The sequence below is a fragment of the Oryx dammah genome, unplaced genomic scaffold (assembly GCF_014754425.2).
Source record: "Oryx dammah isolate SB20612 unplaced genomic scaffold, SCBI_Odam_1.1 HiC_scaffold_13, whole genome shotgun sequence".
In the NCBI taxonomy this organism is placed as follows: Eukaryota; Metazoa; Chordata; class Mammalia; order Artiodactyla; family Bovidae; genus Oryx; species Oryx dammah.
Window position 1 is genome coordinate 3,646,001 of NW_024070197.1, and position 63,313 is coordinate 3,709,313.

General features: G+C 44.7%; 1 protein-coding gene across 1 annotated transcript; it reads left to right on the top strand.

Annotated features, from left to right (window-relative positions):
• The first annotated feature begins 29,141 nt into the window (after window positions 1-29,141).
• On the top strand, window positions 29,142-55,786 carry NLRP9 (NLR family pyrin domain containing 9). The gene is made up of 11 exons (XM_040251957.1): window positions 29,142-29,421; window positions 32,583-34,146; window positions 40,724-40,885; window positions 41,555-41,561; window positions 45,306-45,328; window positions 46,027-46,164; window positions 47,414-47,584; window positions 50,757-50,927; window positions 53,150-53,320; window positions 54,113-54,283; window positions 55,654-55,786. Exons 1-11 carry the CDS (start codon window positions 29,142-29,144, stop codon window positions 55,784-55,786), a joined length of 2,991 nt encoding a protein of 996 aa, XP_040107891.1.
• Window positions 55,787-63,313: the final 7,527 nt, after the last annotated feature.

Genomic DNA, 63,313 nt, shown 5'->3' on the forward strand with positions numbered 1-63,313 from the left:
AATAAAAAAGTAGTTATACCATAACACTATATACTTTTCAAATGGAATGCAAAAAACAAAACACTAGACTATCCAAATAAAAGGCAAAATAAAAAGGAAAAACAGGAAAAACTGAAAACTAAGACCCAAGTTTCTGATTTTCAATGATGAATAATAAACACTCAAGTGACAAATATGAAGACAGTTTTCACTCCCTCCTTCATGTTACTTAATCCATTCAATCAACCAAATTTATTGATGGTCAATCACATAAAGAAAATTCAGGCTGAAATAAGAAGCAACCCATATGAAACAACATTTATTTTCTGTATTAACACTACAACATACTGGAAAATACATATGGTAATATAGAAGAACACCTCCATTTTCTGTATTTATTATCTTCATCCATGAAATAAAAATTTCCATCCACCCTACAGTAATATTTATCTAGACAAACATTAGATTATGTGTCAATGTATATCAGGTATTAGCTGCAACACAGGGAAAAAATAATCTGCAAAAACTCCTGAAGAAAGAACGTTTTAGAGAGCTGAACTGGCCATCAAGGAAATGATTTCCTCAAAAAGAGTTTGTATTTTTTTAATGATAAATTTCTTTCTTTTAAAAATTATTTACTTATTTATTTTTGGCGGCACTGGGTCTTTGTTGCTATGCATGGGTTTTGTGTAGTTGCTGTGATGGAGGCTACTCTCTAGTTGCAGTGCGCAGGTGTCTCATTGTGGTGCTTCTCTTGTTGCAGGGCACAGGTTTAGGGTGTGCAGGCTTCGTATCAATTAGACACTGTGGTGATCATCTTGCAATACATATAAATACCCATTTATCATGCTGCACAACTGGAACTGACATTATGTTATATACTAATTATACTGGAGAAACATTATTACTGAGGAAATAGTTACAGAACAGAGTCACTACTCTCATTATCAAAGCTGTCTACTATACACTTCGCACTTTAACAATACATTTTAATAATTCAGGAGCAGAATCTAGGTGCTCTAGGATCCCTAAGGAGGAAGAGGAAGGGAGAAGCAGTGGGAAAACATGAAACTAAGACACTAGAGGTCTGCAGCAACCATAGACGAAAATCGTGAAAAGCACTAATACAAAAAGCGAAAATAGAATTCAGCATATAGAAGATGACAAAGGTGACCACCAGCATCAGGATGGTGTGGGTAGCTCTGGTCTCTGGGGGGCATCTGTGGTGTCCAGTGCCGGTATGAATATACTTCATTTTCTGGTGGTGTCTGTGCAGAAGAAGCACCATGGAGCCACTGGACCAGATCATGAGGCTAATAAATATGGCATCTGAGACAGACTACAAGAAGGTAAAGCCTGATTTATGACCCAAGGACGTGCAGAACCACCTGCCTTGAGTATCAGAATAGTTGTGCATGTCCTGCGGACCAGTGATGTTCACAGGAATGTAGATATTCACTAAGGCACTGAATATCCAGCAAATCCAGCAGGAAGAATCTGTGACCCTGGGGCCTCTTCTTCTGAGCAATGACCTCCCTTCACTTCTAGGGATGAGAGTGAAGGACTGATAGGTGCTCAGGACACAGGTGGAGCACAGGGTGGTGCTGCGAGCCACTCTGTGTATGTAATATACAAGTTTACACCCAAGACTGGACAGGGGCTTACCTGAAACAAAAGCTGTCATTGTGTGGGGAATCCCAGAGGAAAGAAGAACCAAGAGATTGGCCAGGGCCATGTGGGTGAGAATCGTGTCTGTGGGTCTCTGCTTGCGTCCAAACAAGACTGGAGAGATGTTTTGGAAGAAAAGGATGACATTGACCAGAGACCCAACTCCCATCTGTAAGAGATAGGTGGTTTTCAGAGCTGCCTCACTTGCAGTTCTTAGGACATCTTTCTGAAAAGACATGGAGAGGATTTCAGAGTGTCCAGGAGCAGAAAGGAAGCTGTGCAGGTGATGACATCAGCAGTCTTCTTACAAAACCAACACTAGGAAGGGATTTTCACTCTTTACTTCTCTTGAGAAAAATGACACTCTCATATGCCAGATAATCAGTTTTACCTGGAGAACATACACTTGACATTAGTTATAAGTTTCACCATTATAATTTTTTATTTACTCCTATTTACTTGTATATCCTGTTCTCCACCTGCATGTAAGGTCCATGAACTCAAGAACCATGTCTGTCTTGTTCAACAACATTTGCTGACCCATCATAAGTGTTAAATGATATGTATCAGGTATACGAGTGACAGAAGACAGAGATAAGGATGTACTCTACCACTTTAGGATTCATGATCATCCCACTTATTACAAGAACGTATTGAGTGATTTCACCAAGATGGCAACACAGAAGGCTTGCTCCTCCCATGGACACAGTGAATATATTTACACATGGATCAATTCCTTTAAGAGAACTCCAGGAAATCATTGAATGACTTGTGCACATCAGATGACTTTGAAAACACCCACATCAAAACAGGTGGGAAAGTCTGGGACACCTGCTCACCATGAACCCCACCTGTAGCACAGTGCATTCCAATCACAATGAAACACTCAACTACTTGGTTCTCTGCAAAGTAAGGACCTGAACCACATATTAGCTCCCTCAAATCACTTAGCTCTGGTAGCCAATGTGGATGGGCACTGTGGAGCCTCAAAGGGCTAAGAAAATAAAAAAGTAGCTGTGAAATGACCTGCTAGCATCCACCACAGCCACATCCCCAGAGTCAGTGCAGCGTGAATAGGCTTTAACACCCATTACCCTGCTGAAGTTTGACTGTACTCTCTATGAGCTACTGCCTGAGGATCTGGCATTTAAGCACTGCATTGAGTGGCTGACTGGGAGGCTCTCAGGAGACTGAAAGAACAAGTGGCCACTGCTTCCACATTCTCCCTCTGGTTTGATTCAAAAAATAAAACCAAGCCTTCAGCTTGTGCCTGGAAGGAACTTGTCCACACACATCTCATGCCCCAACCTCTGTGGCTGCCCCCAAAGGGGTGGACCCTCTAATCACCCACTCTAACAGTGAAGGGTACTCAGCCTACTGGAGTCCCACAGGACCATGTTATGCAGAGTTGAAGTTTTCACAGTCACACATAGACCTACAGAGAAGGGATGGAAAAAGATAGTCCATGCAGGTAGACACCAAAAGGAAATAGGGGTAACTGTAGTCATCTCAGACAAAAATAGACTAAAGGGCAAAAACTGTAACAACAGACAAAGGAAGTCATTATATAATGATGAAAGTATCCATTCATTAATAAAATAGAACTGTAAATATTTGTAAGCCCAACATAGGAGCACCTCAATATACTAAGGACTTGTTTACATAAATCAAGGGGGAAAATATACAACCACACAGTAATAATATGGACATTAATTTCATAGTCTCAGCAATAGATTAATCATATAGACAATCAATAAGGAATCATTGAACTCAAACTATACATGAGACCACATGAACTTAACAGACACACCATCCATCAGCAACAGAAAATATATTAAGTGCACATGGTCCATTCTCCATGTGTCTTAACATATTTAAGACTGAAATCATTTCAAGCATCTTTTTCAACGACAATGATATGAAACTACAAATTATTAAAGCCAATGGGATAATTCATTAATGTGTGAAGATTAAACTACATGGATGAAATGAAAAATCAAAAATAAAACATCTTCAGAAAATGACAATGGAAATACAAGATAACAAAACTTATGGGAAGCAGATTAAGAGCTAAGTTGATAGCGATAAATGTCTATATGAAAAAGGAAGAAAAGTCTCAAACAAAATAGCTTTACACCTCAAGGAACTATAAAAGAAGAACGAATTAAGCCCAAAGGAAAGAAATTGTGAGGTTCACAGCAGAAATACAGACGTAATTCAGAGAAGTTGTGTTTGGTTCCAAACCACAGCAATAAAGTCAATGTCACAATATAGTGGGTCACACAATTTTTTGTTTTCTCAGTGCATATTATTATATTTATACTATGTTGTAGTCTATTAAGATTGCAATAGTCATCATCATGCTGGTGCACAAGATAAGCCTCCTATGTAAGTTCTCACTCACCTCAGAGCATCTAAACAATAAAGCAAACATCATACCTAAAGCGAGAAACTTAATCATAGTGGGGACTGCAATACTCCCACTTTCATCAGACAAAAAATCAACATGGAAATGTTGGAGTTAGCTACACATTAGAACAGTTGAACTTTATGGACATCAACCTATCCAAGAGCAGAAAAATATACATTCTTCTCAAGACCACAGAGAACATTCACCAGAACACATCACATGTTAGGACTCAAGCAGGTCTTTTTTTTTTTTAAGTCTTTATTGAATTTGTTATAATACTGCTTTTATTTTTTTTTTAATGTCTTGATTTTGGCCCTGAGACATGTAGAATGTTAGACCCCTGACCAGGGATCGAACTCCTACACCCTGCTTTGGAAGGTGAGGTCCTAGTCACTGGAGTGCCAGGGAAGTCCCCCAAACAAGTCTTAACAGATTTAACACTGAAATCACATGAAGTTTCTTTTCCCACAGTAATTATATGAAATAAGATGCCAATAACAGCATGAAAGCTGGAAAATTCACAGATACATGGAGATGAACAACCACTCCAGAACAAACTGTGGTCAAAGAAGAAATCCAAATGGAAATAAAATACCTTGAGATGCAAGTGTGAGTGGAAACAGCAAACCGAAGGTTACGGGAGTCAGCACAGGCTTTGTTCTAAGTGGGATGGTTTAACAACAAATGAGATTAAGAAAAAAAGGTTCTAATAACATAACTTTATACCACAAAGAACTAAAAAACAACAACAACAAAATCACCTAAAATACCAAAAAAAAACCCACACCCCCAAACCAAACAAAACCAAACCACCCACCCAATACTAAGGCAAAGGTTAGCAGATACATGGAAATAAGGGAAAAAACAGTGGAAGTAAAAGAAATAAGGACCAGAAAAGAAGTAGAAACTACCAAGGAAACTGTAAGTTGGTTTTTGAAAGATGAACATTCCCCTAGTCACGGAGCACCTGCGGCACCGTGAGGAGCAAACAGTGACCTCGGGCACCTCAGGCGTTTCTAACCCCACGGCCGCCCTCGCTCCTCTTCCCACCAGAGCGGCGGCATTCCTTCCCCTCAAAGCGGGAAACCGTCCTGGCCTCACCGCCCAGCTCCCAGTCGCCCCTCTTCCCGCCACGTCAAGGGTCTCGTCCTTCAGGCTCAGCCTCCCGGCCCCACCTGCTCAGTCACCTCAGGAGCGCCCCCAGTCCCGCCTGACCCACTCTCTTCACCTCAGGACGAGATTCATACCTCCTCTCCGCTCTCTCTTCCTGATAAATCGAGAGCTCTCGGAAACAAGAAACACTCCCGCGGCAGATGCAGAGGCCGCCGCCGAGCACCGCGGCTCCCGGCCCTCTTGGCCTTTCCGGGCGGCTCCTCGTGCTGGAGCTGCTGTGTGCCACGGCCGGGACCAGGCACCACCTCTGCTCTCGCGACAGCTCCCAAGACAGGACGTGGACGTTTACCTCAGTTCTCGCGACAGCTCCCGGCCCCGGGCCTGGATGCTTGTCCTTCCTCTCGCCTTAGCTCCCTGAACGCGCGCCTGGACACGTGTAGCGCTGGTTTCACGATTGCTTCCGGGCTGCGGGCCTGGACACGTGCCCCAACCATTGCGTGGAGAGCTACCTCTTGGCGCGTGGAACTGGACAGTGCTTGGACTGCGCGTCCTCCCCCGCGTGAGCACACACGACTTCTACCTGCTCTGTATCCCCGTCCAGCCTCCTTCAGGCTGCGGTGGCCCATCCTGGGGGTGCCCTGAGCCTGGCCCTCGTGATGGGGCTGCTCCATGAATCCCATTGAACTTTCCTTATTGGCAGAAGCTCGAACGTGAGTCTCATGCGCAGTGAATCCTCATAGGATCCTCCCTGGAACCCCCCTCATTTCTGCCCACATCACGGCTCCTAAGTCACATCACAGTGACTCCTAAGTACACGCAGTTCCCCTCATCCTCTTGCATCTCTCCTCCCACACACATGGCCCATGATCTCCCTTCTATGGGGCTGAGTATTTACTGGGGTGAGTGATGTGGTCATACCTACTGTTTGCCATTTTGTGGGACACACAAAGATCAACCCCACAGAGGAGGTGCCTCCCTGACACCATCGTGACCCAGAATTGCAGAAGGACACACCTGCCCCCACACAATCCATGACTCCCAATCCCACACAGTCACACATGGGGCACCACCACAGCCAGAGTCAAAAAAGGAACCCGCAGAAGATGCCCCTGTGCTGTGAGAGGAACACACATCCCAGTGCTTGCCGACCCCAGGGAGCCTCTCTGCTCCCACAGGTGTGGGGGGACCAGTGTGAGCAGGTCACTCTCTATGTAACAGGACAAGCTGGAAGTAACCTTTCTTAGAAGAAAACAGAACCCATAAAAGCCTTATTTTCCAGCAGCTTTTCTGATGACACAGCTCTGCTTGCACAAAAAACAATTTAAAGGCAGTTCTCTCTCTCCTTTGGTTCTGAGCACTTTCTGCTACAATAGCTTCCTCATATTGTCTTGGTTTTCTTTTCTTTTTTTTTTTTTTTTTTTTTTTTTACTTCTGTGAATAAAAATGCTTACACTACAATGGAACCAGCAGGAATAAATTCTGTTGTGTTGACAGAGGAGTGTGTAACTCATCACAGGTGAGCCCTGAAATCAGAGCTGGTGTGCAGCCCAGTGCTGAGGGAGAGCCGAAAATGAGCTGCTTAGAGGCATCGTCATGAGCTGTGGGCAACGGGACTAAAGGAGCCTGGAATAAGGTCCTGGGTGGAGATGATCTGAGAAAAGGGGCAGGGGGACTCCTTCCCCTGCAAGCATAGATCTGTGAGGTCTGCTACAATGAGCAGGGCCCTTGTTAACAACAGGGAGGAGCTCAGTGACTGGATCATCCAAGGCTTGGCACACATTCCAGAGACCACATCCCTCCTCTCTCATCTTTAGAGACTCCAGGGCACAGGGCTTTGCGGTGGACCACCCAGCTCTGCTCCTGGCCTGAGACACTCCCCGGCTCACAGCCACCCTCCACCCAGCAGAGCATGGATGAGGATGCTCAAGTGAGGCCGTGTTGCCCCTGTCCTGCCCAGTGTGAGTTAAGTCTCAAGTCCCTCTCCTGCTGGAGGCAACGTCTCTCCCAGTCTTTGCCCTGAGATTGAACAGAAGGAAGCACTCACCTGGCTGGTCTTTGCTTCAGAGCTCTGTGCAGGGACGTGTCACTCAGGATGAGCCCCAAGCACCTGAGATCATGGTTATAGGGACGGTGTCTAACCTTGGTCTTTCCACAGAGATTCCATTATCATGTCACCTGCTGTGTGGGTGACACTGACCTCATGGGGAGTCTGGGGCATTTCCAGTGAGGAGCAAATGTTATCCCCAGTGTAAATCATCTTCCTTCTTGGGTGATTAAGGACAGCTTTTGAGAATCAATGAAAAGATCCAAATGGGCAGTCAAATAGCTGGCCAAAAACTATACACCAGCACCCTACTACACAGTAGGTCATTATTAGTTATCTATTTTATCTATAGTAGTGTGAAAATGAAGCAGATTTGAAATTACCTCAATTATTTAAAAAATAAAACAATTCATAGGCATTTAATTCCTTAGTGTTTAACAGGAGGTTGTTGCTAAGTATACCTTTATTATTGATCATGTTTTATTAGCTTTTTATATTCTCTAATAGGAAAAACAGTAAGTAAAATTATGATATTTTTAGATAAACACTGAAACAATCACTCATAGTAAAACTAGCTCCTTAATATTAAAGGAAAATTTTCAAACAGAAAGCAAGTTATACCAAAGAAAAAAACACAGAAAAGAACTACAAACTTTGGAAAAGGCAATCATATTGATATGTGTATAAACTATACTTTCTCTTCATTTCTTATTTTATATAAGATACAACTAGTTCATGACAGCTACAATCATAACACTAATTGTCAGTAATTACATATATATATAGTATTGAGGGATCCATACGTGATGGCCAAAATAACACTGAAAAATAGTTATACCTTAACACATTAAATTTTTAAATTGGAACTTAAAAAAATAACACAAGAGAAATGACCAAAAAAAATTTTTTTTAAACCCAGAAAATATGACAAATAGAAACAATCTCAAGTTTGCAAAACGCAATCCTGAACACTACGTATTCAAGTGACAAATGAAAAAGAAGACAGTTTCTAGTCTGTCCTTCAGATTATGTCATCCATCTGATCTATTAAATTTATTGAGAGTCCACCATGTAAACAGTCCAGTTTTAAAGAAGAAACAAGACACTGAATAACATCGATTTTCTGTGTAACACAATAGCATACTGGAGAAATAGGAGTGAACTAAGTTTACAAGGCAATATAGAAGAACACATTCTCTACTTTCCTGTGTGTTATCTTTATCTAAGAAATCAAATCTCCACCCACAAAAGAGTAATATTTATGGAGACCAATATTGGATTCTGTGCCAATGTGTGTCAGGCATTAGCCACAACACACGGAGATAAAGTTTGTGGAAACTCTTGAAATGTTCTGGAAGAAAGGACTTTTCTTTCAGAGTGCTGCATTGGTTAAGGCAGAAATGGTTTCCTCAATAATGGCCTGTACATTTTTCGAGCTCATAATTTCATGGATTGACTTTCAAATCTCCTAAGTGAACCTTCTCAGTTCATTGGAAATTCTGTAAAAATTTGGTATTGAGTACAAACATTAAAAGCTACCAACATCTAGTTATAAAATAAGCAAGTCAAGGGGATATGGTGTACCACATGGTGAATATAGTCAATTATATTCATTGTATACTTGAAAAAAATAGTAAAAAAAAAAAAATAACATCATGGCATCCAGTCCCATCAGTTCAGTTCAGTTCAGTCACTCAGTTATGTTCAGTTCCAGCGACCCCATGGGCTACACATGCCAGGCTTCCTTGTTCATCACCAACTCCCAGAGCTTGCTCAAACTCATGTTCATCTAGTTGGTGATGCCATCCAACCATCTCATCTTCTGTCATCCCCTTCTCATCCTGCCTTCAATATTTCCCAGCATCAGAGTCTTCACCAACGAATCAGTTCTTCCCATCAGGTGGCCAAAGTATTGGAGCTTCAGCTTCAGCATTGGTCCTTCCAATGAATATTCAGGACTGGTTTGATCTCTTTGCAGTCCAAGGGACTCTCAAGAGTCTTCTCCAACACCACAGTTCAAAAGCATCAATTCTTCTGTGCCCAGTCACATCACTTCATGGCAAATAGAAGGGGAAAAAGTGGAAGCAGTGACAGTTCTTATTTTCTTACACTCAAAAATCACTGCGGACAGTGACTGCAGCCATGAAATTAAAAGACAATTGCCCCTTGGAAGGAAAGCTATGACAAACCTAGATAGCATGTTAAAAAGCAGAGACATCACTTGGCCAACAAAGGTCTGTGTAGTCAAAGCTATGTTTTTTCTAGTAGTCATAAATGGATATGACAGTTGGATCATAAAGAAGGCTGAGCATCAAAGAACTTATGCTTTCAAATTGTGGTGCTGGAGAAGACTCTTGAGAGTCTCTTGGACTGCAAGGAGATCAAACCAGGCAATCCTAAAGCAAGTCAACCTGGAATAGTCATTGGAAGGACTGATGCTGAAGCTCCAGTATTTTGGCCACCTGGTGTGAAGAGCTGACTCATCGGGAAAGAGCCTGATGCTGGGAAAGATTGAGGGCAGGAGGAAGCAGGCAACAGAGAATGAGATGGTTGGATGGCATCATCCACACAATGGACATGAACTTGAGCAAACTCTGGGAGAGAGTGAAGGACAGGGAAGCCTAGCATCCTGCAGGCTATGGTGTCTCAAAGATTCAGATACAACTGAGCAATTGAACACCAAGAGAGTCAATCTTCAAAGTTCTCATCACAGGGACTTACTGGTGGTTAAGACTTTGAGCTTCCACCGAGAGGGAGCTGGTTCAATCGACGGTCCAGGAAATATTGCCCCATATGCCATGTGTGTGTGAAGTCGCTCAGTCGTGTCCGACTCTTTGCGACCCCGTGGACTGTAGCCTACCAGGCTCCTCTGTCCATGGGATTTTCCAGGCAAGAGTACATACAGCGAAATAATAACAAACACTAAATAAATAAACGTGGCAGTTTGTGTCACAAGAAAAAAAATTTGTGTCTTCTCTGAAGGTGAGAGGATGCAACTAGCTAGACTTATTGTGATCATTTTGCAGCATATACAAATGCACAGTCATCATGTTGTGTATCTGGAACTAACACAATGCTATGTGTTAGTTATATCTCAGTAAAAAATGGATACCGAGGACTTACAGAATAATTACAGTTACTACTGAAAGTGTCTACTAGATATTTAGCACTTTATTCATACATTCTAATGACTCAAGAGCAGAACCTAGGCGTTCTCGGATCCCTCAGGAGCAGCAGGAAGGGGAAAATAGTGGGGAAACAAGAAACCAAGATATTAGAGACCTGGAGCAACCACAGACGAACATCTGAAGAGGCACTGATATGGAAAACTAAACTGTAATTCAGCAGGTAGAAGGTGACGAAGGCGACCATGAGCATCAGGATGGTGTGGGCGGCTCTGGTCTCCGGGGGGCATCTGTGGTGCCCAGCGGGGGTGTGGATATACTGCACCCTCTGGTGGTGTCTGTGCAGGAGAAGCACCATGGAGCCACTGGACCAGACCATGAGGGTAATAAACGTGGCATCAGAGATGAACCAAAAATAGCCAACGCCTGTGACAGTACCTGAGATTGAGCAGAACCACTTGCCTTGGGAATCAGTATTGTTGTATCTATCCCAAGGACCAGTGACTTTCAGAGGAACAGGGATGTGCATTAAGAGACTGAGCACCCAGCAGGTGCAGCAGGAAGGACCAGTGACCTTGGGGGCCCTTCCTCTGAGCATCACCCACTCCGCTCTCCTGGGGGTGAGAGTGAAGGACTGATAGGTGCTCAGGACGCAGGTGGAGCACAGGGCGGTGCTGCGAGCCACCCTCTGTATGTAATACACAAACTTACACCCGAGGCTGGAGAGGGGGTTTCCCAAAACAAAAGCTGTCATTATATGGGGAATCCCAGAGGACAGAAGAAACAAAAGATTGGCTAAGGATATGTGGGCAAGAATTGTGGGTGTGGGTCTCTGGTTGTGGCCAAGCAAGATCGGAGAGATGTTGTGAAGGAAAAGGATGATATTGGCCATAGACCCGACTCCTGTCTGTATAAGATATGTGATTTTCAGGGCTGTCTGGCTTGTGGTTCTCAGGGCGTCTTTGTGAAGAGACATGGAGAGGATGTCAGAGTGTCCTGGAGCAGAAAGTAGGCTGTGCTGGTGATACCATCAGCAGTCTTCTTACATAATCACCAGTGGACAAAGATTCCCCCATTCTATTTCTCCTGAAAAGGAAGACACTGTCATAGTCCAGAGAATTGACTTTACCTGGATAACGTACTCCTGACACCAGTTAAATCATTCACCATTACTATTCTGAATTTTTTCTATTTACGTTTATTCTTTAAAAAATTTAAATTGGAGGTTAATTGCTTTAAAATATTGTGTTAGTTTCTGCTGTACAACAATGTGAATCAGATATGAATACACCTGTATCTCCTTCCTCGAGAGCCTCCCTCCCATCCCCTCATCGCACCCCTCTAGGTCATCACAGGGCACCAAGCTGAGCTCCCTATGTTATACAACAGCTTTCTATTTACTTGTATAACCTGATCTTCTATCTTCATGTAAGATCTATAAACTTAGAAAACATGTCTGCCACGTTCAGCAACATGTTGGCTCAGTTTAATCATTTTCAATGTTAGTATTCACAGAAACAGAAAAAAAATCCCCAAATTTGTATGCAACCAAAAAATACCCCAAATAGTCAAAGCATCACGTGAAAGATGAACAAAACATCAAACTTCCTCATTTCAAACTACATGTCAAATTTATGGCAACATAAATTTGCATAAAATATGCATTAAAAACAGACAGACTGATGGGACAGAACAGAAAGCACAGAAATTAACCCATGCACTTCTGGTGAATTAATTTTTGATGAAGGCACTAAGGGTATACAATGGAATAATGATAATCCCCTCAATAAGTGGTGTTTGAAAGCTGGAAGTCCACATCTAATGATTAAAAGAGAGAGAGTAAACCTTATAGATTCTGGTCGAATGAAAAAAATATAACTACATGTATAACAGATGTAAACTAGACTGTCTGTGATCCACTGGCAATGTATAGAAATACAATTATTTTGTACCCTTGAAACAGACATAATGTTATATCAATTATATCCAAATTTAAAATTCAAAAAAAAAATCTGAACACTATCTTATACCACACACAAAAATGTTCTAAACTGGATTAAGATCTAGAACCATCAGACTCCTAGAGGAAAGTAAGCTCCTTGAATTGATCTTGGTCATAATGGTTTGGATTTGACAACGAAAGCAAAACAACAAAAGCAAAAAAGTGAGAGTTTATCATATAAGAGCCTCTTCAGGGCAAAGGAACTATGCAATAGGAGACAATTTTTGCCATCCACATATCCAGGAATGAATGAATATCCAAAAATATAAAATAATTTTGTGCAAAACCCCAAATAATCGTTTAAAATGGGCAAAGGACCTGAACAGATTTTTTTTTTTTCAAAGAAGACATACAAAGAGCCTAAAAAGATACATGGACAGGTGCTCAACATCTCTAGTCATCAGGTCAAAATTACAATGAGATAGCATCTCTCACCTGTTAGGGTGTCTGGTCTCCAAAAGAGAAGAGATAACACATTGGCGAGGATCTTGACAAAAAGGAAAACTTCACACAGTGTTGGTGGGAATATTAATGGGTACAGCCTCCGTAGAGAACGTTATGGAAGTTCCTGAGAAGTTAAAACCAGAACTCCCATATGACCCAGCAATTCTGTTTCTAGTATATATACAAGGAGATGAAATCAGATCTCGAAGTAATATCTGTAAAGATGAATATCTGTAAATGAACCCCTGTGTTCATTGCTGCATTGTTACAACAGCCAAGACATGGAAACAGCCCAAGGGTCTACTAATAGATAAACCGATTAGGAAACTGTGGAATATTACACAGTGAAATATTACTCAGGTTAAAAAGGTGGAAATCTTTCCTTTTGCAACAACATGGGTAAAACTCGAGGACACTTTGGTATGTGAAATATTCATACACAGACAAACACTGCCTTCTATCACTTATAGGCGGAGTTTGAAAAAAATCCATTTCATAGAAAGAGAGTCGAACGGTGGTCGCTTGGGAACTGGGGTTGGGGGAAAGGGGAGAAGAGGGCAAAGGGGTACAATCTCTCAGTTATAAGATGAACAAGGTCTGAGGATTAATGTAGAACCTGGTGACTACAGGTGATGACACCTACTATGTGAGGTGTTGGATGCATCAGTTCAGTCAACTGTGGACCCCTTCACAATGTGTACGTAAATTAAACCATGATGTACATTTCAGATACACTGCAATTTCAGCAATCAGTTATGGTCCATGACCTCTTTCCCATAGGGCTGAGTATTTACTGGGGTCAGTGATGTGGTCAGACCTCCTGCCTGGACATTTCCAGGATTCAGAGCCCAACCCCACAGGGGAGGTGCCTCCTTGACACCAGCAGTCATGTCTCAGGCTGCGGGACATATCTGCCCCCACAGTCACATACGGGGCACCCCCACAGCCAGAGTCAGAAGTGAACCCGGAGCAGGTCCCTTGTACTGAGACAGGAACACGTGTCCCAGAGCTTGCAGCGCCCCAGGAGCCTCTCTGCACCCACAGGCGTCGGGGCGGGGGGGGGGGGCGGGGGGGGGCGGAGTCCAGTGTGGGCAGGTCAGTTCCCATGAGTTTTGACAAGGTAGGATTTCTGTTCACAAACGCCCACCCACTTAATATGAGCACTTCCAAAGCCTCCATCTTCTAACACCATTATCTTTAAGGTTTAGGTTTTCAGCATACGAATATCCGCAGATACACACATCAGACGATAGCTGTATTTCCAAATATAATGTTGAATTACCATAGGGGAAACTGCTTTACTTCCTAATTCTAATCTTTTCAAAAAACTTTACTTTGCAAACTTTATACTCATTTGACAGACTGGAGGTTAACTGGATTCTGTTACGCTGTTGCTCTTAAGTCGCTTCAGTCGTGTCCGACTCTGTGCGACCCCATAGATGGCAGCCCCACCAGGCTCCCCCATCCCTGGGATTCTTCAGGCAAGAACACTGGAGTGGGCTGCCATTTCCTTCTCCAACGCATGAAAGTGAAAAGGGAAACTGACACTGTCCATGGGATTTCCAGGCAAGAGTACTAGAGTGGGGTGCCATTGCCTTCTCTGAAACTGGATTCTATCTCAGTGGAATTTTTTTTTCTTTTTCCCCTGCTCCTCATCTTAAGGAGGCTGAGCGCACTTTGTCATTCGATTAGAGAGAGAAAAACATGAGCAACATTGATATACATGATACAGAACACAGAGAGACTCGAGACAGGATACTACGGCAGAAATTACTGAGCCAACTGCATCCCCTGAAGGAAAATGTGAAGGTTGTTACAAGGCACCCTTTCTCTCTGTGTTTCTGTGTGCGTGTGTGTGTGTGTCTGTCTGTCACTGGATCTTATTTCAGGACTTTCAGGTTCTAACCCAAACTCTGCACATCATTATTCCATCTTATTCACACTCAACCCTAATCTATTAGGTCTGAGGAGGTTTCTAGATCATTTTTTATGTGGTTGAGACGTCCAGGGCTCCGCTCATACAGGACTTGGCGCAGAGTCCACAGTGACCCCCTCCCTCTTCCCCTCATTGTCAGGGACCCCGGGACCCGGGATTTGCAGTGAACTCCCGGCTCTGGTCCCACTCAGATACACACCCCAGCACACTCCCGCCTTCCACCTGCCAGCCAGGGCATGGACGGGCAGCTCAGGACAAGGCAGGGGAGCACCTGTCCTGCCCAAGGTGCTGACAGCGCAGCTCTGAGCTCCTCTCCCGCTGAGAGCCTGCTCTCCTGTTTCCTGCCCTGAGACTGAACGCAAGGGAGCACTCACCTGCCTGCACGCGGCGCCACACTCTGTGCAGGGACGTGTCAGTCAGGATGGGCCCCAGTTATAGGGACAGGGCCCCGGGGCCCGCTCTCCCCACGGAGGAGCCATCATCATGTCGTCTGGAGCGGAGGTGACACTGTCTGCATGGAGAGTCTGGGGCGTCTCCGGTGAGGGCCAGATCTTACCCCCAGGGCTCGTCACCCTCTCCCACGCCTGGGGACTAGGGACAAGTCCTGGCAATTACTGAGAAGGTCCACGCGAGCAGCTGAGCAGAGGGCAGGAGAGTTTTCTGTGTTCCCTGCGGGAGAGCCCAAGTTCACAGTGACAGTCAGAGCCGGGGGAGGGACACTCACAGAGCACCCGGCTCCCTTCACCGTCTCCCGGTGGGCATTTTCCTTCATGGCCTCACTCTTCCGAACTGTTCCAAAGTGTGTTCTCACTGATCATCAGCACGTGATCTGGAGGCTGGGCTTTCTCCTGAGTTGAAGTTCCACAGCCCTTTCTATTTATGGCCTCAGGTCTGTTTAATCTGGAAAACGCCCCCTTTGAAGCCAGAGTTTCCCTCCTCAGGATCCTCAGGTCTCCCTCACGTCCACGTGACTCTGAAAGGACTTCGTCATTGGTTCCAAGTCACCCATGGAGCCCCCTCCTTAAGTCTCTCATTGAACCTCCAGCATGTCAACACATTCTGGGCCATTAGTACTGGAAAAAAGTATTCCTGGACATATAGAAAGGGATTTTAAAAAGCATTGATAGGAAATATAAAGAGATAACATTAGAATGCATGAAACTGATCATTGAAATGATCAATTGAACCTTTAGGTCATGAAATTTTTACACCTTGCTTTATGTCCCTGGATATGTTCCAGTGTCTCCTGTTTTATAATCTATGGGAACTTGACTCGAATTTGTATCCTGCTGTTGTGTGAAAATTGTATAAATCTTACTTATGTTGAATTGGTTTATAGTGCTCTTCAGGTCTACTATATCTTTCTACCTGTCTGAATGTTCATTCTATTAAGTTTTGACAGTTTGATATTGAAACTCCAACTAAAACTCATAATTTACTTAAAAATATATATAGTAGAACTATATGTAACTTTGTTCTGTATTTTCCAAATCTCCTGTAAATATGTTACCATTCTTTCATAATTCAAAAAATGAAAAGGAAAGAGAGGAAAAAGAGAAATGATCAACTGATAGTTGTGAATATTCTCTGGGAGGTGAACCTGATGTCTCCATCCTGAGAGATCACAGAGCAGAAAGGACATATGTGTGTGTGCTCAGTCGCTGAGTCGTGTCTGACTCTTTGCAACTCCATGGACTGTAGCCCGCCAGGCTCCTCTGTCCTTGGGATTTTTCAGGCAAGAATACTGGAGTGGGTTGCCCTCCTCCAGGGGATCTTCCTGACCCAGGGATCGAACCCATGTCATTTATATCTCCTGCATTGGCAGTTTTTTTTTTTCTTACCACTAGCACCAAAAGGACATGTAAACCTCCCCCCAGTGGGCTCCTCCTGCAGCGCACCGATGCTTTCTGGGCAGTGAACAAGTCCACGTTTTATAGGCATGGGCTTGTCAAGAGAAGCCAGGCAAGTAGGACAGCTACTTCTTCTGTGAAGTGTACAACCTTGTCCCCTGTCTGGGGAAAAAGTGTATGAGAATGTTTATAATGTGTTGAAAATGATTCATAGTGAGGTTCTGTCCCCATGAATCCCAACCCATAGAGATACTGTGGATCTAGTTCATTACCATCACTAGTACTAAGTCGCAAAGACACCAACAGAAATACTAACACTCCTGGTTCTGATATTTCAACCCGGGCCTCCTGCTTTACTGTCTGAGCCACCAGGGAAGCCCAAGAATACTGGAGTGGCTAGCCTATCTCTTCTCCAGGGGATCTCCTGACCCAGGAATCAAACTGGGGTCCCCTGCTTTGCAGGCAGATTCTTTGCCAGCTGAGCTACCAGGGAAGCCTGATTTAACATAGAGGGAATGTAAACTACTTTGTCAAGATCTTTCCAGAACTGATTATAGCTTGAACGGACAAAGTTTAAGATGTTAAAATAATTGACACAGTTTCTTTTTAACTTTCTTTAGTGTGGCTACAGTAATTATATTGCTACAGCCATGAGACTTGTTCTATTGCTTTGAAAACGTTTGCTTATTTATCTTCGGTGGCCTGGGTCTTTGTTGCAGCGTTCTCTTTAGCTGTGGCGCCCAAGATCAGTAGTTGCGGTACCCCGCTTAGTCTCCCTGGGGCATGTGGGATCTTTGTTCCTCGACCAGGGATGGAACCTGTGTCTCCTGCACTGCAAAGTGGATTCTTAACCACTGGACTGCCAGGGAAGTCCCCAGAGTTTCAGTCTTGCAAAACAAAATGTTCTAGGCATGGATCATAGCAATGATGACAGTATAAATGCTCTCTAATTCCACTGAATGGTATACTTAAAAGTGAAGTCGCTCAGGCGTGTCCGACTCTTTGCGACCCCATGGACTGTAGCCTACCAGGTTTCTCCGTCCATGGGATTCTCCAAGCAAGAATACTGGAGTGGGTTCAGTTCAGTTCAGTTCAGTTCAGTCGCTCAGTCGTGTCCGACTCTTTGTGACCCCATGAATCGCAGCACGCCAGGCCTCCCTGTCCATCACCATCTCCCGGAAGTCACTCAGACTTACATCCATCGAGTCCGTGATGCCATCCAGCCATCTCATCCTGGGTCATCCCCTTCTCCTCCTTCCCCCAATCCCTCCCAGCATCAGAGTCTTTTCCAATGACTGAACTCTTCTCATGAGGTGGCCAAAGTACTGGAGCTTCAGCTTTAGCATTATTCCTTCCAAAGTAATCCCAGGGTTGATCTCCTTCAGAATGGACTGGTTGGATCTCCTTGCAGTCCAGGGGACCCTCAGGAGTCTTCTCCAACACCACAGTTCAAAAGCATCAATTCTTCGGTGCTCAGCTTTCTTCACAGTCCAACTCTCACATCCATACATGACCACAGGAAAAACCATAGCCTTGACTAGACGGCCTTAGTCGGCAAAGTAATGTCTCTGCTTTTGAATATGCTATCTAGGTTGGTCATAACTTTTCTTCCAAGGAGTAAGTGTCTTTTAATTTCATGGCTGCAGTCCACCATCTGCAGTGATTTTGGAGCCCCAAAAAATAAAGTCTGACACTGTTTCCACTGTTTCCTCATCAATTTCCCATGAAGTGATGGGACCAGATGCCATGATCTTCGTTTTCTGAATGTTGAGCTTTAAGCCAACTTTTTCACTCTCCTCTTTCACTTTCATCAAGAGGCTTTTTAGCTCCTCTTCACTTTCTGCCGTAAGGGTGGTGTCATCTGCATATCTGAGGTTATTGATATTTCTCCCAGCAATCTTGATTCCAGCTTGTGTTTCTTCCAGTCCAGCGTTTCTCATGATGTACTCTGCATAGAAGTTAAATAAGCAGGGTGACAATATACAACCTTGACGTCCTCCTTTTCCTATTTGGAACCAGTCTGTTTTTCCATGTCCAGTTCTAACTGTTGCTTCCTGACCTGCATACAGGTGTCTCAAGAGGCAGGTCAGGTGGTCTGGTATTCCCATCTCTTTCAGAATTTTCCACAGTTTATTGTGATCCACACAGTCAAAGGCTTTGGCATAGTCAATGAAGCAGAAATAGATGTTTTTCTGCAACTCTCTTGCTTTTTCCATGATCCAGAGGATGTTGGCAATTTATCTCTGGTTCCTCTGCCTTTTCTAAAACCAGCTTGAACATCAGGGAGTTCACGGTTCACGTATTGCTGAAGCCTGGCTTGGAGAATTTTGAGCATGACTTTACTAGCATGTGAGATGAGTGCAACTGTGCGGTAGTTTGAACATTCTTTGGCATTGCGTTTCTTTGGAATTGGAATGAAAACTGACCTTTTCCAGTCCTGTGGCCACTGCTGAGTTTTCCAAACTTGCTGGCATATTGAGTGCAGCACTTTCACAGCATCATCTTTCAGGATTTGAAAGAGCTCAACTGGAATTCCATCACCTCCACTAGCTTTGTTCGTAGTGATGCTTTCTAAGGCCCACTTGACTTCACATTCCAAGATGTCTGGCTCTAGATGAGTGGGATCACATCATCATGATTATCTGGGTCGTGAAGATCTTTTTTGTACAGTTCTTCTGTGTATTCTTCACCTCTTCTTAATATCTTCTGCTTCTGTTAGGTCCAGACCATTTCTGTCCTTTATTGAGCCCATCTTTGCATGAAATGTTCCCTTGGTATCTCTAATTTTCTTGAAGAGATCTCTAGTCTTTCCCATTCTGTTCTTTCCCTCTGTTTCTTTGCATTGATCTCTGAGGAAGGCTTTCTTATCTCTTCTTGCTATTCTTTGGAACTCTGCATTCAGATGCTTATATCTTTCCTTTTCTCCTTTGCTTTTTGCCTCTCTTCTTTTCAGAGCTATTTGTAAGGCCTCCCCAGACAGCCATTTTGCTTTTTTGCATTTCTTTTCCATGGGGATAGTCTTGATCCCTGTCTCCTGTACAATGTCAGGAATCTCATTCCATAGTTCATCAGGCACTCTATCTATCAGATCTAGACCCTTAAATCTATTTCTCACTTCCACTGTATAATCATAAGGGATTTAATTTAGGTCATACCTGAATGGTCTAGCGGTTTTCCCTACTTTCTTCAATTTGAGTCTGAATTTGGTAATAAGGAGTTCATGATCTGAGCCACAGTCAGCTCCCGGTCTTGTTTTTGTTGACTGTATAGAGCTTCTCCATCGTTGGCTGGAAAGAATATAATCAATCTGATTTTGGTGTTGACCATCTGGTGATGTCCATGTGTAGAGTCTTCTCTTGTGTTGTTGGAAGAGGGTGTTTGCTATGACCAGTGCATTTTCTTGGCAAAACTCTTAGTTTTTGCCCTGTTTCATTCCGCATTCCAAGGCCAAATTTGCCTGTTACTCCAGGTGTTTCTTGACTTCCTACTTTTGCATTCCAGTCCCCTATAATGAAAAGGATATTTTTTTTGGGCGTTAGTTCTAAAAGGTCTTGTAGGTCTTCATAAAACTGTTCAACTTCAGCTTCTTCAGCGTTACTGATTGGGGCATAGACTTGGATAACTGTGATATTGAATGGTTTGCCTTGGAGACGAACAGAGATCATTCTGTCATTTTTGAGACTGCATCCAAGTACTGCGTTTTGGAATCTTTTGTTGACCATGATGGCTACTCCATTTCTTCTGAGGGATTCCTGCCCACAGTAGTAGATGTAATGGTCATCTGAGTTAAATTCACCCATTCCAGTCCATTTTAGTTTGCTGATTCCTAGAATGTTGCCATTCACTCTTGCCATCTCTTGTTTGACCACTTCCAATTTGCCTTGATTCATGGACCTGACATTCCAGGTTCCTATGCAATATTGCTCTTTACAGCATCGGACCTTGCTTCTATCACCAGTCACATCCACAGGTGGGTATTGTTTTTGCTTTGGCTCCATCCCTTCATTCTTTCTTGAGTTATTTCTCCACTGATCTCCAGTAGCATATTGGGCACCTACTGACCTGGGGAGTTCCCCTTTCAGTATCCTATCATTTTGCCTTTTCCTACTGTTCATGGGGTTCTCAAGGCAAGAATACTGAAGTGGCTTGTCATTCCCTTCTCCAGTGGACCACATTCAAATTTCCTTGGCGTGTGTACTTTACTACAATTTAAAATGTTTTAAAAGATGAAATAAAAATTAAAAATGTCTGTGGGGAGGGAAAAGTGTCTGTAGGATAATATCAAGTATTATCAACATCAATGACATACATGTCATTGGAGTCATGGACAGTGTCAAGAGAGGAAAATGGCCGGAAATTAACTGGAGAACTAACAAGTGAAAACTTCCAAATTTTGGTAAAAAATAGTAGAAACTCAATCAACTTTTCTAAGTACAAAAGCAAAGAAGGGTTTCCCTGGTGGTCCAGTGGTTAAGAATCCACCTGGCAATGCAAGGAACACAGGTTCAATCCCTGGTCCTGGAAGATCTTCCATGCGGAGCAACTAAGCTCGTTCCCTACAATGACTGACACCCATGTGCCCTAGAGCCCGTGCTCCCCAACAAAAGAGGCCACCACAGCGAGAAGTCCACACACCACAGCTAGAGAGTAGCCAGTGACGGGCAACGAGGACTCAGCACGGCCAAAACTAACTAACTAAATACTAAAGAAAATCTAAGAGAAGCATTTGTGGATATTACCATAGTCAAATTAATACAGGGCGTTGGTAAAAGAAAATCTTAAAAGTTGCAATAGAAAAAAAAAAACATACTCATAAATTTTGGTTTTGGGCAAACCCCCACCCCCCACCCCCGCACTCCCCAGCCCTGTGCCAGATTTGACATTCTGGGCAGGAAAGCTTTTTGTTGTCGTTGGCTTTCTGCACCTTTTATGTTATTTTGCAAATTTTCTGGGCTCCACCCTCTTATTTTCTCTATTCTCGTGTTAACATCCATAGAGTCGCTCAGTCGTGTCCACTCTTTGTAGCCCTATGGACTGTAACCCACCAGGCTCCTCCATCTATGGGATTCTCCAGGCAAGAGTACTGGAATGGGTTGCCCTTTTCTTCTTCAAGGGATCTTCCTGACCCAGGGATTGAATCTGTGTCTCTTGCGTTGGCAGGGGAGTTCTTTACCACTGAGCCACTGGGAATCCCTGATGATGCCATTCTGAGTGGTTCCTCATTGTAGTTTTGATTTGCGTTTCTCTAATAATGAGCAACGTTGAGCATCTTTCCATGTGTTTGTTGGCTGTCTGTATGTCTTCTTTGGATAAATGTCTGTTTTAGGTCTTTTGCCCATATTTTTTATTTTCTTTCTTCTTCTTCTTTTTTCTATTGATTGGTGCAGGGCCAGGAGGGCTGACTCAGGGCTGGGCCAGGAGAAGGGCAGGAGATTTCTGGACCCTGGTCCCCAGGTGGCTCTAACCATCCTTATTTATGGACATCCACTTGATTTGGGGGCCTTCCTGGTGGCTCAGACAGTAAAGAATCTGCATGCAATGTGGGAGACCTGGGTTTGAGCCCTGGGTTGGGAAGATCTCCCTGAGAAGGGAACGGGCAACCCACTCCAGTATTCTGGCCTGGAGAATCCCATGGACAGAGGAGCCAGGCAGGCCACAGTCCACGGGTCGCAAAGAGTCAGACACGACTGAGTGACTTTCTTCACTTTCACTTTTCACCTGACTTGAGGTCTCTGGTCCTCTTATGGAGGTTTGCATTTCCCAGCGGGCAAGTTCTCCAACTCAGGACTGATGCTCCATCACTGGCTCCCTCTGGTTTCCAGGTCTCTTGTTGCCAGGCAACCTCGTTCCCATCCATCCAGGTGACTCTCTGTAGGCAAGACTCTCGAGACCCTTCAGAGATGGGGGCGGGGCTGCCTTGGCTGGTTCGAGGTCAGTGGGGCCCAGCTCCGCTGGACCTGACAAACTTCTGTCCAGTCAGCAGAGTTCTCCCTGCTTCTACTTCCTGGGCCCCTTGCCCGTGGGAGAGGCTGGTGTGTGTCACCTGGCCTGCATGCCCCTACCCCAAACTTGGTCCTTGCTCTTCTTGTCCCAGATTTGTCACCATGGGTGAACAGACCCAGAGGACAGCTAAACCTCAGATATTACTCCCGAAGAGGACCAGGCCAGAATGAGAGAGGGCACTGCCAGGGTCCAGTCCCTGCCCACCAAGGAGCCCTCTCTGGCCAACCTATGTGCCCAGGTGGACCTGTGTCTTGGCTGCTCCGTCTGCACTGGAGTCACAATGACAGCACCCTCATGCCGCACAGGGTGGAACACAGCTGCCCGGCGAGATCCTGCTGGCCCTCCTCAAGGGCGCTGCCCAGGGCAAGGTCTGGCCAGGGTGGACCGCCTGCCCACCTTCCCGAGGGACAGGCGCTACAAGGTCTGTAGCTCCACGGTCCGGGCTGGGCTGCCAGTGCCGCCACAAAGAGTGCCCCTCTGTTGGAGCCTTGAGGAGCAGCTGGTCTGGAGGGGAGGGCTGGGAGGTGAGGGGAGGGCTGCTGGGGTGGACTGAGGCCTCCACCGACTCCATCAGCTCCTCCTGCGCACCCGTAGGCTCTGGACCCACTTGCTGAACTCTGAGGCAGGGGGCAGCCTGCAGAGATGGGAGGGCATGTTTCCTGAAGACCCGCGGGCGCCCAGGACAACAGGGGAGCGCTTTCTCCTGCCCTCTTCTGCCGCTGCCTCAGCTGACCCCTCAGCAGAATGCCATGTGCCCTCAGGTGTCACTACCAGCCGTCCCCCAGCCCCACTGCTCCTGCCTGGTTGAGCAGGGCGGGGGCAGGGGCGGGGGGCGCCGCTCAGTAACCACTGTCTTGAGTCTTCTCTTGTCTGGGGTGTGGAGCAGGCCAGGCCTGCAGGCCTGGGAAAGAGGAAGGGTCTGGAGATCCCCGCGCTGGCCGCTGAGCCGCTGTGCGGGGGACATTCGGTGACAAGCGGAGGGGGCAGCTCCGGGGTGGGTGTGGTCCTGAACTGGTGGTCCCTGGGAAGCTTTGGGGTCCGGAAGGGCACCCTGGTGGGATGGCTGTTTGGGGTATAAGCCAATCGCCAGTGTCTTTCATTTTTCACTTTCATGCATTGGAGAAGGGAATGGCAACCCACTCCAGTGTTCTTGCCTGGAGAATCCCAGGGACACGGGAGCCTGGTGGGCTGCCGTCTATGGGGTCGCACAGAGTCGGACATGACTGAAGCGACTTAGCAGCAGCAGTACTTTCACAGTGCTTTCCTAATACACACTAGATTAACCGGTCATGTGTTAAGCACACAGTTGCTTTTTTATAGCTAGGTTTTCATATTCAATAAGCTTATTAATACCTTGCTTGTTCTGTTTTGTTGACTACACGAAGTAGGACTCTGCTGATAAGGAAATAGACATTGAAGAGTCTTTTGGGATTATTTATTCAAGTCCCCCCCTTCTTCATGCAGGTACTACTTTCATGGCTCATAGTTTCATCAAGTTAGACAAGGCTGTGGTCCATGTGATCAGTTTGATTAGTTTTCGGTTATTATGGTTTTCATTCTGTCTGCCCTCTGAAGGATAAGGAACCCTATGGAAGCTTCCTGATGGGAGAAACTGACTGTGGGGGAAACTGGGTCTTCTTCTGATGGGCCGGGCCATGCTCAATAAATCTTTAATCCAATTTTCTGCTTACTCCTTGGAAGGAAAGTTATGACCAACCTAGATAGCATATTGAAAAGCAGAGACATTACTTTGCCAACAAAGGTCCATCAAGTCAAGGCTATGGTTTTTCCAGTAGTCATGTATGGATGTGAGAGTTGGATTGTGAAGAAAACTGAGCGCCAAAGAATTGATGCGTTTGAACTGTGGTGTTGGAGAAGACTCTTGAGAGTCCTTTGGACTGCAAGGAGATCCAACCAGTCCATTCTAAAAGAGATCAGTCCTGGGTGATGCTAAAGCTGGATGGCATCACCGACTCGCTGGACATGAGTTTGAGTGAACTCTGGGAGTTGGTGATGGACAGGGAGGCCTGGCGTGCTGTGGTTCATGGGGTTGCAGGGTTGGACACGATTGAGCGACTGAATTGAACTGAATTTTCTGTTAATGGGTGAGGCTGTGTTCCCTCCTTGTTGTTTGACCTGAGACCAAACTATGGGCTTCCCTGGTGGCTCAGAGGTTAAAGCATCTGCCTCCAATACAGGAGACCTGGGTTCGATCCCTGGGTCAAGAAGATCCCCTGGAAAAGGAAATGGTAACCCACTACAGTATTCTTGCCTGCAGAATCCCATGGATGGAGAAGCCTGGTCGCCTACAGTCCATGGGGTCGCAAAGAGTCGGACACAAATGAGCAACTTCACTTTCAGTGAAGATAATGGTGACCTCCTTCAAAAGGTCCTATGCACACACAGCCATACAGAGTGCCCCCGACCCTGCAGCAGGCCACTGCTGACCCATGCCTCTGCCAGAGATTCCTGGACACTCACAGACAAATCTGGGTCAGTCTCTTGTGGGGTTACTGCTCCTTTCTCTTGGATCCTGGTGCGTACAAGGTTTTGTTTGTGCAACAGTATGTGAACCATGAACTTCCAGATGTTCAAGCTGGTTTTAGAAAAGGCAGAGGAACCAGAGATCAAATTGCCAACATCTGTTGGATCATTGAAAAAGCAAGAGAGTTTCAGAAAAAGATCTACTTCTGCTTTATTGGCTACACCAAAGCCTTTGACTGTGTGGATCATAACAAACTGGAAAATTCTTCAGGAGGTGGGAATACCAGACCACCTTACAACAGACTGGTTCCAAACTGGGAAAAGAGTACATCAAGGCTGTATATCGGTTTTGCCATACACTGACATGAATCCGCCACGGGTGTACATGCATTCCCAAACCAACACAGAATTGTAAAGTTAAAAAAAAAAAAAGGCTGTATATTGTCACCCTGCTTATTTAACTTATATGCAGAGTACATAATGCAAAATGCCGGGCTGGAAGAAGCACAAGCTGGAATCAAGACTGCCAGGAGAAATATCAATGACCTCAGATATGCAGACGACACCACCTTTATGGCAGAAAGCAAAGAAGAACTAAAGAGCCTCTTGGTGAAAGTGAAAGAGGAGAATGAAAAAGTTGGCTTCAAACTCAACATTCAAAAAACTAAGATCATGGCATCCAGTCCCATCACTTCATCACAAACAGATAGGGAAATAATGGAAACAGTGAGAGACTTTTATTTTCTGGGCTCCAAAATCACTGCAGATAGTGACTGCTGCTGCTGCTGCTGCTGCTGCTGCTGCTGCTAAGTCCGACTCTGTGCAACCCCATAGACGGCAGCCCACCAAGCTTCCCTGTCCCTGGGATTCTCCAGGCAAGAACACTGGAGTGGGATGGCATTTCCTTCTCCAGTGCATGAAAGTGAAAAGTGAAAGGGAAGTAGCTCAGTCGTGTCCTACTCTTAGTGACCCCATGGACTGCAGCCTACCAGGCTCCTCCGTCCATGGATTTTCCAGCAAGAGCACTGGAGTGGGGTGCCATTGCCTTCTCCGATGGTGACTGCAGCCATGAAATTAGATTCTTGTTCCTTGCAAGAAAACCTATGATCAACCTAGATGGCATATTAAATAGCAGAGACATAACTTTGTCAACAAAGGTCCGTTTAGTCAAAGCTACGGTCTTTCCAGTAGTCATGTATGGATGTGAGAGTTGGACCATAAAGAAAGCTGAGCGCTGAATAATTGATGCTTTTGAACTGTGGTGTTGGAGAAGACTCTTGAGAGTCCCTTGGACTGCAAGGAGATCCAACCAGTCCATTCTAAAGGAGATCAGCCCTGGGTGTTCCTTCGAAGGAATAATGCTAAAGCTGAAACTCCAGTACTTTGACCACCTCATGCGAAGAGTTGACTCATTGGAAAAGATTCTGATGCTGGGAGGGATTGGGGACAGGAGGAGAAAGGGACGACAGAGGATAAGATGGTTGGATGGCATCACCAACTCGATGGACACGGGTTTGAGCAAGCTCCAGGAGTTGGTGATGGACAGAGAGGCCTGGCATGCTGCAGTCCATGGGGTCGTAAAGAGTCGGACACGACTGAGCGACTGAACTGAACTGAAGCCACACCTGCCCACTGATCCAGCCTCACTCTCTCTAAACTCCCAGTGGGATTGATGTTGCCTGGGAGGCTGCTCAGAAGAAAGGTTAAAATTAAGGCTAACCAAGTAGGGATGTTCTAAACTCTGCCTCCACCTGATGGCCTCACATATCTTTGAAAGGCAGGGAGGGTGTAAATGATACCACCTGCTTCAGAGGGCTGAAGACCATCAGATCTTGCCTGAAATGCTCTTGCCTGAAATGCTCTTACCTGGAGAGCTTTTGCATTATTAGCATCCAGTGAATGTTAAAGCTGGTGGAGACTCTTACGATTGTCAATGGTGGGTGATGGTGATAAGAGTGATGCTGGGGCAAAGTCCCCACAAACCTCAATGATGACTGTAATGGGGTATCAAGAGACACCTGTGGTGGAACCTTCACCTTTGAAAAAGAAGGAAATTCTGCCATATGCAAAAACATGGATGGGCTTGGAAGACGTGGTGCTCTGGGAAATAAACCAGCCACAGAAGGAAAAATACTGCACGATTCCACTCCTATGAAGTATCTAAAATAGTCCGACTCATAGAACCAGAATGGAATGGGCATTTCCAAGGGCTGGGGCAGAGGGAGGAGGAAGTTGGGGGTAAATGTTCAGTGGGTATAAACTCTTGGTTATGCAAGATGAGTTCCAGTGTTCTGCTATTCAAAACATGCCTATAGTTAACCATACTGTGTCAGACACTTAAACATTTAAGAGTGGGACTTCCCTGGTGGTCTAGTGGTTCTGATGCATAGGTTGTGGGTTCAATCCCTGGTCAGGGAACTAAGATCCCACATGCTGAGGGGTGTGGCCAAAAATTCAACAAGTAATAGATAAATTAAAAAAAAAACATTTAAGATTGTAGGTCTCACGTGAAGTGTTCTTATCACAATAGAAAAAGACATTTGCTAATTCTGATTTCTGCCCTTTCCATCTAGAGCTAGTTTATTCCGGGAATATTCGTTGATTTCCTAATACATGAATGCTTCATCTAGGTGCTGCTCTGAAAGTTGAGAGGACACACACCATAGGCTCCCTAGGGAAGCACACAGCATCTGAGAAGTTAAACTCTCAGAGGATGAGCTGAAGGTTCCCGACCCCAGTCTCCACACTTTCCATCAGCGGTAGTGAGAGAAGACTGTTCAGTTCAGCCCAGTGATGAGATGGTAGAAAGAGAGCTGTGAACAGCTTCATGGGAGTGAATATCCAGGAGCCAGCAACTCCCGAAGCAGGATCATTCACACCTGAGGTGGAAAAACAAGCCCGGTTTCCCATCACCTTCTGAGACTCATCAATCAAGAGCCACACCAGCTGATGGGAAGAGAGAGATTTTGTGGCCAATCAGGAGCAGGCACAGCCTTTACGTCTCAAGCTGCTCCTTGATGGGTGCCAGTCAGGAGGACCAGGAACCAGACTGGGTGAGGAGGTCTTATCGCTGATGTTTCTTTTCCTTCATTTTCCACTCTCAGAGCTTACTGTAGGTCGGGGGGTGCTTAAAGGACCAGAGAGAGGGGTACCAGAAATGGCCAGGTCTCCCCCGCTTTGTTTTGGCAAGGGTGTACTAAAGTGAAAAGCATTTAAATTCACAGAGAGGTTGTGTATCCAGCACGTTCCCTCTTTAAATCTCCATGTTTCTCAACTTTTTTTTTGCTGGTATTTACCTGTTCCCCGCCCCCACCCTCCCCAGGTAGTTCCGATTTTTATTTTAACAACACATCTTGAGACCGACCCTTGCCTACACTAAACAAACAATACTAACAAAGCAACACAGACTTCCATTTGTATTCTTATTTCTATTTTTAATTTGAGGATAATTACTCTACAATGTTGTGTTGGCTTCTGCCATACAACAATCGTCTCTCCCACAGACTGCAGCACACTAGGTTTCCCTGTCCTTCACTATCTCCTGGAGTTTGCTCTAATTCATGCCCATTGAGTCGGTGATGCCATCCAACCATCTCATCCTCTGTCACCCCCTTTTCCTCCTGCCCTCGATCTTTCCCAGCATCAAGGTCTTTTACAATGAGTTGGCTATTTGAGTCAGGTGGCCAAAGTATTGGAGCTTCAGCATCAGCCCTTCCAGTGAATATTCAGGGTTGATTTCCTTTAGGACTGATGGGTTTGGTCTCCTTGCAGTCCAGGGAATTTGGTTTAGTATCAGCCACATTTTCAGTTGCTAGCACTGAATTCACATATGTGATTTTGGAATGTTGAGAAAGGATGGGGTACTTCCCCGCCCCCCCCCCCAGCCCCCCCGCCACCAAGTGGGGGGGGGGGGGGGGGGGGGGGGGGGGGAGGACATGATATGTATGATATCCACATCTGTTGAGATTTAACTTCATCATGACACCCTTCTTCCCAGGTATCATATCACCTATTGCCTCTTTTTGAGAATTTCCCCCTCCCCCCACTTGCTGGAGAAGTCCAGCTCCGCAATCCCGTGACAAGATGGCCGAATCTTTTTTTTCTGACTTTGGCTTGTTGTGGTACCTGGACGAGCTCAAAAAGGAAGAGTTCTGGAAATTTAAGGAGCTCCTCAAGCAAGAACCTCTGAAATTCAAACTCAAGCCCATCCCGTGGACCGAACTAAAGAAGGCTTCACGAGAAAATGTGTCAAAGCTGTTGAGCAAGCATTACCCAGGAAAACTGGCCTGGGACGTGACCCTGAGCCTGTTTCTTCAGATCAGTCGGGATGATCTCTGGAGGAAGGCTCGGAACGAGATCCGACGTAAGTGTCCTAGAGGGGATGGGGGACAGGGACCCACCCGGGTGGCTGGTTTACTGGGAGCTTCTAATGAAGTTCACATTGTTACTGAGTTAGCGGCCACGCCTCCATCTGTTGAGAATGTGTTAGGGGTCAGTAGGACCCTTGGAAATAGTAGAATTGCAAGCCAGCTCTGGACACTCATGGGCCAGAGTGGATGAATAATGTCCTCAGACCGTTCATCTAAGTGTCTTCTCCTCATTTTTCTGTTCCAAGTTGAGTCAATGCTAGTTTAAAAGATCCCCTGGAGAAGGAAATAGTAACCCACTCCAGTATTCTTGCCTGGAGAATCCCATGGACAGAGGAGCCTGGTGGGCTATAGTTCATGGAGTTGCAGAGAGTCGGGCACGACTGAGCGACTGAGCACCTGGGGCTTAGTGTCTGTGTCACCAGGACTGCTGAGATGGAATTCCATGATGCTTCTGACCCACTTTTTTGTTAAATAATTTTTTTAAAAAATTAATTTTTTTAAATTGAAGGATAATTGCTTGACAGTAGTGTTGGTTTCTGCCATACATCAACATGCATCAGCCATAGGTATACACATGTCCCCTTCTTGAGTCTCCCTACCACCTCCCACCGCGTCCCACCCCTCTAGGTTGTCACACAGACCCAGTTTGAGTTCCCTGCGTCACACAGCAAATTCCCACTGGCTATCTGTTTTACACCTGGTAGTGTATGTTTTCATACTACTCTCCATTTGTTCCACCCTCTCCACCCTTCTTTTGATTAAATATTTTTTTTTATTGGAGTAGAGTTGACTTGCGGAGTTGTGTTATTGTCTGCTGTACACCAAAGTGACTCAGTTATACATGTACATGTGTCCACTGTTTTTAAGGTTCTTTTCCCATAGAGGTCACATCTTTTTCACCAGACTTGCACAAGAAACTAGGCAGAATCCTAAGATGAGGAAATAGCAGACGCCCCTGCTCCCACAGGAAGCACTTTTCATGTGTGACGTCATTCCATTTTTACCATGACTCTGAGGTTTGCAAATGAGAAAAATGCAGACCTAACAGTGTCCCCGCGTGTTAGATGACGTTTCCAAAAGGGACACATCTGATTCAGGACCAGTTATTTTTGACTCACTGAAGGGCTTTATATCCTCCTCTGGGAGAGTACGCTATTTTTTTTTCCCTCAAAGAATAAGATCAGTTGAGTTGTAAATCCTGGCAAACAAAGTGACAAAATACAGACAAATCACCCATTAAATTTTTTCTCTTTATATATATATATATATATATACACACACACACATATATTTAAATTTAGTTTTGAGTGAGTGTTTGATCTTAAATTGGAGTTCATGAACATGGAAACTCTTCCAATATTTCTTTATATTTTATTTTTCTGCTCTCAAGGTTCTCTTTTATCTGTTTTCATGGCTTTATTATGATTTCTTAAAAGGAATTATTGCTAATTTATAATGTTGTATTAGTTTCAGATGTATAGCCAAGTGATATATAATTTATATTATACATTAAATATATTAGTAATAATTTGTTGTTGTTTAGTCGCCAAATTGTGTCCGACTCTTTGCAACCCCATAGACTGTAGCCCTTCAGGCTCCTCTGAACATGGGATTTCCCAGCCAAGAAAAACTGGAGTAGGTTGCCATTTCTTTCTCCAGGGGACCTTTCTGACATATAATTTATATATTATGTATTATAATGTACAATATACATAAATATTATATGGTACATAAATTACATAAGGTATATATATTTCATATTCTTTTACCTTATAAGTTATTACAAAATAATGATAAAGTTTCCTGTGCTATGCAGTAGGTCCTTGCTGGTTATCTGTTTTATACATGCGTGCATGTTCAGCTGTGTCCGACTCTTAGTGGCCCCATGCACCATAGCCTACCAGGCTCCTCTGTCCATGGAATTCTCCAGGCAGGAATACTGAAGTGGGCTGCCATTTCCTTCTCCAGAATGTCTTTCTGACTCGACCATGTCTCCTGCATTGGCAGGTGGGTTCTTTGCTGCTAAGCCATCATGGAATCCCTAAATAAATAGCAGTGCTTATGAATTCTTGACTGGGCAGATAGTGTTCTTCTAGTTTGAAATGTAATCCCCAGGTGTTCATATTCTGTGTAAAATCTGGGGTAGGTTTTTTTTTGGGGGGGGGGTATGTTTTTCTCTAGGTCTATGCCAAGCAGTGGGATCTCTGGGTCATGTGATAGTTTTATTCCTAGGTTCTTAGGACACACTGGGAGAAGGAGAGGGTGGGATGAGTTGAAAGAGTAGTAATGCCAAGCAGTGGGATCTCTGGGTCATGTGATAGTTTTATTCCTAGGTTCTTAGGACACACTGGGAGAAGGAGAGGGTGGGATGAGTTGAAAGAGTAGTACTGACATATACACATTACCATGTGTAAAACAGCAAGTGGGAAGCTGCTGTGTGGCACGAGGAGCTCAGCTTGGTGCTCTGTGATGACCCAGATATTTAGGGATTCCATGATGGCTCAGCAGCAAAGAACCCACCTACCAGTGCAGGAGACATGGTCAATCCCTGGGTCAGAAAGATCCTCTGGAGAAGGAAATGGTAACCCACTCCAGTATTCTTGCCTGGAGAATTCCATGGACAGAGGAGCCTTGTAGGCTATGGTCCATGGGGTCACTAAGAGTCAGACACGACTGAACATGTATAAAACAGATAACCAGCAAGGACCTACTGCATAGCACAGGAAACTTTACTCATTATTTTGAGTAATGAGAGGTGAGATGAGAGGAGTGGGAAGGAGGCTCAAGAGGGAGGGGATATATGTATACATATAACTAATTCACATTGTTACACATCAGAAAATAATACATTATAAAGTAATTACCCTCTAATTAAAAAAATCCTATAAGCCATAATAGAAAAGAATATTAAAGAATGAATATATAAGTATAACTGAATTAGTTTGCTGTACGATAGGAATTAACAACATTGTACATAAACTGTACTTCAATAAAAATAAATTAAAAAGCCCCCAAAGTTTATGAGCCTGGTCCCCCATGGGCATACATCAGTCTTTGCATGTGTGTTTGAGTAAATCCACAGGGTTTGTTCTCAGTACCAAATATGGGGTGTATTTTTTTTTAATTGTCTTCTCTTCTGTCCCTGTTTATTCAGAGAAGATAAACCCATATAGAAGCCACATGAAGCAGAAATTCCAAGTCCTATGGGAGAAGGAGGCCTGCCTTCTGGTTCCTGAAGATTTCTACAGAGAGACCACAAAGAGCGAGTACGAACACCTGAACGCTGTCTACCTTGCCGCCCTCAAGCCTGGAGAGTCCTCGCCCACTGTGATCTTGCATGGTCCTGAAGGGATTGGAAAAACAACCCTTCTGAGAAAAGTGATGCTGGAGTGGGCCAAGGGAAATCTATGGAGGGACAGGTTCTCATTTGTCTTCTTCCTCACGGGCCGTGAAATGAATGGTGTGACGGACATGAGCCTGGTGGAGCTGCTCTCCAGGGACTGGCCTGAGTCTTCAGAGCCCATTGAAGACATCTTTTCCCAGCCAGAGAGAATTCTCTTTATCTTGGATGGCGTGGAGGAACTGAAGTTTGACTTGGATTGCAACACCAACCTCTCTGAAGCCTGGGAGGAGCCACACTCCATGCAGGTTGTCCTGCGGAGCCTGCTGCAGAAACAGATGCTCCCAGAATGCTCTCTGCTCCTCGCACTCAGCAAGATGGGGATGAGAAAAAACCACTCCTTGCTGAAGCACATTAAATGCATCTTTGTCTTGGGGTTCTCCGAGTGCCAAAGGAAGCTGTATTTCTCCTATTACTTCCAGGAGAAGGATGCATCCTCGAGAGCCTTCAGTTTTGTGAGGGAGAGGAGGTCACTCTTCGTCTTGTGCCAGAGCCCCTTTCTCTGTTGGCTGGTCTGTACCGGCCTGAAATGTCAGCTGGAGAAAGGAGAAGACCTGGAGCTAGACTCTGAAACCATCACTGGTTTGTATGTGTCTTTCTTCACGAAAGTATTCAAATCAGGAAGTGAGACCTGTCCACTGAAGCAGAGAAGAGCTCGTCTGAAAAGCCTGTGTACCTTGGCTGCCGAGGGTATGTGGACTCGCACGTTCCTGTTTTGTCCCGAGGACCTCAGGAGAAACGGGGTGTCCGAATCGGACACCTTGACGTGGTTAGATATGAAACTTCTTCACAGGAGTGGTGACTGCCTTGCCTTCATCCATACCTGTATCCAAGAATTTTGTGCCGCCATGTTCTACATGTTCAAACGACCCAAAGACCCACCTCACTCGGTCATTGGAAATGTGACCCAGCTCATCACCAGGGCCGTAGGCGAACACTACTCCCGCTTGTCGTGGACAGCGGTATTCCTGTTTGTGTTCTCAACTGAAAGGATGACCCACAGGCTGGAGACGTCCTTTGGTTTTCCACTGTCCAAAGAGATAAAGCAGGAAATAACACAAAGTCTTGACACTTTAAGTCAGTATGACCCCAATAATGTCATGGTGAGTTTCCAGGCATTGTTCAATTGTTTGTTTGAGACCCAGGACCCAGAATTTGTAGCCCAAGTGGTGAATTTCTTCAAAGACATTGACATTTATATTGGAACCAAAGAGGAACTGATAATATGTGCAGCCTGTCTGAGACATTGCCATAGTCTCCAGAAATTTCACCTGTGTATGGAACATGTCTTCCCAGATGAGTCTGGATGCATCTCAAAGTAAGTCCATGTACTAATTCCCTCTCTCCTACATGCCATGTTTGTGCCAGTCCCAGATGGACTTCCCTGGTAGCTCAGATGGTAAAGAATCCACCCGTAGTGCAGGAGACCCGGGTTCGATCCCTGGGTGGGAAAATCCTCTGGAGAAGGGAATGGCAACCAACTGCAGTATTCTTGCCTGGGAAATTCCATGGACAGAGGAGCCTGGCAGGCTACAGTCCATGGGGTTGCAAAGAGTCAGACACAACTGAGCGACTAACAGTCTCACTTTTTACTTTCTTTTCAGCCCCCAATGGGTATTTCATAAAACATTGTACTTCTGTACTTAAAAACGTGACTTTTGTGGTCAAAGAGACATTGGTTAGAGTCCTTGCACTGCTGTTTGCTAGTGTTGTGACCGTGAACTGTGGGTCTTCAGTTTTCCCATCTGTATAAATAGGGGTCAGCGTCTTACTTCATAGGGCCGATGTCAGGTTGAAAGGTAAGCAGTTCTTATTGTTGCCAGAACAATGCTTCCCCCGTCCCTTCCCCCCATAGCATTTTAGCAGATCCTGATAATTCCGCTGGGAAGGCACACTTAGAAGATTGTGCCTGATTTCCTCCAGATTTTGCCAGTGTGTCTTTTCTCTTTGCTGATTTTATTTTTTTTTAATTTATTTATTTTAATTGGAGGCTAATTACTTTACAGTGTTGTAGTGGTTTTTGCCATACATTGACACGAATCAGCCATGGATTTGTGTGTGTTCCCCATCCCAAACCCCCCTCCCACCTCCCTCTCCATCCATCCCTCAGAGTCATCCCAGTGCACCAGCCATGAGCACCCTGTCTCATGCATCAAACCTGGACTGGCAATCTATTTCACATATGATAATATACATGTTTCAATGCTATTCTCTCGTCACCCCACCCTCGCCTTCTCCCACAGAGTCCAAAAGTCTGTTCTTTACATCTGTGTCTCTTTTGCTGTCTTGCATATAGGGTCATCATTACCATCTTTCTAAATTCCATATATATGTGTTAATACACTGTATTGGTGTTTTTCTTTCTGACTTACTTCACTCTGTATAATAGGCTCCAGTTTCATCCACCTCCTTAGAACTGATTCAAATACATTCTTTTTAACAGCTGAGTAATATTCCATTGTGTATATGTACCATAGCTTTCTTATCCATTCATCTGCTGATGGACATCTAGGTTGCTTCCATGTCCTGGCTCTTGTAAACAGCGCTGCAATGAACATTGGGGTATGCGTGTCTCTTTCAATTCTGGTTTCCTTGGTGTGTATGTCCAGCAGTGGGATTTCTGGGTCATAAGGCAGTTCTATTTCCAGTTTTTAAAGGAATCTCCACACTGTTCTCCATAGTGGGTGTACTAGTTTGTGTTCCCACCAATAGCATAAGAGGGCTCCCTTTTCTCTGCACCCTCTCCAGCATTTATTGTTTGTAGACTTTTTGATAGCAGCCATTCTGACCAGCATGAGATGGTACATCATTGTGGTTTTGATTTGCATTTCTCTGATGATGAGTGATGTTAAGCATCTTTTCATGTGTTTGTTAGCCATCTGTATGTCTTCTTTGGAGAATTGTCTGTTTAGTTCTTTGGCCCATTTTTTGATTGGGTCATTTACTTTTCTGGAATTGAGCTGCAGGAGCTGCTTGTATATTTTTGAGATTAATTCTTTGTCAGCTACTTCATTTGCTGTTATTTTCTCCCATTCTGAAGGCTGTCTTTTCACCTTGCTTATAGTGTCCTTCATTGTGCAAACACTTTTAAGTTTAATTAGGTCCCATTTGTTTATTTTTGCTTTTATTGCCATTACTCTAGGAGGTGAGTCATAGATTTATGTCAGAGAGGGTTTTGCCTATGTTTTCTTATAGGAATTTTATAGTTTCTGGTCTTACATTTAGATCTTTAATCCATTTTGAGTTTATTTTTGTGTATGGTGTTAGAAAGTGTTCTAGTTTCATTCTTTTACAGTGGTTGACCAGTTTCCCCAGCACCACTTGTTAAAGAGATTGTATCTCTGGGCTTTCTATTTTGTTCCATTGATCTATATTTCTGTCTTTGTGCCAGTACCATACTGTCTTGATGACTGTAGCTTTGTAGTAGAGCCTGAAGTCAGGCAGGTTGATGGCTCCAGTTCCATTCTTGTTTCTCAAGATTGCTTTGGCTATTCGAGGTTTTTTATATTTCCATACAAATTGTGAAATTATTTGTTCTAGTTCTGTGAAAAATACTGTTGGTAGCTTGATAGGGAGTGCATTGAATCTGTAGATTGCTTTGGGTAGTATACTCATTTTCACTATATTGATTCTTCTGATCCAAGAACATGGTATATTTCTCCATCTATTTGTGTCATCTTTGATTTCTTTCATCAGTGTTTTATGGTTTTCTATATATAGGTCTTTTGTTTCTTCAGGTAGATATAGTCCTAAGTATTTTATTCTTTTCATTGCAATGGTGAAAGGAATTGTTTCCTTAATTTCTCTTTCTGTTTTCTCATTGTTAGTGTATAGGAATGCAAGGGATTTCTGTGTATTAATTTTATACCCTGCAACTTTACTATATTAATTAGCTCTAGTAATTTTCTGGTGGAGTCTTTAGGGTTTTCTATGTAGAGGATCATGTCATCTGAAAACAGTGAGAGTTTTACTCCTTCTTTTCCAATCTGGATTCCTTTTATTTCTATTTCTTCTTTGATTGCTGTGGCTAAAACCTCCAAAACTATGTTGAATAGTAGTGGTGAGAGTGGGCACCCTTGTCTTGTTCCTGACTTTAGGGGAAATGCTTTCAGTTTTTCACCACTGAGGATAATGTTTGCTGTGGGCTTATCATATATGGCTTTTATTATGTTGAAGTATGTTCCTTCTATGCCTACTTTCTGAAGGTTTTTTTTTAATCATAAATGGATGTTGAACTTTTTCAAAGGCTTTCTCTGCATCTATTGAGATAATCATATGGTTTTTCTCTTTCAATTTGTTAATGTGGTGTATCACATTGATTGATTTTTGTGAATATTGAAGAATCCTTGCATCCCTGGGCTGATTTTAACTTGCATTCTTTCATTTAACTTGCATTCTTTCATTAGGCGCAGGCTCCCAGCTCACACTTTAGGTGTCAAACACGTACCCTCTTTCATTGTCATTAAAAAAAAATTAACGTATAATTGAGGGACTTCCCTAATGGTCTGGTGGTTAAGACTCCATGCTTCCATTGCAGAGGACATGGGTTTGATCCCGGACTGGGGAACTAAAATCCCATGTGTTGTGTGGCATGGCCAAGAAAATGTATAATTGACATGCAACATTATATTGGATTCAGGTGTGCAGCATAATTTTCAATATTTGTATATACTGTGAAATGGTCACCACAGAAAGTCTAGTTAATATCTTTCACCATACATGAAAAGTGAAAGTGTTAGTCGCTCAATTGTGTCTAGTTCTTTGCAATCCCATGGACTGCAACATGCCAGGGGCCCATGAAATTTTCCAAGCAAAAATACTGGGGTGGGTTGCCATTCCCTTCTCCGGGGGAGCTTCCTGACCCATGGATTGAACCCAGGTCTCCCGCCTTGCAGATAGATTCTTTACCATCTGAGGACCAGTTAACATCTGTCGTCATACACAGTTACAGGTTATTTTGCCCATAATGAGGACTTTTATATCTACCCTAATGTTTGTAGCAGCCTTATTAAGGTATGGAAAGAACTTAGGTGTCCATCAACAGATGAATGAATATAGAAGACGTGATATATATACATATGTATCAGATCAGATCAGTCGCTCAGTCGTGTCTGACTCTTTGCAACCCCATGAATCGCAGCATACCAGGCCACCCTGTCCATCACCAACTCCCGGAGTTCACTCAGACTTGCGTCCATTGAGTCAGTGATGCCATCCAGAATACTAACACATATATATGGAATCTAGAAAGATGGTACCAAAGAATTTATTTGCAGGACAGCAATGGAGAAACAGACAATAAGGGACAGACTTATGGGGCTGGGGAGGAGAGGGTGAGATGTATGGAGAGAGTTACATGGAAACTTATATTGCCATATGTAAAATAGATAGCCAATTTGTGAATTTGCTGTAGGTCTCAGGGAACTTAAATAGGGTCTCTGTACCAACCTAGAGGGGTGAGATGGGGAGGGAGACGGGACGGAGGTTCAAGAGGGAGGGGACCTATGGCTGATTCATGTTGAGGTTTGACAGAAAACAACCAAATTCTGTAATGCAATGATCTTTTACTTAAAAAATAAATTTAAAAAGATGTGATATAGATAGACAGAATATTATTCTGCCATAAAAATTGATATCTTGCCAATTATGATGGCATGGATGGATCTGTAGGATATTATGGCTTAGTGAAATAAATCAGAGAAAGATAAGTACTGTACAATTTCACTTATATGTGGAATCAAAAAGATAAATGGACAAACATATATAGTAGTGTATATGTGTCAATCCCAAATTCCTTATTTATCTCTCCCCCTACCTTTCCCCTTTGGTAGCAGTAAGTTTGTTTTTGAAGTCTGTTTGTTTTGTAAATAAGTTCATTTGTATTATTTTAGATTCTGCATACAAGCAATATCCCATGATATTTGCCTTCCTCTTGCCTGACTTACTTCACTTACTTTGGTAATCTCCATGTCTGTCCATGTTGCTGTCAATGGCATTATTTCATTCTTTTTTAATGGCTGAGTAATATTCCATTGTGTGTACCTGTGTGTATGTATATACACTACATCTTTATCCATTTATCTGTTGATGGACATTTTTGTTGCTTCCATGTCTTGGCTATTGTAAACAGTGCTGCAGTGAACATAGGAGTGCGTGTATCCTTTTGAGAGATATGTGCCCAGGAGTGAAATTGCTGGATTGTATGGCAACTTGCTGGGGTCCAGCCCCGGTGGATCCAGGGAATTCGAAGCGTGGACGGCGTTGGCGAGGAAAGACTTATTTGTTTATTAATATAAGATTAGATTAAGAAACAGTAGTATAGTAGGAAGATTAAGTGGAGAAAGAGGGCTGAATAACTTGGATTACGCGGAAGACCAATAAAATTCCAGACAAGGAATTTGCACCATCTACATTGGGCCACCTTTGCTCGCTTGAATATCTAAGGGTGCCTCGCCTTAGGCTCCCTTTCGTGCGGTCTTAACAGCCAGGGCAAGTAAGTAGACTTGGCGAGCCTCCGCGCCCCAGATGGGAATTCAGCCTGAAATTAAAGTAAAGAGGAAAAGGAGGGAGAAGGAGAAAAAGAGAGAGAGACACGGGGGAAACCAGTCCAGCGACTGGCTCCAGCTCCTATTGTTTACAAGGCCTTATATACCTTTTAGATTGTACATAGAGATCAATGGGTAATACAAAATTATGCAGTGTTAGCAGCCCAGACTCTTATCAAAACCAGGCTTTTCTCTCTGCATACCTAATTGTATACACAAGTCTTAGGTGATTTACATCATCTTCTGGCCAAAAAGGGCCAATTAACATTTTACAGCCTTTTTTCTGATAAGGGTTTGTCAACCAGAAGACTTATTTGTGTTGATCTTCCCAAGGTTTGGTGCCACTCTCAGAAAGTACTAAATAAAGTTACATTCTTACATAGCAAGGACACAAGAGGAGTGCAAAGAGAAGTAATTAACTAAAAAGTCTAGTGTTGCTAACATCAGAACTACTATATATCTTTTTCCATATCCCAATTACATTGATTAACATCCTCCCAGGTGCCTAAAAGATAAAGAATGTGGAGGCCTGGCAGCAATCATTGAGTCAACAGTGAAATCCCGTCACCAATATAATTTTTAACACTTTAGAAAAGGCTCTGTTCTTTAAGATGCTTTTAAGCTTTGTGCCTCTCGCTGTTGGGGGCTGCAAGCAATTCACAAGCTGTAAGAGGTCCGGGGAACCTGTTAGGCAAGCTAGAGAGCAATCAGAGGGGGTTAACTGAAACATCCCTTTCAAATGCACAAGAATAAAGCCCTGAGTTGACTTTTTTCCAGAGAATATCAGAAAAGTGGAAAAGCAGAGTACAAAAGCCGGCAGATTTTTATTTTGGGGGGGTGGATACTCAGGAAATGCCAGGGGGAACTCCTGAAGTCTGATCACGGCCTTGCGTATGTCAGCTTCCTCCCTCATGACCTTGTCACGGGTGGGATTCCTCACACTGGCTCCCGGCAGCAACTCTATTTTTGGCTTTATCAAAAACTTCATTTGTTTGTTTTTGGCTTTGCTGGGTCCTTGTTTGCTGCCTGCAGGCTTTCTCTCATTGTAGTAAGCAAGGGCTCCTCTCTAGTTGCAGTGTGCGGGCTTCTCATTGCGGTGGCTTCTCTTGTTGCAGAGCACCACCTCTAGAGCACGTGGGCTCAGTAGCTCAGACTTGGTAGTCATGGCGCACGGGCTTAGTTGCCCCAAGGCACGTGATCTTCCCAGATCTGGGATCAAACTTGTGTCTCTTGCATTGGCAGGTGGATTCTTTACCACTGAGCCATCAGGGATGGAAACCCTATTTTTAGCAGTTTAAGGAGTGAGTTGAGTGGAGTCACGGGAGAATCATTGTATTTGTCTTCCCACAGCACCATCGAGAAACTTACCCTCTGGCGGGATGTGTGCTCAGCATTCACCGCCAGCGAGGACTTCGAGATGCTAAATCTGGAGAATTGTCAGTTTGACGAGGCCTCTCTAGCTATTCTCTGCAGGACGCTGTCTCAACCCGTCTGTAAACTCCGCAAGTTTGTGTAAGTCGGATCTTCACCTGTTCTTTAAGTCAATAGCAGGGTGCCATTTTTTCCCATTCTGGTTTCTTTTGAAAACCTGAGTTACAATCCCATGTGTCGAAAGCAATTTCTGCGTGCTTTCCTTGCTTTAAGATGTTTCACTGAGACACAAACTGGGCAAACAGGGAGACTTGAAGACTGAATGTGCTCAAGAAGCTTGGTTGCCAGGTTACAGAGCCTGGGTGAGAAAGGACAAATTTTCCTTTTTTCTGCCGTGAGTGGTCCCTAGAACCAGACCTTCCTTCCCACGGCATCAGCTCACTTGTGTGCAGACGATTAGCTGAAAAATCTCGTTGTTTTCACTCTTTAGTCTCTCAGTTGTGTCTGACTCTTTGCGAGCCCATGGACTGTAGCCCGCCAGGCTCCTCTGTCCACGGGATTCTTCAGGCAAGAATATTGGAGTGGGTTGCTGTGCCCTCCTTCAGGGGATCTTCCTGACCCAGGGATTGAACCTGTGTCTCCTGCGTTGGCAGGCAGGTTCTTTACCACTGAGCCACCTGGGAAGCCCAGAGAAATCTTATTTTGTTTCAGAAGCAGAATTAGCATTTTGGGGAACTTGGTGTTACCTTTGGGTGACACAACTGTGTGTTTTGGTCTAGCAATGTGTTTGCACTGAGGTCCCCATTTCAGTTTCTCTGTCACAGATGTTTTAACTGTGACATAAAACTTCCTTGGGGAGCCCAAGAGCAGAGAGTCCTGGTAGTTGGTGATGTTTGCTTGGATGCCGATGGATTGAGAATAGATGTTTCCCAGGAAACGGTGGAGGAAGGTGCTGAGGACAGGTGGTAAAAGAGCCTTAAGTTCATAAAAGAGAGAAATAATAAGAATAGCATGGAATGGATAGTGTGTATAGAACAGTTCTTAGGCCCTGAGCTGGTTGCTTTATATGCACCATCTCCTCTGTCTTGTAATCCTAATAGCGATTTCATCATGACCTTTTTACAAAAAAAATACCAGAAGTATAGTGAAGATCACCGTAATTCTCTGATGCTTTTCTTTCTATGGTGGAAAGACTGCTTTTTATGACAGCTAAGAAGTCAAGGAGAGGAGATGTTTCTCTAATAGAGAGACTGCCTTTATGTACACAAATGTACTTTTTTCCGTGTAATTTTTAAAATTTAACTTTTATATTATATTGAACTGTAGTTGATTCACAATGTTGTATTAGTTTCAGGTGCACAGCAAAATTAGTTAAAAAAATATATATATATACACACACACATATACATACATGCATACATGCATACATATACATGTATCTTGGCTTCCCAGGTGGTGCTAGTGGTAAAGGACCTGTGTGCCAGTGCAGGAGACATTAGAGACTCAGGTTTGATCCCTGGGTTGGGAAGATCCCTTGAGGAGGGCATGGCACCCCACTCCAGTATTCTTGCTTGGAGAATCCCATGGACAGAGGAGCCTGGCAGGCTACAGTCCATGGGGCCACAAGGAGTGCAGGCACACATACATGTATCCACTCTTTTTCAGATTCTTCTCCCATACAGGTCATCACAGAGTACTGAGTAGAGTTCCCTGTGCTACACAGTGGGTCCTTGTTGGTTATCTGTTTTATAAACAGGAGTGTGCATGTGTTAATCTCAAACTCCTAATTTATCCTCCCCCCAACCTTTCCCCTTTAGTAACTATAAGTTTGTTTTTGAAGTCTGTGAGCCTGTTTCTGTTTTGTTAATAAGTCTCTTTGTATCATTTTTTTTTAAGATTCCACATATGAGTGATGTCCCATGGTATTTGTCTTTCTCTGTCTCACTTACTTCACTTAGTGTGATCATCTCCAGGTCCATCCATGTTGCTGCAAAGGCACGATTTCACTCTTTTTATGGCTGAGTAATATTCCACTGTATATATGGACCATGTCTTCTTTATCCATTCAACTGTCGATGGACATTTAGGTTGCTTTCATGTCTTGGCTATTGTGAATACTGCTGCTATGAACACTGGGGTACGTGTGCCTTTTCAAATTATGGTTTCCTGTGGATACATACCCAGGAGTGGAATTGCTGGATCATATGGTAGCTCAAATGTTTTTAGGTTAAAACCTAAAATCTCCATTCTGTTCACCTTTGCTCAGTTCAGTCGCTCAGTCGTGTCTGACTCTTTGCGACCCCATGAATCGCAGCACGCCAGGCCTCCCTGTCCATCACCAACTCCCGGAGTTCACTCAAACTCATGTCCATCGAGTTGGTGATGCCATCCAGCCATCTCATCCTCTGTTGCCCCCTTCTCCTCCTGCCCCCAATCCCTCCCAGCATCAGGGTCTTTTCCAATGAGTCAACTCTTCGCATGAGGTGGCCGAGAACTCCCTTCTCTCCACAGCCTCTCCAGGATTGATTATTTGCAGATTTTTTGATGATGGCCCTCTTTGATCCTTTGAGTAACTTGGTTTGCCTTAGACCATCCTGTTGTCTTCAACTCTGCAAGCTTATCACTTTCAAGCTAAATTTTAACTCCTCCTTCAGCTTAAGTGTCGCTTCTTGCCATATACCAAAACTTGTGAGCCTAGGAACCCACCACAGCTGGGGGTGGTCTTGAGACACAGTGTTTCTCTGACTAATTCGCCATGAAGAGAGAAAAGATCTCTCTCTTGTTTACCCTGATGTCTCCAGCAGCCAGCAAAATACAGTTTTCCAGGCGCTCTTTAAACTGAGGTCGAGTGAATGTATGGATCTTTGCATTCTGGAACTGGTTTATTCATTTCACAGAAAGAAACAGACTCATAAATGAATTGCTCTAGATCCTGCATGGATAGTAAAAAATGGACTTTGTCGCAGTGTTGTTGTTTTATTTCTTCTGGAAGCTCTGTCAAAAATAAAGTAGGGGACTGACTTGCTCATACATCAGTTCGGTTGTTGTTGTTCAGTCACAAAGTCATGTCCAACTCTTTGAGACCCCATGGGCTGCAGCATGCCAGGCTCCCCTGTCCTTCACTGTCTCCCGGAGTTTGCTCAAACTCATGTCCATTGAGTCGGTGATGCCATCCAATCATCTCATCCTCTGTTGTCCCCTTTTCCTCCTGCCTTCCATCTTTCCCAGCGTCAAGGTATTTTCCAATGAGTTGGCTCTTCACATCAGGTGGCCAAACTATTGGAGCTTCAGCATCAGTCCTTCCAATGAATATTCAGGGTTGATTTCCTTTAGGACTGACTGGTTTGATCTCCTTGGACTCTCAAGAGTCTTCTCCAGTATATACAGTTTATTGAAAAATGAGGACTAGTGGTCATATAATTGAGAGATTGGTTGTTGATTTTAAACGGGGCAGATGACTCTGTAAAGGAGGAGACCAGGTATCTGAAACCACGTGAGTGAAGGTGTGAATGAAAATGTGCATGTCCTTCCAAGGATGCTGGGGTTCCAAAATGAGGAAAAGAGATCCTCTTCACAGTGTACACAGAAATGAATCGTCATCATACCTAGAGTTTTGTTTTGTTTTTTTTAAAGAACTTTTTATTTTGTCTTGGGGTAGAGCCGATTAACAATGTTGAGGTAGTGTTAGGTGAACAGCAAAGGGACTCAGCCACACAGATACAGGCAGCCATTCTCCCCCAAGTCCCTTCCCCTCCAGGCTCCCACACAACACTGAACAGAGTTCCCTGTGCTCTACAGTAGGTCCTTGTTGGTTATCCATTTTAAATATAGCAGTGTGTACCTGTCCATCCCAAAGTCCCTAACTATCCCTTCCCCTCTGGCAACCATAAGTCCATTCTCTTAAGTCTGTGACTCTCTAGTTTGTAAGTAAGTTCATTTGTATCATTTCTTTTTAGATTCCACATATAAGGCATGTCATACAGTATTTCTCATTCTCTATCTGACTTACTTCACTCATTATGACATTCCCTGGGTCCATCCATGTTGCTGCAAATGGTATGATTTCATTTATTTTTTAAGCTTATTTTTTTTACTTTACAATATTGTATTGGTTTTGCCACACATCAACACGAATCCACCATGGGTGTACACATGTTCCCAATCCCGAATCCCCCTCCCACCGCCCACCCCCCCTGCCCCGCCCCCGCCCCAGCACCATCCCTCAGGGTCAATGGCTGAGTAATATTTCATTGTGTATATGAAATGTAACACATCTTCTTTATCCATTCCTCTATGGGGGGGGCAATAAATGGTAATTTCTGAACCATCATGATCTACTTGTTTCGTGATGAACCTCCACCATTAAGTTAATTTACCCAAACTTCAGAATATCCAGGAGAAAAGCAAATATTTGAATCCAGTTTTCTCAACCTTAGGAGCCTGGGTCTCCAACCAGAGCATATACCATCTCCTTTTAATTTGTTTTATTTTTTTAAAGAAAACTTAAAAAAATTGTTGCCTTTAAAAATTTTAGCCCGAAATGATCCTTTCCTTGGGGAAGACAGTCTTGTTTGGACATGGGAGGTACTGCCAGATATAGGAGTGCAAGGAGGCACAAACGTGGTGCCTAGAATTTAATATGGGCTCAGTCTGGTTTCCTTATAATATTCATAGGTGGGAATAACCAGAAGAGGGCTTCCCAGATGGCGCGACTGGTAAAGAACCCGACTGCCAGTGGAGGAGATGTAAGAGACACGGGTCCAATCTCTGGGACAGGAAGGTCATGGCAACCCACTCCAGTATTCTTGCCTGGAGAATCCCATGGACAAAGGAGCCTGGTGGGCTACAGTCCATGGAGTCGCAAAGAGTCAGACACACTGAAGTGACTTAATGCACACACACACATACACAACCAGAAGAGCCAAATTATTGGAAAAAATTCTGAAGCTGGGAAAGATTGAAGACAAAAGGAGAAGAGGGTGGCAGAGGATGAGATGGTTAGATAGCATCACCTACTCAATGGACATGAATTTGAGCAAACTCTGGGAGATAGTAAAGGACAGGGGAACCTGGCGTGCTGCATTCCATGGGGTTGCAAAGGGTTGGACATGACTTAGTGACTGAACAATAACAAACCAGATATTAAAAAAAAGTATTAGGAGCCTAAGCATGAAAAGTAGGAAGAATTGTGTAAGAGGTATCTTGCTTTGGACTTCATTGCATGAGTTACCATATCTCTTCCTCTTTTGTAGGTGTAACTTTGCTTCGAATCTGGCAAATAGCCTCGAATTATTTAAGGCCGTTCTTCATAACCCTCATCTGAAGCACCTGAACCTCTGTGGCAGCAGCCTCTCCCATATGGATGCCAGGAAGCTGTGTGAGGTGCTGAAACACCCAATGTGCAATATGGAAGAACTCATGTGAGTCTCGGGGTTGTCTCCGTGATGTAGATTTTTCCCTGTGTGAACTCGGCAGATCGAACACGCCTATCTCCTTTCCTGCTGTGGTCTCTCACATGTTTCACCACGTCCATCTCAGTGTCAGTAGACCTCCTACTAAGAGGAGGATGGATGGGCTCTCAAGGGCAAAGCTTCCTCTCAGAAGGTCTGTCCCATCTTTTCTTTTGTGCTCACTTGAATGACCTCACAGATGCCTTATCTGATTCTCCTTGACTCTCCTCTCAACCAACCCTACCAAAGCCATAACTCCAGTTTCTTTTCCCTTGAAGAAACTTAAAATGAGAGAGACTTATATGAGACTTAAACAGAGACTTAAAATGAGAAAGGTTATGGATGATCACAAATGTCATCTTGGAATCTGGCAGATAACAGAGGATAGAGGGAAAGTAATTTCCCCCAAACCATTGCTTTCTCCTGAAAATTATCTGGGATGCCTTTAGTCTCGTTGGGGGATTTCTAAACAGACTCAGTCTTTTTTCCAGCAGGAAGAACAAAGAAAAGTAGCAGAAATAGCAATAAACAAAAGCAACTTGTTAAACCAAGAAGACATACTCTTCTCTCCACCAGTAATATGACTGACAGATCACGTGCACTTGGTTAATTTCACCTATCAAGATTCATCAGAAGGGTCCCTGCATAAGAGTTGTTTGAACATACAGGCTTGCTTTGTTGTTGTTCAGGCTAACTCGTGTCTGACTCTTTGCAACCCCATGAACTGCAGCACACCAAGCTCCCCTGTCCTTCACTATCTCCCAGAGTTTACTCAAACTCATGTCCATTGAGTCGGTGATGCCATCCAACCATCTCATCCTCTGTCGCCCCCTTCTCCTCCTGCCTTCCATCTTTCCCAGCATCAAGGTCTTTTCCAATGAGTCGGCTCTTCGCATCAGGTGGCCAAACTATTGGAGCTTCAGCTTCAGTATCAGTCCTTCCAATAAATATTCAGGATTGATTTCCTTTAGGACTGACTGGTTTGATCTTGCTGTCCAAGGGACTCTCCAGAGTCTTCTCCAGAACCACATTTGAAAGCATTTCTAATTTGAGTGGAAAGCAACAGGGATTCATGCGGAGGATGGCGTAATTACCTCTGCTTTTTAAACAGTCTGGAGTTGGCAGGTGCTGAATTGGAGGCCCTGATGTGGTCCAGGGCCCGTTTCACAGACACCCTGTAAACATCCCGGCCGCCCCCCACCACCCGTCTCTCCTGCAGGCTGGGGAAGTGTGACATCACGAGTGAAGCCTGCGAAGACATCGCCTCCGTTCTCGTCCACAACAAGAAGCTGAAGCTTCTCTCCATGTGCGAGAACGCCCTGAAGGACGATGGGGTGCAGGTGCTGTGTGAGGCCCTGAGGAACCCAGACTGTGCCCTGGAGGCGCTGCTGTGAGTCGGTGTCAGGCAGGGGACCCCGGGGGGTACGGCTGCGGACCGCCCCCACGCCATGGTCCAGCAAAGCGGGCTTGCCCTGCAGGGGACCCCGGGGGGGATACGGCCGCGGACCACCCCCACGCCACGGTCCAGCAAAGCGGTCTTGCCCTGCAGAGGAGCCCGGGGTTGGGAGGACGTCCTCGGAACGCCTCTACATCACAGTCCAGCAAAGCGGGCTTGCCCCGCAGGGGTGCCTGAGGTTGAATTGATGAATTCTAGAGACGCAAGACGAGCCCTTAGCATCCAGCTTGGTGCCCTGGTTATCATAAAGACGGTTGGTGCTTCTGTAGGTGTACTGGGTGCTTGGTGGGGAGGGATTCATCTGATTACTTCCAGGTGGGGGGCTTCACACGTCCTCGGTTATCACTGAACCCCTTCCCCACCCCCAGTGTCCCCAACCTCTTTCTTGCCTGGAGTTTCTATAAACCAAACTGATTTTTTGTCGGTGGCAATAGAAAGGGTTGTTTATTTACCCAGGGGGGCCACAGGAGAAACTTAGGTTAATTTCAAAAGAATACCTTAAATTAGGGGAAGGGAGCAAGCATGCCCAAGTGTATGGAAGTGAATAGCTGGTCTAGAAACAAAGCTTTTGTGTGTGTGCGTGTACACAGGTGTGTATATAGACATAAGTATTACATGCACACCCAAAGTGGCATTTACAATAGAAGAAGGCTAGAATATTATTACTGAGATTATTTTTTTAATTATAAAAAAGTCAATAAATAAGTTCCAGGAACATTAAACATTAAAACCAAACTATTAAAAAAGGGACTCTTGAGAGTCCCTTGGACTGCGAGGAGATCCAACCAGTCCATTCTGAAGGAGATCAACCCTGGGATTTCTTTGGAAGGAATGATGCTAAAGCTGAAGCTCCAGTACTTTGGCCACCTCATGAGAAGAGTTGAGTCATTGGAAAAGACTATGATGCTGGGAGAGATTGGGCGCAGGAGGAGAAGGGGACGACCCAGGATGAGATGGCTGGATGGCATCACGGACTCGATGGACGTGAGTCTGAGTGAACTCCGGGAGTTGGTGATGGACAGGGAGGCCTGGCGTGCTGCGATTCATGGGGTCACGAAGAGTCGGACACGACTAGCGACTGAACTGAACTGAAACATTAAAACCAAACTATTAAAAAAATAAGGGAAAACTCTGAACTATAACGATTTAGACCAAGAAATATTTAGAGGCACAAAAGAAATTACATATTGGAAGATGAAAGGACTTGGCTATTAAATCTTGCCTGATATTATTCAGTAAATAAAATTAAAGCATATTCAATAGCTGGTAATTTAAGTGGGATATATTTATCTAAGAGTTCTTTAAAATACATCATTTAACTTTTTTTTTGTTTTTAAACTTGAATCTTTATTCCTTAAAAATGAAAGACTACTGAAGATGCAAGAAAGTCACTAGTAATTTTAAAAGAAAAAATGTTCAATCTATTTCTATACTTTTTATTTTGAACTAGTTTTAGGCTTGGAACAAAGTTGGAAAAATAGCACAAAAATTCTCTTATAACCCTTACCCCATTCCCCTAATGTTCAACCTTTTTTTTTTCCTTCAAATAGTTAATATTTTTAGTATTTAAATGTTTAATACCATTTTAAACAAATGTGCAGATTTTAAAAATGTATTCCACTAGGTCAGAATTCTGCAAAATGGGCAAATTTATAGTAGAAAGCATTAAGTTTTTTGTAAAGTCAATTGGCTAATAAATTAAAAAAATAGTCTTACATTTTCTTTTCTTAACATTTTATTTTGAACTGGATTATTGTTGATTAGCAATGTTCTGATAGTTTCAGGTGGACAGCAAAGGGACTCAGCCATATATATACATGTATCCATTCTCTCCCCAAACCCCCCTCCCATCCAGGCTGCCATAGAGTTCCCTGTGCTCTACAGTAGGTCCTTGCTGGTTCTCCATTGTAAATACAGCAGTGTGTACATGTTTGTCCGGAACTCCCTGATTATCCCTTCCCACCTGACCGTAGTTCATTCTCTAAGTCTGTGAGTCTCTTTCTGTTTTGTGCCTAAGTTCATTTGTATCATTTCTTTTTAGATTCCCCTTGGTACACATTAAAAATTTTTTTAAATTTATTTTTGGTCACGCCGGGTCTTCACGGCTGTGCACAGGCTTTCTCTAGTGACGGTGAGCAGTGGATTCTCTTGTTGCGAGCACAGGCTCAGAAGTTGTGGCTAACAGGCTTCATTGCTCCGAGGCATGTGGGATCTTCCCGGACCAGGGATCGAACCTATGTCCCCTTCATTGGCAGGTGGATTCCTATCCACTGTACCCTCAGGGAAGTCACCTCTGCTACACACTTTAATCCTCTTATTTTTCTAAATGACCACAGAGTACAAGAAAGTTTTTACATGTTCAGTTCAGTTCAGTTGCTCAGTCGTGTCTGACTCTTTGTGACCCATGAATCGCAGCACACCAGGCCTCCCTGTCCATCACCATCTCCCGGAGTTCACTCAGACTCATGTCCATCCAGTCAGTGATGCCATCCAGCCATCTCATCCTCTGTCGTCCCCTTCTCCTCCTGCCCCCAATCCCTCTCAGCATCAGAGTCTTTTCCAATGAGTCAACTCTTCGCATCAGGTGGCCAAAGTATTGGAGCTTCAGCTTTAGCATCATTCCTTCCAAAGAAATCCCAGGGTTGATCTCCTTCAGAATGGACTGGTTGGATCTCCTTGCAGCCCAAGGGACTCTCAAGAGTCTTCTCCAACACCACAGTTCAAAAGCATCAATTCTTCGGCGCTCAGCCTTCTTCACAGTCCAACTCTCACATCCATACATGGCCACAGGAAAAACCATAGCCTTGACTAGATGGACCTTTCATGAAAAGATTACCCTATCGAGCTTATGTGGGCCTCCCAGGGGGCGCAGTGGTGAAGAATCTACTTGCCAGTGCAGGAGACTCGGTTTCCATCCCTGGGTCAGGAAGAGCCCCTGGAGGAGGAAATGCCAACCCACTCCAGTGTTCTTGCCTGGGAAACCCCATGGACAAAGGAACCTGAAGGGCTAGAGTCTGTGGAGTTGCAAAGAGTAGGACGTGACTGAGCGACTGAAGGAGAACACAGGGCTTGCGTAGGCTGACGGATGATGTGTGTGTCTTTGCAGATTGTCACACTGTTGCTTCACCTCTGCAGCCTGTGACTACCTCTCCCAAGTCCTTCTGGGCAACAGATCCCTGACTTTTCTCGACCTGGGCTCAAACGTCCTGAAAGATGAGGGAGTGACAACTTTGTGTGAATCATTGAGGCACCCAAGCTGCAACCTACAGGAGTTATGGTACGCCTGGCTGGGCTTTGTTTGAATGTCAGTGTTTGATTTTGATTTTTGGCTCTTGGCAGCCCAGGAAAGGAACAGGAAGAGAAGAAAAGCGTGGAGTCTTCTGAAAAAGAAAAGAAAAGCAAGGCTCAGTGGTTACCCCACCTGCTACTTCTGGGGCTTCCTGGCAGATGCGTGTCTATTTTTTTTTTTTTACTCTACCTCTTCAAGTTGATTTTTTTTTATTGCAGGATAATTGCTTTACAGTATTGTGGTGGTCTCTGCCATACATCAGTGCGAATCAGTCATAATTATGTATATAATCTCCTTGCTCTTTAGCCTCCTCCCCTCATCCCACCCTCTTTGGTCGTCACAGGGCACCAGGCTGAGTTCCCTGGGCTATACAGCAGCTTCCCACTAGCTACCTGGTTTATACATGTCGTTCTTGCTCAGTCGCTCAGTCGTGTCCAACTCTTTTCAACCCCATGGACTGTAGCCCACCAGGCTCCTCTGTCCATGGGGCTTCTCCGGACAAGAATACTGGAGTGGGTTGCCATTTCCTCCTCCAGGGGCTCTTCCCGACCCAGCGATGGAACCCAGGTCTCCCGCAGTGCAGGTGGATTCTTTCCTGTCTGAGCCACCAGGGAGGCCCATTTTATACGTGGCAGTGTATATGTGTCTATGCTTCTTTGTCAGTTTGCACTACCGTCGTCTCCTTCCCCACTGTGCCCACCAGGCCGTTCTCTCCGTCTCCATTTCTTCTCTCTAAATAGGCTCATCAGTGCTGTTTTTTCTAGATTCCAAAAATGTGCATATATTATTTGATACTTTTTTTTCTCTTTCTGACTTACTTTACTCTCTATATCAGGCTCTAGGTTGTGGCTGAGTAATATTCCATTGTATATATGTACCACAACTTCTTAATCCACTCATCTGTTTTTTTTTTTAATTTTTATTATAGTATATTTGCTTTACAGTGTTGTGTTAGTTCCTACTGTAAGCAAAGTGAGTCAGCTATGTGTGTGCATATATCCCCTCTTGGATTTCCTTCCCACTCAGGTCGCCATGGAGAAGGCCATGGCACCCCATCCAGTACTCGTGCCTGGAAAATCCCATGGACAGAGGAGCCTGGTGGGCTGCAGTCCGTGGGGTCGCACAGAGTCGGACACGACTGAAGCGACTTAGCAGCAGCAGCAGCAGGTCACCACAGAGCACTGCGTGGTTCCCTGTGCTGTAGAGTAGGTCTTTGTTAGTTATCTCTTTTACATATGGTAGTGGGTACATGTCAACAGTGGCACACTCTGGGAGGTAATGAAGGACAGGGAAGCTTGGTGTGCTGCAGCCCACGGGGACACAAAGAATCAGACACAACTTTGCAACTAAACAACAAGAACAACAGCATGTCAGCTATTGACGTTTTGGCTGAGATGGTTTTTTCCTGGGGAGGGCGACTGTCCAGTGCACTGTAGGATGGTGGTAGCAGCCTGTCCCTGTGTGGCAAGCCAAACAATGTCCCCAGGCACTGCCCAGTGTCGCCTGGGGGCAGGAAGCAAAAATCATTCCTGCTTGAGAACATAGACACACATATACACACTCTATACGTATTCCAGATATGTACATAGCAGACATGTATGTGTGTATAAATGTGTCTATACATGTGTCCACATGCTTGCATACAGACACACGTTTATCAGGTTTACACACAGGTGTATGTACATGTGTGTGTTCTGTATGCACACTTGCATGCTGTGTGAGTGGGGCACAATACTGTGAGGAGCCATGAGCTTGGAGACAGGAGATACACGGGAGATACCAAATTATGTGAGATATTCAGTGAAGTCCTTCCCCAAACACGCTGTGTATACAGAGACTTGAAGGAAGCAGGGGGATAACCCGGCATATACTTGGATAAAGAGCATTACCACCAGCAGGAACAGAGGTCCCTGAGCGGAGAGGCTGGGCAGGAAGGAGAGTGCAGGGGGCCCAGGGCTGGGCAGAGGGCAGAAAGTAGAGGAACTGCATTGTGTCGCCTCTGTCATCCCCTCTGTCGTCATCATCACCATCTCTATCATCTTTCTCCATCACCATCGTCGTCTCTGGTATCATCTCCGTCATCGTCACCATCGTCAGCATCTCAGGAACACTTGAGTATTTCTTCCTTTACAGGAATAAGTGGACATAAGTGGAGCCATTACATATTGGACCTCAGGATCAGATCCATTTGTATTTTTCTTTTCCTCCAGGTTGATGAATTGCTACTTCACTTCTGTTTGCTGTGTGGACATCGCTACTGTTCTTATCCACAGTGAAAAACTAACAACCCTGAAACTAGGGAACAATAAGATATACGATGCTGGCGCCAAACAGTTATGCAAAGCTTTGAAGCATCCTAAGTGTAAATTAGAGCTCCTTGGGTGAGTGTCCATGGATGGTGGGAAAGCTTACCTATTTCAAGAAGAAGAAAAGCTGGAGAGTGAAAGGGAAGAACGGGATGCAAGTTTAAAAACAAGTGCAATGAAGCAATCTGTTAAGTAAAATGCCAGCCATGAACCCAGGGTTTGCTCCAGCTTGCCACGGGCTGACATGTGGGACTTGGTGGTTTTGTTTTTTGTATATAGTTTTATCTGTTTATTTGGCTGCTCTGGGTCTTGATTGCTGTGCACGGGCTCTCTCTGACTGCAGCCAGTGGGGGCGAGCGGGTCCCACTCTCTAGCTGCGGTGTACGGGCTTCTCTTTGTAGTGGCTTCTCTCGTGGAGCACAGGCTGCAGGGCACACAGGCTTCAGAAGCTGCGGATTCTGGGCTTGATAGCACAGGCTCAGTAGTTGTGGCTCACAGACTTGGTTGCTTCGTGGCATGTGGGATCTTCCTGGACCAGGGATTGAACCCATGTCTCCTGCATTGGCAGGTGTATTCTTCACCACTGAGCTACCAGGGAATCCCTGGGCCTGGGTGGTTTCTTGCTGGGGTGGGGAAGTGAGCTGTCCTGTGCATTGAGGGAGGCTTAGCTGTAACTCTGGCCTCCCTCCACCCACGGGAGGCTAGAGGGACTCCTCGCATGTGTCAGATGTCTGCAGACACACTGTGTGCCCCAGTTGAGACCCACTTGTCCAGACTGCAACGTCTCTTCTCAGAGGCGTGGCCTTGGCACTTCGAGGTGGTGTGTGTATGCCAGCCCACCTTATGCTGGTGTGTCCCCCTGTGCAGGCTGGAGGCCTGCGAGCTCAGCCCTGCCTCTTGTGAGGACCTAGCCTCAGCTCTCACCACCTGCAAATCGCTGACTTGCATGAACCTGGAATGGATCACCCTGGACTACGATGGGGCGGCGGTGCTGTGTGAAGCCTTGGTCAGTCTGGAGTGCAGCCTGCAAGTGCTCGGGTGAGTGGGTGCTGTGCCCTCAGTGGTGAGTGACCCCCGAGGGAGGTGGGACCACCGTAGGTTTGTGCAGTCTTGGCACCATTGACATTTGGGCTGGAGACTTCTTTGCAGGGGGTGGCTGTCCTGTGCATCGCGTCAGGATGTTGGTCCAGCGTCTCTGGTCTCAACCCACTCGTTCCGTTCCCTGGGGCACCTCCTTTGAGAGACGGTGACCAGAAGTACAAACTTCAGGCACTCCCATGGTGGTCTGGTGATTAGGCTTCTGCGCTTTCGTTGCCCTGGCCCAGCTTCAATCCCTGGTCAGGGAACTGAGATCCTGTAAGCCACATGCCCCCCACCACCAAGGAAAAAAAAAACCTTCAAAATTGCTGAGACAAGATTTTAATTGTTCTCACCACCAAAAGAGAGAGAGTGTGTGATCTGGTAGAGATGTCAGCTAACACTCTGATGGTAATCACTTTGCAGTATATAAACATATCAAACCAATGTGTTGCAACCTTAACCTTATACAATGTTGCATGTCAGGTATATCTCAATAAAATTTTAATTAACTTTTAAAAAGAATGCCCATGGTATCTATCCCCGAATTTTTTTTTTAAAGGTTCCTGGTGTTGTCAAATATCCCCTGACAAGCAGAATCACCCCGAGGCAAGAATGACTCCTTTACTAAAAACACCATCTCCTACTTAATTTGCCTGAAAAAGTGCAACCGCAACTCAGAGCCAGGAGGGTTTCCATCAAGGACAGAGCAGGGTCTTGATACAGAAGTACATTTCTTGAAGAGAAGGGGTCAATATTATTTGGAACATTATGGTTTTTTTGTTAACTTTGTATTTTGTATTGGGGTACAGCCAATTAACAAACGTGATAGTCTCAGGTGAACAGTGAAAGGACTGAGCCATACATATACACGTACCCATTCACCCCCAAACCCCACTCCCGTCCAGACTGCCACATAACACTGAGCAGGGTTCCCTGCGCTCTACAGTAGGTCCTTGTTGGTTCTTCGTTTTAAGTGTAGCAGTGTGTACATATCCATCCCACACTCCTGAACTATCCCTTCCCTCCATCCTTCTCCTCTGGCAACCATAAATTCGAGAAACATTATGTTTGCATTTAGAGGGCGTGTAGCTGACTTCCGTAGAATGAACATTTGAGTGCCTTCCGTGTGCCAAGACCCTGATGACCTGCAGCAGAGGGACAAACGGTTCACACCCCTCTTGCTCATTTTCCTAGTCTCTAGGAAGGATTTTATGCATCCTTTGCACAACTCTCCCAGGAAAGAGTGAAGGGGAACTAGCCATTGGGGTGTAGAGAGGGCAGCAATCATGTATCGAGTCAACACAGCTTCTGTTTTTGTATTTTCCCAGCCTGAACAAATCTTCATATGATGAGGAGATTAAGATGATGCTGACGCGGGTGGAAGAGATCAACCCCAACCTCATCATTTCACACCGTCTCTGGACTCACGACGAGGGCAGACTCAGGGGTGTACTTGTCTGACAAGGGCACGTGCTGAAGTAATCTTCTCACAAAGGTGTCCCCCTCGGTCACCATGGCATCTCCCCTCCTGACACACCCTGTCCTGGAAATGGTTCATCAGGGCCAGTTGGTGATTTTGGAGCTCTTCTTTCACAGTATTCTAGTGATGCGATTGTGGGGTTGACTGTCTGCGCCTAAATCCTCTACCTCCCATTAAAGTTCCTATCCTGTCTTGCAATGTGTAGAAGAAAAAAAAATACATGTAAACACTTGGGAAATCATGACTTTATTTTCTTACCAGATTTCTCTGGATGTAGGACTTGGGGTTGAAGGAACCATGATTGTCTGACACCTCTAACATTGAACTGCTGCTAGGATGTGTCTCTAGATTTCAGAATTTGTTCCCTACATCTAACATGCCACTCACACACACCTTTCACTTTGAGTTTGTGCAAATTTAGTGTTTTCGTTTTTATTTATTTTAATTAGAGGATAATTACTTGTCAGTATTGTGATGGTTCGGAGAAGGCGATGGCACCCCACTCCACTACTCTCGCCTGGAAAACCCCATGGACGGAGGAGCCTGGTGGGCTGCAGTCCATGGGGTCACTGGGGTCAGACACGACTGAGCGACTTCACTTTCACTTTTCCCTTTCATGCATTGGAGAAGGAAATGGCAACCCACTCCAGTGTTCTTGCCTGGAGAATCCCAGGGATGGGGGAGCCTGGTGGGCTGCCATCTATGGGGTCGCACAGAGTCGGACACGACTGAAGTGACTTAGCAGCAGCAGCAGCAGCAGCATTGTGATGGTTTCCGCCATACATCAGTTTGAATCGGCCATAGGTATATATGTGTCCCTCTCGTCCTGAACCCCCTCCCACCTCCCTCCCCCACCATCCCTCAAGGTTGTCACACAGCACCGGCTTGGGTGCCCTGTGTCATACCCCAAACTGCCACTGGTTATTCTATTTTACGTATGGTAATGTACATGTTTCAATGCTATTCGCTCAAATCATCCCACCCTCGCCTTCTCCCACTGAGACCAAATTCTGTTCTTTACATCTGTCTCCTTTGAGTTTTCTGGTTTAGTTAAAAAAAAAAAGTGTATTTCCATATCTCTACTATCTATCAGTACATGCCACTCCATGTACTAAGTTTTTAATTCAATATTTTTCAAATGTATCTACACAGTTTAATATTTCTTTTTCAAATATACATCAATACCTCACTGACATCATTAAACAGTCTCTAGTTCTCTATTGCCAGTACCATAAATTATTAATGCCTTCAGTTCAGTTCAGTTCAGTTCAGTCGCTCAGTCGTGTCCGAATCTTTGCAACCCCATGAATCGCAGCACACCAGGCCTCCCTGGCCATCACCAACTCCCGGAGGTCACTCAGACTCACATCCGTTGAGTCAGCAATGCCATCCAGCCATCTCATCCTCTGTCGTCCCCTTCTCCTCCGGCCCCCAATCCCTCCAAGCATCAGAGTCTTTTCCAGTGAGTCAACCCTTCGCATGAGGTGGCCAAAGTACTGGAGTTTCAGCTTCAGCATCAGTCCTTCCAAAGAAATCCCAGGGCTGATCTCCTTCAGAATGGACTGGTTGGATCTCCTTGCAGTCCAAGGGACTCTCAAGAGTCTTCTCCAACACCACAGTTCAAAAGCATCAATTCTTTGGCGCTCAGCTTTCTTCACAGTCCAACTCTCACATCCATACATGACTACTGGAAAAACCATAGCCTTGACCGGACGGACCTTTGTTGGCAAAGTAATGTGTCTGCTTTTGAATATCCTATCTAGGTTGGTCATAACTTTTCTTCCAAGGAGTAAGCGTCTTTTAATTTCATGGCTGCAGCCACCATCTGCAGTGATTTTGGAGCCCCCAAAAATGAAGTTTGACACTGTTTCCACTTTTTCCCCATCTATTTCCCATGAGGTGATGGGACCAGATGCCATTATCTTTGTTTTCTGAATGTTGAGCTTTAAGCCAACTTTTTCACTCTCTTCTTTCACTTTCATCCAGAGGCTCGCTCGCTCTCTCTATATATATATATAGAGAGAGAGAGCGAAGAGCTGAGTCACTTTGACATACATCAGAGACTCACAACCTTGTAAATTAACTATATTTCAATTTAAAAAAAAACAATGCCCATTAGGAAATATCATACAATGGCATACAAACATAATAGGAACCCTAGACTCAATCTTGAGTTCCAACTCCACCACAGATGACAACTCTGACTGTGAACTTCCTTAGGGAACACAGAAAACTCTCCTGCCCTCTGCTCAGCTGCTCACGTGGACCTTCTCAGTGATTGCCAGGAGTTGTCCCTAGTCCCCAGGCGTGGGAGAGGGTGACGAGCCCTGGGGGTAAGATCTGGCCCTCACTGGAGACGCCCCAGACTCTCCATGCAGACGGTGTCACCTCCACTCCAGATGATATGATAATGGCTCCTCCGTGGGGAGAGCGGGCCCAGGGGCCCTGTCCCTGTAACTGGGGCCCATCCTGACTGACACGTCCCTGCACAGAGTGTGGCGCCGAGTGCAGGCAGGTGAGTGCTCCCTTGTGTTCGGTCTCAGGGCAGGAATCAGGAGAGCCGGCTCTGCGCAGGAGAGGAACTCAGAGCTGGCAGGTGGAAGGTGGGAGTGTGCTGGGGTGTGTATCTGAGCGGGATCACAGTGGTGAGATTTACTGCAGGTTGTTGGGTCTTAGTGTACCCAACAATGAGGGAAGTAAGTGTGGGGGTCTCTTTGGAATCTGAGCCATTCTTGGGTGACCTGCCCCACTGAGCAACGCAGCCATGGACAAAAGTGTCTGCTTATTTCTTCAAACCTAACATACTGTTTAGGCTTGAGTGGAGATACATAAGGGCAATTGATGTGCAGAGTCTGGGTTATAACTTCAAACTCCTGACACATCAGATAAAGTCTATTGATGTATACGTCAACATCAGGGCAGACTGGTGTGTGTGTGTGTGTGTGTGTGTGTGTGCGCGTGCGTGTGTGTTTGCATGGATTCAGGTGCTTAGTCATATCTGACACTTTGGGATCCCATGGGCTGCAGCATGCCGGGCTCCTCTGTCCTTCACTGTCTCCTGGAGTTGGCTCTAACTCATGTCCATTGAGTCGGTGATGCCATCCAGCCATCTCTTCCTCTGCCATCCCCTTCTCCTCCTGCCTTCAAACTTTCCCAGCATCGGGGTCTTCTCCAATGGGTCGGCTCTTCCCGTCAGGTGCCGAAAGTATTGGAGTTTCATCAGTCCTTCCAACGAATATTCAGGTTTATCTTATATATATAATTTTTCAATAGCATACTCTGAATATGTGCAAGGAGATCAAACCAGTCAATCCGAAGGGAAATTAACCCTGAATCTTCACTGGAGGGCCTGATACTGAAGCTGAAGCTGACTTCCCAGCAAGTTCAGATCTGTGGAATTATTACTAATTAAAACTCATTGGCCAATCAGGAGCTTTTCTATACTGAATAGAATATCTGCAGGGCATTTTAGGATCATACTGAATATTCAAAGGCTACTGATGTTTTAGAAGGTATTTTGTTATCAGTCACTCAGATGAAAAATGTTAAGAGTTCTCAAAGCCTATTGATTCCCTTGCAATTTTAATGAGTCAGAGAACCATATATATATATATTTTTGAGTGTGCCATGCAGCACCAGAGATCTTAATTCCCTAACCAAGGATTGAACCTGGGCCCTTGGCAGTGAAAACATGGAGTCCTACCACTGGACCATCAGGAAATTCCCAAGAACCTTTTAATTTGGACATTAGTCTGCATGGTCCCGTGCCATTAACTTAGATTAGAGTGCTTTGGATCTGCTATGAATGACAACTGTCAGAATAACTCTAAGAGAAGTCCTATGCTCCCGTCTCCCTTTCACTTATTCATTTATTAAGTACATAGTATTTGATATTTATTACAGGCCATTCATATTTTTGAACAAGACAGGCGTGGTTTTCCAGTTCGTACTACCTTACATTCTAGTGACGAGTCAGACTCTAAAGCCGAGTGTGTGCCTCCTCAGTCATGCCTGATGCTTTGCCGTCCCATGGATTGCAGCCCGCCAGGCTTCTCTGTCCAGTAGAATGCTCCAGGCAAGAACACTGCAGTGGGTTGCCGTTTCCTTCTCCAGGGGATCTTCCCCATCTAAAGATCCAGCCCGCATCTCCTGCACTGGCAAGCAGATTCTTTACCACTGCACCACCTGGGAAGCCCATAAAGGTAAGTAAAACTAAATAAAAAATGATAATGGTGAAATACGATTGGTGTCAGTAATGTGATCTCCAGGTCACCCCACCCCACCCCCTCCTACCCCATGGAGCATGACGCTGTGTCACTTTTCAGAACAAAAGGCCCAGGATCCTTGTTTCCAGGTTATGTAAGAAGAGTCCTCATGGCTGCACCGGCTAATCTCACTCCTTTCTTTCTCCAAGCCACTGTGAAGCCCTCTCCATTTCTGCCCAGAACAATGCCCTGAGAGCCCCATCAGGGTCTTTTCAAAGGAGTCAGCTCTTTGCATGATGTGGCCAGAGTACTGGAGTTTCAGCTTCAACATCAGTCCTTCCAATGAACACCCAGGACTGATCTCCTTTAGGATGGACTGGTTGGATCTCCTTGCAGTCCAAGGGACTCAAGAATCTTCTCCAACATCACAGTTCAAAAGCATCAATTCTTCAGCGTTCAGCTTTCTTCACAGTCCAGTTCTCACATCCATACATGACTACTGGAAAAACCATAGCCTTGACTAGACGGACCTTTGTTGACAAATTATTGTCTCTGCTTTTTAATATGCTGTCTAGGTTGGTCATAACTTTCCTTCCAAGGAGTAATATTAGGAGGTCAATTTTAACTGATGCTGTGTGGGAAGAGCTGAGTCTATACATGAAATTACTAGACAGAAAAAGATTAATAATGTTATTAAGGAGATCAATTTCTTCCTCAATGAGTACTGCTGTCTGAAAGGCATTTTGTTTCTTCAGGAATAGTTGAAGTGTTTCCACAGTTTTCTGTCCATGTGAGTGTGATCAGTACCTAATATATGTTTGCACATAATCTAATGTTGGTCCAGAATACTACTACTCCAGGGTGGGCAAGAATTTTATTTCATAGATGAAGGTAACACACGTGGAAAATTAAGGAAAATAAGGTGTTTCCCCCTATTATTTTGTATCTTTGTTTTCCTCATATTTTTCAAATATGTTATAGTATTACATAGAAAAATCAGTGTTGTCCAGAGGGTTGCTTCCTTTTTAAAGCTTGCAGATTTTTTTAATGTGGTTGATCCTCCGTGAAGTTTGTTGATTAGTTGGATGCAGTAATAAGAAGAGGGAGAAAAAACTGTCACCTGTGTACTTTTCATTCAAATATCTAGTTTTCATCATTGAAAAGCAGAAACCAGAGACTAAATTTTCTGTTTGTCCTATTTGCTTTTTTCTCTCCTTGATTTTACTTTTGTCTTCTTTTAGGGGGCAGTGTGATTTTTTATTTATTAATTATTAAGTATTGTTTAAATGCATTCCTTTTTATGGCCAAGTAATATTCCCCATTGTGTATATGTACCACAGCTTCTTTATCCACCCATCTGTTGATGGACCCCTAGGTTGCTTCCATGTTCCAGCTGTTGTAAATAGTGCTGCAATTATCCTTCAATTAGAAAACAAATAAAAATTTTAAAGTATTATTTAATTTTTGGCCTCTGAGTCTTTGTTGGTACAAGAGCTTTCTCTAGCTGTGGTGAGCAGGGGCTACTCTCTGGTAGTGGAGCATGGGCTTCCCATTGCAGTGCTTCTCTCGTTGCAGAGCACGGGCTGTAGGGCACGGGCTCAATAGTTGTGATGCACTGGCTTAGTTGCTCCATAGCATGTGGGATCCTCCTGGACAGGGATGAACCGGTGCCCCCTGGGCTGGCAGGCAGATTCTTAACCACTGGACCACCAGGGAAGCCCCCTCTGCCTATTTCTTAATCAGATTTCCTAGAGGGCTTTTGTTTGTTTGTTTCCTCTTCTTTTGTTTTTGCCTCACCACATGGCATGTGGGATCTTATTAACCCAACCAGGAATGGAACCTGCAGCTTCTACACCAGAAGCACAGAGACTTCTGCACTGGACTGCCAGGGAAGTCCCAATTTTGCTGTTTTGTTTTTAGTTTTATTATTATTTCTCACGTTCTCGCCAACGGTCAGAAAGTCTCAGAAACTCCCAAAGAGCCGTGTGAGGAGGGAGCCAAGCAGAGTGGTCGGCCTTTGGGGCAGAGGGTTTATTTCTGAGACTCTTGTGGCTCCATCCTGTGGCCCCATCAAAAGCAGAGATATTACTTTGCCAACAAAGGTCCGTCTAGTCAAGGCTATGGTTTTTCCAGTGGTCATGAATGGATGTGAGAGTTGGACTATAAAGAAAGCTGAGCGCAGAATTGATGCTTTTGAACTGTGGTGTTGGAGAAGACTCTTGAGAGTCCCTTGGACTGCAAGGAGATCCAACCATTCCATCCTAAAGGAGATCAGTCCTGAGTGTTCATTGGTAGGACTGATGTTGAAGCTGAAACTCCAGTACTTTGGCCACCTGATGTGAAGAGTTGAGTCATTTGAAAAGACCCTGATGCTGGGAAGATTGAGGGCAGGAGGAAAAGGGGACGACAGAGATGAGATGGTTGGATGGCATCACCAACTCAATGGACATGAGTTTGGGTAAACTCAGGGAGTTAGTGATGGACAGGGAGGCCTGGAGTGCTGCAGTCCATGGGGTCACAAAGAGTCGGACATGACTGAGCGACTGAACTGAAATGTGGCCCCATCCACACGGTCACATCAGGACAGGCGGGTGGAGGCCCCCTCCTCATTACTTGGTTAGGTGGAGATGTAGCCAATGCAGCTAGTCCTTCCACCCCTGCCCTCTGAGCCTGGCCGCATCGAGTTCTGGGTCTGAGTCAATGCAGTATCCAAGCCTTTCCTGTGTCCATGGGAATCCTTTCCTCTGTCTTGACTTCCAGAGTTAACCCCCTCATCCAGAGACCTCTGACATGTCTTCTTATATTTTCTACAAGTCAGAGAATGGGAAGGACTGGAATGCAATTTCTTGTTGTTATTTACAGAGAGGGAAGATGCAAAAAGAAGAAAAAGATACCTTACTATTCCAACATTATTCTGGGTCACCTCAAATCACCACTATTCAGGTGTATATTCAGTGTCTGTATTTTGACAAAGTCTGTCTCTATTGGACAATTTTGAGGAAAATCAACATCCAGGGACTCTTTTTTTCTTTAATGCATATCATGTTCTAAACAGAAGTCTTGAATCAAATAATCCAGTTAATGCAAAGAGAACATGGGCATCAATGAGAAAGACCGGTTCCATTTTAATCATTCAGTTAATACATGGAATTGTATCTCTTTAATCATTCAGTTTATACATGGAACTATCTCATCAGGCTCAGGGGAGCGTCGGCAGGAACCCTCCATCTGCTTGGGTAACAAGTGCCGAGTCACGGAAGTGAAGTGAGTGAGCCACGTGACCCCCCAGAGGGCAGGAAGTGC

Bases quoted from the DNA above. Each gene is read 5' to 3' on its own strand.
- NLRP9 (XM_040251957.1), top strand. From the start codon at position 29,142: ATGGCCGAATCTTTTTTTTCTGACTTTGGCTTGTTGTGGTACCTGGAC. The intron at 29,422-32,582 runs GTAAGTGTCCTA...CTGTTTATTCAG, and splicing joins GGCTCGGAACGAGATCCGAC to AGAAGATAAACCCATATAGA. The intron at 47,585-50,756 runs GTGAGTCGGTGT...GTGTCTTTGCAG, and splicing joins TGTGCCCTGGAGGCGCTGCT to ATTGTCACACTGTTGCTTCA.